The sequence below is a fragment of the Miniopterus schreibersii genome (assembly GCF_964146895.1).
Source record: "Miniopterus schreibersii genome assembly, chromosome: 19".
Taxonomy (NCBI): domain Eukaryota; kingdom Metazoa; phylum Chordata; class Mammalia; order Chiroptera; family Miniopteridae; genus Miniopterus; species Miniopterus schreibersii.
Genome location: NC_138119.1, coordinates 8,897,641 through 8,951,380, shown reverse-complemented (window position 1 = coordinate 8,951,380; position 53,740 = coordinate 8,897,641). Strand labels below are relative to the sequence as shown.

The window sequence follows — 53,740 nt, the reverse complement described above, 5'->3', positions numbered from 1 at the left end:
CTTTTACTACTCAGGAATTATCAAATTCTAAAATCGCAAAAGAAAAACCTCAAAACCATCGTTCCTAGGCCTTCCACTTTTCAGATGAAGACCCAGAGGTGACACGTGTGGGTAACTGGCTATCTTCAGGTCATATAACTTGCCCAAAATCACACTGGTAGTTGATAGAGAAATAAAAGTTATAGAAAATTTAATTTTCAAATTCCCAGAGGACTTCTGGAACAAGTCTTCCCTGATGCGTTCTCAGCTTGCTCCCAATAGGCCTTTTGCGAGAAGAAAACACTGCGGAAAGCAAGCTGTGAGAGCACAGACCTGCCCGACCCAGGGCGATTCCTCGCCTTGGCCGCGAGCACACAGCAGACGACACAGGCAACAGATGCCTTGTATCAGCTGAAGCCAAGGACCAGAATGTCCCGTACACCACAGGCATCTGGGGAAGCTCAAATCTAGGTGCCAAAGGCTAAGACATTTCAGCAGCATTAGAGCACTTAAAGGAGCAAACAATTCCAACTTCAGAGTGCAGCGGCAGCCACCAGCTGTCCCCAGGTTGTTTGAAGATCTGTTTTAACTGCACAGTGAGTTTACTGTGTGAATTGTTAATTGGGGGGGGGGGGGGGCGTGCAGGGGATATTACTGCCTAATAAGGCTTCTGCCCACTGGCAGCATGGTGTGCTTTGGTTCTGTTGGTGAAACACATGATTCCCAACCTCCCCCCAGTGGGGAAGTCTCCATGCATCCGACTGGCAGCTCTGATTCGGGCTCTTACTATGTGTCAGAGCTCCTTGCTCATTTTAACTTTGTCTTATGTCGTCCTTCACATCAGTCATCTCGGGAGTTTCAGTATGGCAGCCGTGAGTGAAAATTAACAGTCAAAAACAGAACCTTAGCTGTGCTCTACCTTTTCTACCTGCCCTCAAGCAAAAATTCTTCTTTCCCCACGAAGCTGGCTCTGAGCAGTCAGGTGCGCCCTGATTTCCCTCTCTCCTTTCATCTATACCCGCAGTTTAGCACAAAGCCACACGCTGTCTTGCCGACTGCTCTTCACTGCTGTGTCCTCGGACTCCCTTGAAGATGAGGAGGAAATGAGGAGGGGCGCAGGCAGACTTGGAAGTTTGCTCTTGAAAGAGGGCCAAGCAGATGTTCCCAGGAAGCGTTGTTTACTGGTGGTGTCTGCTGGGCCAAAGCAGTTAAGTCACAGCCTAGAAGAGGGGTCTGTACTTATCACTGCAGGAGCCCCTGTGTCTACTGAAAAGCATGGCTCTCCCAGACAATGATATACCTGAGTCTTCTCAAAGTCGTAACCTGACCTTCAGCATTATTTTATCTCTTCCGTTCAAATCGAATTGCCTGGCCTGAGAGGTATTTCTAGCATTTTCAATAAGTCCCCTTATCCGAACCTCTAAACAATACTTCAAATAAGCACTTTTTGGGTCCTGCGGTCCTAGATCCCTTCTTTAGAACAATACAAAAGTGATGCTCAGTTAGTCCAGCCTGTGAGCAACGGCAGACTCAGACCATTTTCTTTCTCTTTGCCTCCACATGTGCAGTTATCAAACTTTATTTGTAACCATTTGTGTGTTATTTTAGGGAGAACTATTTAGGTTTTGACAAAATTCCAGACCTTCTGGTACTTTAATATGACTTTGATGAGATGGTTCAGGAGCCTTAAGTAGGTGAGGCTGGAAGTGACAACATAAAGGTGGCAATTTCTATTGAGAGGCAGTAGGTGCCACAGAAGAAGCCAAGTCACAGCTGCTAAATGACTACTGTCTTCAATTCCTCTCAACTTTCCTTTCACCCATTTTCTCCCATGTGGCCCAATCAACCCTCCTCTAGGCCCTGAGTCCTCTCAGTGTTTCTACCATTCTTTCCATCAAACTCAGCCCCCCTCCCAATAAAAAATGCTCCCTGGCACCTAGCTGCCCACGAGAAGGTAATTTATTGATTACCTTTTTCCTTAGCTTAATGTATGGCCCTCCCACGGAGGCAAATCCTTACTTCATTGAAATGAAGCTATAAGTAAAAATATCAAACAAAAACATCACACTAGTGAGAGATATTTGGGGTATCAAAGTACAGACTAGTGATTCTCAGCAAGGGCGACCAGCATAGAGGAAAAACTTAGAAATGAATAGTGAATGATCAGAAGGGGCTTATCAGTTCAATCAAGAAAGCCTTGTAAGAATTAACACTGATGTAAATTAGGGTATTACTAGTCTCTCTTAATATAATGAACCAAGAGTAACACGAACACAATCAGGGTAGAGATGCGTGTATCAGGAAAGTGCTTGGCTCCATTTCACCCTTTCCCCACCTCGTCCAGCTCTGAGCCAGAGTATTCTACTGACCCTCTCTCAGGGTCAGGTCTGAGCATCCTGAGAGGGTTCCTGCTACGGGAAAACATTGTACTGGAAGCCCTGTCTCCATAGTACCTGCCCCATTTGGTAACTATGGCCATTAAAGAGATAGCTCATAAAAAGCAGTTATTACCTTGCCTGGCTGTAATAGTTGGCTAGAGCTGCCATAATGAAATACCACAGGTTGGGTGGCTTAAACAATGGAAATTTATTTTCCAGCCCCACAGTTCTGGGACTGGAAATCCAAGATCAAAGTGTCAGTAGGTCTGGTTTCTCCAGAGGCCTCCCTTCTTAGCTTACAGATGGCCACCTGCTTGTTGTGTCCTCACGTGGCCTTTTCCTTGTGCACATGCATCCCTGGTGTCCCTCTTCGTATAAGGACACCAGTCATGTTGATTAGGATCCACCCATATTACTTCACTTAACCTTAATTTCCTCTTTAAAGGCCCTGTCTCCAAATACTGTCACATTCTGAGATGTACTGGGGGTTAGGACTCAACATATGAATTTGGGGGAACACAATTTAGCTCATAACACTAGCATATATAAAAGAACTAATAAAAATGAGCTATTATTAAGTACATGTGTTGGGCAGGGCAAATGAACATCAAAGTAACCATACTGAGAAGATGAACAACTTTGCTTTTTTACCCCCTAATTTGACCAAGAATGTTTAATGTTTCAACAGTTGGCACACGATGAAAGCCTTGTCCAAATAGCTACTGATTCAAACCAGGTCAGAGGACCCTTGAAAACTGGCTCACGATGGCTCAGCAGGTAGATGCTGCTAAGGAAACTGAATTGGCTAATGGCCTCCCGAACTGCAGGTTGCTATTTTAAATGTTGCGAAAGACCACAGAGCATGAAAAGATGGAAAATAAAACCAGCGTGGGCCCAATCTTCAAAGGAGGAGAGCTGAGTGATGGGGCAGTTTGGCTCTATGTGACTAGACTAAATTGCCGAGCGCTCGGGCTGTCTGTGGGCTAGACGTAGGTTACTATCTTTTCTGTCCTGTGGCTCTCAGGATAGAAAATACTTTTTCTCTCTTTTTCTTTTTCCTCTTTACTAAAATTCTTTTTGCAGCTCTCGAAGACTGAAAACATCTACGGTTGGCCAAATTCATGCGAAAAGAACACAAACACACTCACCTCTAGTGCTAAATAATGTAAACATACAAGAGGGCTTATCTGGGGGGAAATTTCCAAGCAGATTGGAAGGAGCAGGGCAGCCCCCTGCGCTCTTGCTAGAGGGGTTCTCTGAGGACACGCGCAGCTGCACCGGACTCACGAGGGCCGAGTGCTCAGGTAGAGAGCAGCCACCGGCCACTGCGTGTTTCTGAGAGGAGATGGGAAAGAGACGTTCTTGATGGGAGACTGGAAGACAGAGGAAAATGGCTACTCAACCCTTAGCTTTCCTTAACTAACGTGCAAAAGAGCTTGGGTGTGTGCGTACTCTAAACGTTATAGACAATTTGTAATTTAGAGAGGGAAAATAACTCCTAAACCCAGTACTCTAATGAGCACAACGCCTGTGCCTGCCCTCCAGTCTCTGTCCACCGCACACACATTTTACGTCGCTGCAGTCACAGCCTTTGTGTTGGGTAAATATACAGATATGCCCAATAATCTGCTAAGTTAGAAAAACATTGACCTTACCTCATCTCGTGCATTTCACTTGAGGAGTTTTCGGTCCGGGGTACATCATTCATGAGAGAGTAGTTCCTGATGGTGAAAGATGATTTTGCAGCCTGGGTTGCACCTGCACAATGTGATACAAAGGAAAGGGGTGAGGTTTGGTAAGGTGCCATAGGTTTTAAACTGGTGGGCCCCAGATATGGGGAAATTACCTGAAGTCTAGAAAATAAAAAAAGAGACCCTCTGACCTTCGTAGCACATTCTGGCTTTTATTAGCAGCATCCTTAAAAGGGGGTTAATAATATCTACCTCACAGGGCTTTTGTAAGGAGTAAACTATTTTTAAAATGATACAAACGTAAGGAAAATTATTAATACCACTCATGAGCCTGTATCTCTCGCTGAACCCCAAACACCCTTGCTTTCTTTGTATCTCCTCACTCCAACCCCCAGGATGCTCTACTGTAGAGGCAGAAACAGAGCTCTGTTGGAGAAACAACCGACCATTTTTCCCTGGGACTGTCAGGGACACTCACCAAGAGTTTTACCGGGGAAATAACAGGAATTCTGGGAATTATTTTTAATATTTATAAAAATCTAACCTGGAATTATACTGTTATCAGCAGTAAAGCTTTACAAGCTATATAAAATAAAGGTTTAGCCCTGGCTGGGCCGCTCAGTTGGTTGGAGCATCGTCTTGTAAACCAAAAAGGTTGCAGGTTCAATTGGTCAGGGCACGTACAGGAGGTAATTCATAGATGTTTCTTTTGCACATTGATATCTCTCTCTCTTTCCTCCTTCCTATCTCTCTAAAAATCAACAAAAACATATCCTCAGATAAGGATTTAAAAAATAATAATAAATAAATAAAATCAAGGTTTTATTTTTTGTTTTTTCCTTTTATTTTTATTTTTTTATTATTATTATTTTAAATCCTCACCTGAGGATACTTTTTCCACTGCTTTTCAGAGAGAGTGGAAGGAAGAGAGAGAGAAAGAAAAACATCGATGTGACAGAGTCACATAGACTGGTTGCCTCCAGCACGCAGCCCTGGTGGGGATCAAGTCTGCAACCCAGGTATGTGCCCTTGGCCAGAATTGAACCCAGGACACTTAGGTCCACAGGCCAACACTCAACCCCTGAGCCAAACTGGCTAGGGCTGTTTTTTCCTTTTAAATGGAATTATATAAAACAAATATGCATCTCAAAATTTATTGTTTTATTTAATAAATATTTTGTGAGGCCCTGTGGTAACTGCAAAGGACTAAAGATGAAAAAAAAAAGTCATAATCCTTGTCTTTAAGGAACTCACAGTCCAGTGAACACAGATAAGTTTAATGTGCAAGTATAATATTATATGACAAGGGCCATAATAGGGACAATCACATTTCAAGTGCTCGTGGCTCGCATATGGGACAGCGCAAGTCTAGAGCAGTGGCAGGGCCAAGCCACACTGGGCATATATTGGAGAAAACGGTGTTTTTTCTATGCAAGAGCAGCTTCCAAACAAGTTTCTGAATCTTCTAAAAGAGAGACGTGGAGCACTGAAGAACAGGAGGGATTTATCACACCGGTCTCCTGAACACGCCATGTGTTCCTCATTAATAAGAGGAGGGAAAGCTTTTAGACCCTGCACGCTGTGCAAAAAAAGTGAAGCATTTATTAAAATGCCGTGCAGATTAAAATGCTACCTAGAAAATAGGTACTTAGAAAAAACGGTTGCTGTCAATATAGAAATAATTAGGCCTTGCCTCGGTTGGTGGGGGTTGTTTGTATTTCCTTGCAACTGGGAACATTATTTATTTATATTCCCTAGCAGCAATCCTGGACCTAATGTAGAGACTTCTCCATATGCCATGATGTATTATAATCTGCTCATGCTCTAAATGCTGTCACCAAGATGTGATGCACTTTAGCTCAGGAAAGTCAGCTGTCATTTGAATTAGAAAAGCCACTATGTCGAATCATAGCCTTTTATAGTCATCATTTTCAGGTCCTATCACTCAGAGAAGTGGGGGGGGGAAAAAAGGCACTAACTTGCTTACCACTTCTAACAGCTCTTCCAAAAGAAGGGAGAGTGGGGAGATGTGCTCTTAGAATTCCATAGGCCCCGGGGGAAAAACTGTGACTAGGAAAGGGCCAGAATGGGTCCTTTCAAAGCAAAGGGCCCAGGTCAGGAGACTCAGGGGCCTGGATGAAGGGCAGGAAAGGTGTTACATTAAACCACTCAACAGAGCAGGAAGCAGAAGACATGGATTCTTGCCCCACTTCTGCCAGCAGCTTCCTGTGTGACCTTAGACCAATGTCTTAACCGAGCTGTGCCTCAATTTTCTAATACCTCCATTTTACCAAATATTTATTGGGCTCCAATTATGGGCCAGGCATGCATCTAAATACTATGGATACACAGAGAATTCGATAGACTTATCATTCTGATAAGGAGAAGCCATGAAGATACCTGGGGTAAGCATATTCCAGACAAAGGGTCTTTTCTAAGTCAAAATTTTCCTAACTAATTTTGCAAGATGATATGTTCATTAAATATAAAAATAGAAGAAACCTAAGAGGAAAACACCGCATGTTAAATTATAATGCAATATTATAAAGAGTGCAAAACATGCCTTTTATGATCCATTCTCTAATACAACAGTATAAACACTCCAAACTGCTGTTGATTTTTTTTTTTAACCCTCACCAGAGGATATTTTTTCCATTGTTTTTCAGAGAGTGGAAGAGGGAGAGAGAAAAGATTGATGCGATCGATAGACATCGATTGGTTGCCTCCTGCACACGCCCCAACCAGGGCTGAGGATTGAGCCTGCAACCAAGATACAGGCCCTTGGCCAGAATCGAACCTGGGACCCTTCAGTCCCTGGGCCGACGCTCTAACCACTGAGAAAACTGGCCAGGGCAGCTGCTGCTGATTTTGATCACAAGAATTATTGCCATACGCAGCATAAAATCCAGTCTCTAAATGTGCCATTTTCTTTATATCATTACCTGTTTAACAGTATATATTTTATATGGAAGATAAATTTATATTAAAGATAATGTAATCACAAAGCACTTATCCAAATTAATTTTTAAAAGGAGATTTATGCGATCTGAAGAGAAACCAGCGTATGCCAAATTAATTTTTAAATAAACACATTAATATAATGTATCAGTTGCTTCTTAAAACATTTATTTCAAAAAGGTTACTGAGCTTTATTACTTGACAAACACAGAAAAAGGAATTCACAGAAAGAGATGAATTGAGTGTATAATAAATAAAGTGTAAATATTCTAAGAACATCTTTATGCCAAGCTAGTTAAGACTGGGTACAGCTTCCTGACTACATCAACTACAGAATGTCTGGGTCATAGCAGGGCATCTGGTCAGACTACTAGGAGTCAAGTGAAAAGAGACAAGGTAAGTGTTAGGAGACCTTGGATAAACAGTCAAGAATTTTTTCTGAGAGGGTACGTAACAATGGAGCATATGTCTCATTTAGTTCCAGTCTGGCCTAAAAGCAGCTACACAAGGAGAGCTCCAAAGTTCAGATCATTCTAGCCATCTCATCCTACACCTTCTCAAAACTGAACAGTTGTCCATTTATCACAATATATCAGTTATAAGGGGCTATTTGTGCTTGTTGTTATATCTCACAACTAGAATTATCTCACAGTCCAGTGAACTTATAGATAAAAACCAAACTGCCATAATGCAAGGCAAGCAAGTTCTCCCTTCTCTGTCTTGGTTCAAAATAAACAAAACAAAACAGGAGGGTGCAATGTCCAAGCTTTATTAGCTACACAAGCGTTTCACTGCAGTTACTGCCACCAGATGGCACTAAAGACTCTGTTTTAGGAGTAGGACTCAAAAAGGATCTATCTGAAATAAACACATTTCCCTGGTCGTCTGTCCTGCCATGACCACCGGTTTCTTAGAAATTAGCATGAGTCTCAGTTTATTCTCTCACTTATGAACCCATAGCATGTTTCAGACACTGTGCCCGGTGTTTGGGATGTAGAAATAAAACAAGCGTTCAGTGCGGAGGGGGTGGGGGTACGGAGAGGGCAGAATCAGACAGGCAGGTATAAAGCTGAAACGCAGACTGTTGAGACCGAGTAGAGGTTATCAGAGTACCATCGGCACAGAGACGAGCACCTGACACAGACTTGGTCGACGGAGGATTCCTAGAGAAGCTGGTGGCTGAGAGCTGAGCTCTGACGAATGGGTAGAGAGAAATTAGACAAAGGAGAGCAGGCAGGGTGTCCTAAGCAGGGCAAGTGCCTTGGACTATCCTAAAAGAGGCTGCCGCTCAGGGTGCATGCTGGGGTCAGGGCGGGGCAGTGTAAGACAGGAGGTTGGCGGGCTGGCAGGGGTAGGGTCAAGGGCAGCCCCTCCGAGGAGATAATTTCCAGGAGAGCAGGGGCTTTTGCTTGTCCTACACAATAGGTCCTGGCACAGAGTCAAAAGCCCCTGCCCTCATGGAACTTACTGTTCTAGTGGGGAGCAAGCCATGAAGGCATTTGGGGAAAACATATTCCAGGTGCTTACAGGATATTTGATGAATAAATGGAGGTGCTGAGTAGCCACTGAAGATCCTATCAAACCGGAATTTCAGAAAGGTATCTAATAGGGTTAGAGAGAATGGACTGGAAACGGGGACCCTAATTAGTACCATCCAAACAAAGTACAATAAAAACTTGCACTAACTCGAGAAAGGAAAGGAGGGAGACAGAGGAGCACGCAGATGAGGCCGGGCTTCAGAGCGCACTTGTCCGCGAAAGGATTCTCCTGCCTCTGAAATGAGGAAGGAGGGATGGAGTGCTGGTCAGAGATAAGCCTGCCATCGCCCTCCGGTTCACTTTCTATACATCCACTCGGTCTCTGGTGGTGGTGACCAAGCCAAATGCCCAGTCCCGACCCGCCCGACTTCCTGATGGCTCGCGGCCCCCCCTTCCTGGCCACCTTGCCCTTGGTGCTTTCCCTGCCTGGGGCTGCGGGAGTGGCCTGAAGCTCTTCAGACACCCTGATGGGCCTGGTCGTTTCCATCAATCCTGTCCCTGATTCCATGGCTTTCGTACCTCCCGGTAACTATCTGCTGCCTGGGGGCCCAGGAAGACGCAGCAGAATAAAACCCTCAACTTGTTCCAGGAGAGGAGGATCCTTAACCCGCTCCCCGGACCTCACCGCCTATCACCTTCCATTGCACAGTCCATGGACCCTTGGTGGGGTGTGGTCCTGTTTGTTCTACTTTATCTGGGACCCTCATTCCCTGCCTCGTCAATAACAGGTCTTTATTAGATGTCTGCGGTGAAGGCACTGGGCTGGTTGCCAAAGGAGTTTCATATTAATAGAGAGATAAGGAACATGATGTGTGTATGTGTGTATAGTGTGTATATATGTATACATGTATTATATGTTACATATGTATACAGATACACATGCATACAGATATATGTAATAAATAAAAACACTTGCTACTACAATGTAGCACAAACCTAAAAGTGAAAAATATAGGCAAGAGAGCTGTTGGAGCTCAAATCTGAAGCCTTGAAGTAACAGGGAAAGTTCCAGACAGGCCTGACACAGAAGGAAGGGTAGGTTTAAATAAAGATGAACAAATTCTGCAGGCAAAATCGGCAAAGACCAAGAAGTGTGCTTAGCAATGTTCAGGGAATAACTAACAGGCCAGTGCTATGGATCTGTTAAGGAATCCTGATTTTATCCTACGGAGACAAGGAGCTACTGACGCTTTCAGGATCAACTGACTTGTACCATGTTTTTACAATTAATTTGGAAAAGCTGTGTAGGATTGATTGAAAAAAACGGAGGGGAGGGATAATTCAGAGACTGTTGTCATACTGGAGGTGAGGATGATTAAGTCCTGTATCACCCTAAAATTCTACACAGTAAGGCGTTGGCAGTGAGGATGGAAAGAAATTGGTAGCTGCCTGGATATGGACAGAGATAAAGGAGGCCAGGAGCACTATAAGGTTTCGAGCTGCAGGGAAGGGAGAGTCATGATGTCCTCAGGAGACTAAAATTCAGAGAGCGCAGTTTACTGAGCAAAGGAGTTCAATGAAGTTACACATATGAGGGGCTGAAGGTGAAGGGGACACATACGGGTGCAGATTTGTAAGAGATGCTTGTGACCAAAGCTCAGGGCAGGGGTGGGTAGTGAACGTGTGAACCTGGGAATCAGGAGAAAAGCAGAGAGAAAAGGTAGGGAAAAAGGAGGGAGGGGAGCCAGTGTGGAAGGAGGGTGTGAGAAGCAGCCCAGGGGGTCAGCCGCCGGGAGAGTAGAGTTTCAGGAGTCCCAAAGGAAACATGATTGAAGGATGACAAAGTGCCTAAGGATGGTGAATACTAAGAGACTGAGTACTGAGAAAAGGCCCAAGACCACGTCACCTGAGATCTATAAGAGAAAAGCTTCAATAGGAAAGCAAGTCAAAAGTTAGTTTATGGGGGGGGGGGGGGGCAGCAGGGCTCCAGCTGGTTTAGCCCAGTGGCTAGAGCATGAGCCCATGGACTGAAGGGTCCCTGGTTCGAGTCCAACCAAGGGCTCGTATCTCCGTTGAAGGCTAGATCCCCTGCCCCCGTCAGGGCCCATGCAGGAGGCAACCCATTGATGTGTTTCTATCACATCTATGTTTCTTTTTCTCTCTCACCCTTACCCCCTTCCACTCTCTCTGAAAAGCAATGGGAAAAATATCTTCGGATAAGGAATTATTTGGGACATATTGGGTTATAAAAATAAATTACATGGGGCCGGAAAATAAGGGTGGTGAATAAGTTGAAAGGCAGCTGAGTCGATATGGGAACTTGTTTCCCCCTTTAAGAATTGGTTGGAATTCTTGGCAGAACGTGCTGCTAAAGAACTGAGTGAATCATGGGGCTGTAAAGTACAGCATAGGAAATCTAGTCAATAATAATGTAATTAATATGTATGGTGCCAGCTGGGCACTGGAACTATCAGGGGGAACACTTTGTGAAGTATACGATTGTCTAACCACTATGCTGTACACCTGAAACGAACACAAAATAATATTAAATGTAAACTGTAATTGAAAAAAATTTTTTTTGGAAAATGTAGAAGCAGCAAGGTTTTGAGGAGGCAGGAGAGGCTGGAATTAAAGAGCAAAGGTCTTGAGGGGTCAACCTTGGAACAGAAGAAAAGCAGTCAGGAGGGGTATGAGAGGAGTAGTGAAGAATCACATTTTTAGGTGGAAAGTGAGGGAGTTCTCCAAATAACTTTGCTTTTCTCATTCAATTAAAGTCTAAGATGCTTTATCTAAAAAAAAATAATAATATATTTTTAAAATAACCTAAGATGCTTAAGATGCTGGGAAAGGAAAGAAAGAGGTGGTTGGGGTAGAATTTAAAAAAAAGGCATCATGAGACTGAGCTCAGGTCTTCAGATGTATTACCTTGGGCTGACCACCAGACTTCTCTGAGGCTTTCCTCATACAGTCGTTAAAGGATTAAACAAGATAACGCAAATGTAAATTATAAGGCACTTCTTAAACAAGAGAAGCTTGGAACGCCTAGGAGGGAGATGGAACAGCTCATGAATAAGAGATAAAGAGAGGCTTCGCCGGTCGTCAGGGAGGGCGGAGGTGAAGTCGGAGCAAGATATAAACACCTCGGGAAACCCAGGTGTGCAGTCTGTGTGACTCACTCCAGCACCCCGGAGTCAGCGCAGGTGCGGACCGGACGAGCAGCTGAAGGAATCTAGGTGAGGGTGACCTTAATACTTCTGTCAGCATGCTTACTTTGGGAAATCACGGGTAATTTTTATATACAGGATGGGGGGGCAGAGGTAGGTGTACAGTTGGTATGGAAAATACAGTAATTAATAAACAATAACACAAGAATAAGCTGCTCTGCAGACTCACAACTGTAAACCTACTTTTGCCCCACCCTGTATAAGGGACACTGGCCTCATGGACACGTCGCATGTATTTTGGAAACTGCTTAACGTTTCCATTTTTGTTAAGTAGTGCGTTTATTTTTTTATTTTTTTTTCCTATTTTGGAGTCCGTACGTTTTGTTTTTTTCAGATTCCCTTATTTTTTAAAGCTTAGGCTCTGGCATCATGCCTATAGTAGAAATGGGTAAAGGAGGCATGGAGGAGACAGCTGTCCCTCGGTCCAAGCCGAGGAGGGGGGTCGGGACCACGGCAGCCTCAGCGGCTGGAGGTAACCGAGGCGCAGCAAGGAGCCAGTGGCACCACTTCTGGAATTTGGGAGGCACGGGCCCCAGGTCCCAGGTCTAGCAAGGCCCCCACCCGGCCGAGCCAGGAGACTCAAGGACTCTTAGGAAGGACACAAGGAATTAGAAAGGGCGCTCAGCGAGTTCACCTGCCCCATCAGTTCGTGAGCCCACAAAGGGCTAATCCCTCCTCGACAGCCTCCACTATCCCATTGTGACCAGGCGCGCCCTCCTTGACTGACTGACAAAAACAGCGGGACACACACCGTTTCTGTTCTGCATAACTGTAGAAATCTGGGTGACAGACACTTAACCCCTGAGGTCATTTGCACCCCTGGGCCTGTTGGGTGACAACAGCAGTTTCTCCAGCCCCAGAGAATAGGGAGCTCCCGGCGCAGGCCCAACGAAGACCTCCATGCCGGCCCTCGTTCCAACAGGTCCCAGCACCAGGGCCTGAGGAGACCTCAGTCCCGGAAAATGCCGGGTGCCAGCCAGCGAGCGAGGCCCGAGGCCCCCCGTAGCTCCCACCCTAGGCCCGAGGGGAAACGAGCACGTTCACTTCCGCCGCGGCCTCCGGCACCCGGAAAACTTACCGGCCTACAACTCCCAGCATGCCCCTGGCCTGACGGACAGCTCCGCCCACCAATGGGAGAGCCCAGTCTGGGTTCGGGGGCCCAATCCGAGGGCGCAAAGGAGGCCATCCCTGAGGCACATCAGTGCGGCCGTATAAGTGGTCCTCTGGCCTCTCTGGTCTCCACAGAGATAAAGACCAGCCCCGTAAAATGGTGACGCCGGCTACACTATGCCGCTCACTCTCCTCCGCCTTTCGCTTTCCTAGCGAGACCCGAGCCCTCCCACCGCCCCGCCTCCGGCTCTCAGTTTGGTTCTACCCTCCCGGCCTGAGCGGACGGGCGATGTGGGATTTCCAGAGCTTATTGGGCGCTGGTGGTGTCACTCTGGAGGGCGGCAGGGGCCCTCCGCGGCGAGGGCCGCCCCTCTCGGACGGTGATTGGATTCGCCTGAGTCGAGGGCTGGGGTTGGTGCAAGGTGGGGCCAGGGCTCTTCAGCACCTGGGGTCGAAACCCGGGGAGGCGGTGGCGGCTGAGGGGCACCCTCGCCCGCCGCGTGCCCTCCCCGAAGGGCAGGGTCGGGGGAAGGATTGGGAGGCCCCTACCTCATCACGCGGGGCGAGGGTGGCGCTTGTCGCGTGTCGGCGCGGGACCGGGGGCGGGGGGCTGGGGGGGGGTAGCGGAGGGCGTGAGAGGCCCTGGGGTCCAGGGAGAGGCGGCGGAAGTAGACCTGGAAGCGCTTCCGGGGGGGACCTGGGGGGCAGGGGAGGGCGTGGGCGTCTCTGGTATGGGATGCTGCGGCGGGGCGGGGGCACGCCTGGGCAGGTCTGAGGGTCCTTCCTGCGAGGAGTCCTCCTCTTCCCGGTCGTCCTTTGGTTTGCCGAAGAGCGGTTCCCCAGGGTCTATGTTCAAGTTCCGGAACCTCTCTCCTTGGGCGGGCTTCATCGGCTACTTCATTACAGAACTGCCCCGGGCCTTTTCTGATACTGGGCATAAACGTGGGGAATATGTCAGAAAAGAGGAAGCCGCTGCTGGGCTTCGTGGGCAAACTCCCCAGTGGGACTGCCCTTGGGAACTCAGGCAAGACTCACTGCCCTTCGTGCATGGCGCTCTTCAAAGCCCCCAGGCTCTTGCCTTGTTTGCATACAGTTTGCACCACGTGTTTGGAGCAGCTGGAGCCCTTCTCAGTAGTGGACATCCGAGGGGGAGACTCTGACACCAGCTCTGAGAGGTCACTATTCCAGGAACTCAAGCCACGCGGCCTGCAGCCGCAAACCGGCATCCTCTGTCCAGTGTGTGATGCTCAGGTGGACCTGCCCAGGGGTGGAGTGAAGGCTTTAACCATAGACCACCTGGCCATGAATGATGTGATGCTGGAGAGTCTGCGTGGGGAAGGCCAGGGCCTGGTGTGTGACCTGTGCAGCGACAGGGATGTGGAGAAGAGGTGTCAGACCTGCAAAGCCAATCTCTGCCATTTCTGCTGCCAGGCGCATAGGTAAAGATGGGATACCCCAACCTGGTGTGGCTTAAGAGCAGAGTAGAAAGAGGTGTTGAGACGGAGAAATCCCCCCTTTGGTGAGCAGATGAAAAGCTTTATCAAATGCCATGGAAGGGCAAAGAGCAGTCTATGATGGGAGAGCAAATACTCTAGAATAGTAGTGTACTCCTGCAGCCTTATATAATGCCCACTGTAATAGTGGTATCAAAGGCTTGCATAGTCCTTCCCAGTTTGCAAAGCACATTCACAGTGTCCTTGGATCATCAATCCTTTGCATGCCAGATAGTTGTACTGGGTGCTGGAGAAACAGGAGAATGAATAGAATAGCATAGCCCCTGCCTCAATCTCACTTGATCCTTGCACCTCTTATAGAAAAATAGGCACTGTTTCTACCCCTATTTATTGAGGAAACAAGCTCAGCAATATGTCATTTGCCAAGGTCCCAGAGCTGGTAAGTAGTATATAACAACTGAATTTTGTGTCCAGACCTGACTGCATTCTCAGGTTTCTACTAATCCATGCTGCCCTTCCCAGTGTAAGGTGCTAATTGGCAGGGCCCCAGCTCAGCCTTTGCCTTGTACCCTAGAGTCACTCTGGAGCATGGTGAAGTGGGCTGGTAGGTGCTCACTGGGGTGCAAGATGGTGTCGTTTATGGCGTTTGGTGAACAGTTTGTCATATGAATCTCAGCTCCTCAATCCCTTCCCCCATTCCAGGGCATCAGAATATAAAGCAGGCAAGGTTTTAGGATTATCCTCAAGTACTTTTTAAGTTCTATCTTCCATTTATTCTCTGGCCTCACCCACAGAACATCTTCAGTCTTTCTATTTTTAACTTGTAACTGTGACTGCCTTGCTGCCCACTAAACAGCTGGTCCTGTTTTCTCTACAGCCACTCCTCTGGGGCCAGAACAGGCACCATGGCTTCCTAGGGATTTCCCTGAATTTCTGGAGGGCTCCAGAAAAAAGAGCTTTGATTCTGAACACTGACTTCACTCTCTAATGTTGGTAACTTGTTGAGGAAAATTCTAGCTTGCAGCTTTGGGTGATACAGGAACTGGCCAAAGGAAATGCTCTACCAACACCTTAGATAAAAGCTGAGGGAGACTTTTTGTGGGGTCAGCTAGCTGCTTTCCAATGGCCTGGGGTTTACCGCTGTGCCATCTGGCACAGTTGCTTCTTGGTGCTGGGTTTCACGTTGCTCTCACCTCTAGCTTGCTGGAGGAGTAGGCTGCGGCTCTTGTCTAAACTTGCCAATTTAACTCTTTGGGACAAGTTCGAGGATGTAGACTCAGTGTTGCAACCTTTTGCAATGTCATGTCCTAAGCCGGAGAGCCCTAGTTTACTATCATTTATTCTGTACAACGGCCCTTTCAGGTATGAATTGGTGAGGAACTGGAATCAGAGAGGACCATGTAGTTAGAAAGAGGTCAGAGCAAGGAACTGAACTCAGGTTTGTCTGACTTCAGAGCCCATGCTCTTAAAACTGCTGGACTATTTCCCAACTAGAATGGTTCCCTAATTTCTTGTTCCTGACTGCCCCTAGGCGGCAGAAGAAAACGACTTACCATACCATGGTGGACCTAAAAGACTTGAAAGGCTACAGCCGGGTTGGGAAAGCCATCCTGTGTCCTGCTCACCCTACGGAGGAGCTGAGGCTCTTCTGTGAGCTGTGTGACCGCCCTGTGTGTCGCAACTGTGTGGTGGGTGAGCACCAGGAGCACCCCTGTGACTTCGCCAGCAACATTATCCATAAGCATGGGGACTCCGTGCGGGGGCTCCTCAAAGACACCCAGCCCCGCGTGGAGGCCCTGGAGGAAGCCCTGGAACAGATCAGAGAGATGAACAGTGCCCTCCAGCAGCGAGTGGAGGCCGTGGCAGCGGATGTCCGCACATTCTCTGAGGGCTATGTCAAGGCCATCGAGGAGCATCGGGACAAGCTGCTGAAGCAGCTGGAAGACATCCGGGTCCAGAAGGAGAACTCCCTACAGCTGCAGAAGGCGCAGCTGGAGCAGCTGCTAGCAGACATGCGCACGGGAGTGGAGTTCACCGAGCACTTGCTGACCAGTGGCTCTGACTTGGAGATCCTCATCACCAAGGGGGTGGTAGTGGAGCGGCTCACGAAGCTGAACCAAGTTGAATACAGCGCCCATCCCAGAGTAAACGATAAGATATGCTTCTCTCCTCAGGAGAAAGCAGGCCGGTGCCGTGGCTATGAAGTTTACGGGGCCATCAATACCAAAGAGGTCGATCCAGCCAAATGTGTCCTTCAAGGAGAAGGTAGGAAGGCACTTCCCATTGGCACTGAGAGGGCAGTGGACAGGGTCTTGGTATTTAAAGAGGGTAACTTTTCCAGCCAGGCCTTTGTTCATCTCTGAAGAGCTCCCTACTGACCAGTTTACTGAAGGACAGTGAACCCCCTTCCTTGCCCTTTTCTCTCTGCTTTGTTCTGGTCAGGGTACAGTTAACATCCCCTGCCAGCATGAGGCCTGACCCTTTTCCAGCTGAGAAATGTAGTAATTACCAAGGAACTCAAGGATCATGCTCTTTCTATTAGAAGACAAAACACGGGCGGTGCCCCTTAGGAAATAAGAGTATGGACTTCAGGGCAGGGCGAAATCCCAAGTGCTCAGAGAGGAGCATGGCAGGCCCCAGGTTGCTTGGATCAAGTTCTGAAGAGAGTTTCAGGAGTGAGGAAGAGATTGTGGTTTATTTCCTTTTGTGCCCTTTTTGGTTCACATAAGCCACATGACATTGGTGCTTAAAAGAACACGGTAGGCATTTCATTCAGTAGGGGGGGAAACATCATTGACCACAGCATTCTAAAGAAGGCCTGGTATTCACACATGTCACAGACCAGTCCTGACAGGAAGGCTGTATCCTAGAGCCCTCCTGACTCTGGCACAGGAATTGGTAACTGTTTGGAGGTCACAGATCCCTTTGAGAATGATCTTTTCCCAAGAAACACCCACTACTTTGGACAGTTTCAGATTTTTAGGCTTCATAAGCCTCTCCTGAACCCCTGTTTTCATCTGACTGCTGTGGGAGTGATTAAACTAACTGAACCAGGTCTGGCTCTTTTCTTGGGGGAGGGATCTAGTTATTTTTTTAAAAGGTAGTCTCTTGTGTCCTTACTATTGAATATCCCAGCACCTTGGCACGAGCTACTGCGCTATGGAGGGTCTCAGAGTCCAAGCCTATTCCAGCAGTATCTGCAGCTGAGAGAAGGTAGTTTTGGGGCTAAGAGCCTCCTTTGCAGGGTCTAGAGATTTTCTTCTCTAAGTACTTAGGCCAATCCTGAGTATTTCAAAGCTGCTTTAGGGCTGAAGTTAAGGTCCAGGATCCCGTGATCCAAAAGCAGCTGCTGTGAGAGAGAGCCAGGCTCAAAAGGAGAGACTCCCAGCAGGTGTGCTCTGGGAGACAGAACGGGAAGAGAGAAGAAGGGAGCAGCAGGGTGATCACCATGAACAGGAAGCACAGCCTTATGTTCGAAAGAGAAAAAGCAAGAGGGTGTCCGACCTGGGGAGGCAGTCGCAGTTGGCCTTGAAGGTGAGGGCTGCGTGTTTACCTTCCGCAGATCTCCACAGAGCCCGGGAGAAACAGACAGCCTCTTTCATCTTGCTCTGTAAGGATGCAGCGGGAGAGAACATGGGCCGGGGAGGAGACAACATTCAAGTCGCAGTTGTCCCTAAAGATAAGAAAGACAGGTTTGTACTACGGTCACGTGTCATGGTTAATAAGCGGCGATGAAACTGGAAACGTGAGGTCCTTGGCCGTAGTGGAGCTGTAACTGCAGTCGTTACCACCTGCCTCCTGTGGTGCTGCTAAAAATGTGGAATGACCAGTTGGATCCGATGTGTTTTCTTGTATATATTCAATTCTCTCCCAAAGGTCTGATCTGCCCGGTTGTCTTCATCCCAGGCTTGGAATAGATTGAAAAACATTCTGTATTAGACTGAATGGTGCCCTTCTCAAAATTCAACCCCACCTGGCTACTTAGTTGTATTGGGAGCTGAGTTGTATGGCTCTGGAGAGGGAAGGGGTAGGACAGAGTGCAGGAGGGCGCCGCAGAAGCCATAAAGTTGTCAAGGAATTCATCCGTCCAGCAGATTAAACTGGCATTTATGTTGCTTCCCTTCTGTTGTGAAAGTAATTTCTGAGACAAGTAGAAGCAGCATCGTGTTTGGGGGACATTTAAAATTTGATCAAACTTAATGTAGTTTACATCCTAAAATAGTGGGCAACTGAAGCAGGCTGTGAGAGTGAATGGCTTTGTGGAACTCTCCTCTCCACCCAGTCCCATCAGAACGATGGTGAAGGACAACAAGGACGGGACATACTGCGTCTCCTACACCCCCAAGGAGCCTGGCATCTACACGGTGTTGGTCCGCGTCAAAGAGCAGCACGTGCCGGTGAGTAAGACGTGTGCCTCCTGAGCGCCGTTCGCCCTGGCCCCGGGGGCTCTGTCACCTGAGGATGTGGAGGCCTTTCTCACGGGACCAGCTGTATAGACGGCCTACGTAGGGTGCTCTTTCTCACCGCCCTTCCCTTAGAGGTGCCCCCGATTTAGCGACTCTTCTTCTTGCCAGAGGATGCTGGTGACTCAGAACTCTCTAGCCCTAATTTACCTCCGGGCAGCTAGGCCCGTATTTTCTCTCTCCCGGTTGGCTTACTGGAACTCTGCATTTGGGAAAGATGCTTTAGCCATAGGGGCAATCTGCTAGCAGACAACACACACTCAAGATGGAATGTAGCTCAGGGTTTTCCAGCTTTGTTCAGACTCTGACCAGACGCGGACTTACTGGAGCACGATCAGACTTACACCCTCCTCTCCTTTCAGCTGCCTCGTCACCTACCTGCTGCCCATGTGATTCTCTACTCTGTTTTCATGCATGCTTACCTGTTACATGGCTACCACACCACCTCCACAGACAAGTGTAACACTTCCTGGTTAGAGATGATGAATTTTAAAAAATTGGGGCCATACTCGCCATGTCCAGCAGTCTCTCTGCTGACATTTGAGTAGTCAGAGGCTCCCCCAAACAAATCAACACTGACGGGGGCACTGAAATACCACAGAGTCCTGACATGTCAGGCCTGTGGCCTGCGCACTAAGAAGACTCCCTGTTCCACTCTTTGCTTGCCTGACTGCAGAGTGCCAGCATTAGGTGTTGCATACATTATTTCATTTTACCTCCAAACCATTCAGGCACGGAGAGCCTCATCTGACAGACTAAGACACCACACATGCCAGTAGAGCACAATCAGAATTTGACCCCATATTTTTTTTAATTCCAAGTTGTTTTTCAGATAGACTGTAAACTCTTTAAAGGCAGAGACTTAACATCTGCAAGGCTTCTCAGGTGCCAGACTTGACTCTGCTTTCAGACTGCACGGTTCACAGAGGGATAGGCACACAGCAACACCTAGCAAATATTTTACTGTTTAACATAGGCTAGAAATTGGGGAATGGAAGTTACCCATGCAGGAAAGGAGGGCAAGTAGGAGAGTTTCTTAGTTGAGAATTATTAACCACACTCTCAACCTTTCTCTCGTGCAAATCTCTTCCCTCTCCCAGAATATGTGGGTAGGTAAACAAATATGTCCAGGATGGAAGGTAAGGAGGTAGCTGAGTATATGAGGAGAGGAGGTGGGAGGCTGAGAAACTGGAGGAAGGATCATGGGATGTCCTGGCCTTGTGGTTGTGGCGCTCAACTAATTACCTGAGATTCCTCCAGAATTGAGAAGATAGCAACCAAGGCAGTGACACGAAAGCACAGACAGGGTTACCGGTGTGTCAAGTGCTAGGAGGGCAGCACAGACTCCTTGACTCTGTCACTGCATTTGTATCTGGCCCCGTCCAGCTGAGCACCCAGCAGTTCTTGTCCCGTAGTGCTTCCTCCTGCTGTCCTGGTCCCTTTAAGGGCAGGCCCTGTGACTTACACTCCGTTTAGCGCATAGGACGCTTAGCACATCCCTGTTGACTCATACATGAGGTGCTGTTCTTTGCTCTTGGTCTGAACACCGAAGGGCTCGCCATTCAATGTGACGGTAAGGAAGAGGCACCGCTCGCACCCAGGCGTGTTTCACTGCTGCACGTTCTGCTCCAGTGGAGGCCAGAAAACGGCTCGCTGTGCCTGTGGGGGCACCATGCCAGGTAAGGAGGGCCCGTCGCTCTTGACAGTCCTTCCCCTCTGGGCCTGTCTCCCGCAATGGGAATCAGCTACTGCACAGACAGTGGGTTTGGGATATTCCACTTAGGCTTTGTTTGTAAGAATATAGTCTGTGGATACAAGTACCACGGCTCTAAAACTTTTGTTCTGAACATTGAAACAGCAAACTTACAAGTTCTGAGCTCTTTTAGTGCTGATACAGTTCACCAACCCCATGAACCCTGTGCTTCTCTGGAGCTTGGTTGCCTGTTTCTACCCTTTCCAGCATCCTGTTCCTTTTAAAGGTTAAAGAAGTTCCAAACGGTAGGGCTGGGAGGCGGTGGATGATTAAACCAGATGAACCAAGTCTGGCTCTTTGCTTCAGGGGAGAGGGTCAGCTCGGACAAGAGATCTAATTATTTTTTTTAAAGCATTCTATCGTGGCCTTACCCTAACGGTGAGCCTTAAGCTAGGCTTTTGTACCCTTTGGTATAAACACTTCAGGATCTACCTTTTTTATTTCCACTACTCTGCCCTTCTCTTTTATCTTGATTATTTCAGAGTTAAAATCCAAACCAGTTCATCTCCTGAGTTAGCACAGTGTTAATAACACTCTTCTCAGAACTGCAGCTAACCTTAATTGGTTTGCTGTCCTCGGTCCTGGGAGTCCTCCTGACTACAGAGGCGTCCAGTAGCTTACTCCTCTCACTGGGTTTTTATTAGCTGTCTTTACATCCAGGAGTCGGAGTATTGCCGGGAGCTTTAATTTCCACAGTAACTACTTGGCTCACTCTGATGGTGTGTTTCCCTCTCCTTTTTGTACCACACAGGGGGGTACCTAGGCTGTGGCCATGGACACAAAGGCCACCCGGGCCGCCCCCACTGGTCATGCTGTGGGAAGTTTACAGAGAAGTCGGAGTGCACGTGGATGGGTGGGCAGAGCACAGCAAGGAGTCTACTCCGGACCGTGGCGCTCTGACGGTTTCCCATGTCAACCTGCTGAAGCTGCAGCCAGCACAACTTCAGATCACTAGACAACCCCAGACCTTGATTAATTCTGAAGAAACCAATAGAATTAAAAACAAAGTGCCTTATCTATACTCTGCAGTAAGAGTACTTTTTGTGAGTTATCCACTGATTGTATGTGCAGATGGCTGACAGGACGCCACCATCTTTCTCTTAACGGTGGGCTGGCAGTGTTCTGGCTACACCAGAGGAGGCTGTCTTCTGTTCATATGGGGATGGGGGCCTCTATGTGTTAAACTTAGAGATCACAGGGATAGTCTGGTTCCTTACTTTTTGATAATTAACCTTTTTTATTTCTCCCTGAGCTACATTTTATATAGATATTTTCCTCAGAAATAAAAACCTCTTTATCACATCCACTGTTCCCTAGCACAATTTTAATGGGTTATAATGTGATCTTGCTGTTTAGGTGGAAGACTCCCTTCCCCTCTATGCCATGTTCATCTTGTACCTACAGAGCCTAGATTACTACTTGGTGAGGGCACACAGGTAAGTAAATAAAGGGAAATGGTGTTGAAACAGAACCTCATACATTTACTGCGGTCCTGCTCGTGCCAGGCGCCTAGGCACCCTCGCCTCACACCTCTCAGTGCCCTTTGTTTTTTTGTAGTCTTCACTTTGGCCTGTGTGCCCAGGAAGTTAACTAGAACCTTGGACTTCTAATAGTGCACCTACTTAGCTGTTAAGAGTCGAAAGAGAATTCTTGGTGCAGGTACACAGCTGATCGCTTTCCCTACAAACATTTTCCTCTTTTGGTTTTTGTGGCATCTCTTATTTCTCCTCATTGACTTTCCTTCTTAGTCTTTGCTGGTTCCTCATCTCTGCAGTCTCGACACATTGGAAAGCCCCAAGGATCAGTTCTTGCATTTCTACTTCCCACTCCCTAGATGACCTCATTCTCTGATGCCTTTAAATACCATTTATACACTGGTGACTCCAAGTTCATCTCCAGCTCCAAACTCCAAAGGATTATATCCGATACCTTACTTAATGTCTCCACTTGGATATGTCACAGGCACCTCAAATTTAAAATGTCCTAAACAGAACTCCCATTTTCTGATTCTCACTTCCCACCTGCCTATGCGACCCAACTGTTTATCCTGCAGCCTTCTCCATCTCTTTCAAAGGTAAGTCCAAATCCATTCTTACAGGTTGTGGAATTAACAGCCTTGACTCCCCTTCTCATGCACCACAGCCAATCCACGGGCAAATCCCATCAGCCACCCCTTCAAAATACACCTGCTGAGCACTGCTCTCCCCCTGCACTGCTACCATCCCGAGATGCCAAGATTTCTCTCCTGGAGCTTGCCATCTCACTCGCCTCTCTGCTTCCACCCTTACCCTCCTATGGTCTATTCTCCACAGTTAGAAAGGTCCCTTTAAAACACCTCAGATCATGTCTCTTCTGCACAACATCTTTCAGTGGCCTCCCACCGCACTCAGAACAAAGCTGGTCCTTATTCCAGCATATGAGACCCTGCATGACCTGCTCTCCTCTCATTTCCTACCCGCCCTCCCCTCTACCCATCACTCTATTCCAGCCAATCTGGCCTGCCTGGTGCTCCTTAAACCCCTCAAGTACTCTCTGTCTTGCAGCTTTGTCAAGCCCCCCCCCCCCCCCCCCCAAAATCTGGAATGGTCTTCTCACAGATACCTACATGACTCACTCATTTTCCTCAGTTTCTGCTATGCCAAGTATCTTCCTGGAGAGGTCCCTGAGTACCTTGCATAAAACAGCAATGCTCCCCCGACCAGGACTCCTATTACCCTTACTTGGCTTCACCACCACCTACCATATATATTCTATTTGCTTACTGCCTGCCCTCTTACTCTACACTGTAAGCTCTGTGAAGGCAGAGATTTGGCATTTATTAACTACTATATATTGTCCCTCTTTATATTGTCCCTGGCACACAGTAGAGGCTTAATATTCTGTTGAATAAATAAAGATCTAACTGGTAGGGTTTTTAGTTTGGATCTCCTTGGTATCTTTCTACAAGCCAGACTTTGCTTCCCCCAAACTCCAATATTTGTCACTTAACCAAATGCCACTTAGAAAAAATCTTGGCCTTCTCTCAAACATGTTGGGCAAAATAAATGCACCTTAGGGACCAGGCTTGAGTTTTCTAATGACCTCAGACATCTAGGGAATTGCTTGGAGGAAGCAGCTTACTGTACTTACATCATTTTCCCCACGTCTTTTAACAAATCCGATTTCAAAAACAAGGATAAAAGGCTTATGATTTATTTCAGTTGGAAAAAGATTTCAGTAACTGGATGACTCCTGTGGATGAGCAACAGAAAACTTCTAGGTATCTAGGTTTTGGCAAATGCCCTAGGCTTTAAGCAATATTAATGGCAACAGTTCCATTACCAAGATTCAGAAAGTTTGTGCAGGTGGTGGGGGTACACGGGCTGTTCTAAACACAATCTGACTTAACTGCCTGCCAGCTGAAAACCTGGCAAAGTAAGAGTGAGCTGCAGAGCCCAAGACTCCAAGGTGAGAAAGAGAAGTCTGAGCATTTAGGAATTGTCCCCAGTGTAACAAATGCTTCAGAAGTCACCTGTGAGTTGGGAGCACTCATACAACAATGCTAAATGAAACATTAATACTAAATACTAAAAATACTGTAGATTTGTAAAAATACAAATACTATAAAAGTGATGCAAATACTAAATTCTGACACAAAGAGTACATGATATGATAGCAATATGAAATGACACAACATTAAATGATATACAAAGCACCTCTTTGATCTTGCCCCTGAGAGGGAGAAGTGCCTGGAAGTGAGAACACTGCAGAGGAATGGCCGGAGGTCCACTCTGCTCGGCCCAGGAAGAGATGGTTATAGGAGCAGCCTCACTGGCAGGAGAGAAAGAGAGATGGGATGGAGCCTGTGTTAGAAAAAGTAATCACACAGGTCCCCCACCAGCTGAGAAGAGAAAGGCAACAGAGCTTTTACTGAAGCTTGTGCACAACTCCCAGAGTTTTCCAAAATTATCTAAAGCTAAAACTTTAGCTTTCTGAAGTCATTCATCGGTTTATGTCACTCATTAAATAAGTCGACTGATTAGTTACCATGATAACTAACCCTCAATTCTGGGGATCAGAGTATGCCTCCCTGTGCGGAGGGCAGAAGGCCTGATGGTGAAATGAAATGCCAAGGAGCTCAAAGGACCACGGTTAGGTCGTCCTCCCAGATGGTAATACACACCAACACTGGCACCATTCTGGGCTCTGTGAACAGGAAGTTAGATGCCAAAAAGGACTTTGAGGTCAGCCAAGGTGAGCTTGGTGACAGATTCTCCAGATCCTGATAGAATCTGTCTAGCCAAATCTTTCTTTTTCTCTTGGAGCTGCAAGATCTTCTCTTCCACTGTTTCTTCACAAACAAATCTAAAAGCAGACAAGCAAACAATGAGAAACCCAAGGCAGCATATCCAATAACATGTTCAAACTTCTACTTAAGCTTTAGTTTTAAATGAGGTTTCTTCCTTTATTTAAGCTTTCTTAGGTTCGGTTAAGAACTCTAAGTGTAGGCAATCCAAACAACCCCAACTAAATATATGTCCATTTAAAATGATGTGACTCAAACTGAGTTTTTCTTTCTTTCTGAAGCTAAGGTAATTGAGAAATGCCAAAATAAGCAAAAGATATCACTGCCCAAAAAAGCGTAGAGAGTCAGCTTTCACACAAAAAGCTCCATCATGATAAGACCAGAAGGCCTTGAAGTTTATCAAGTTTCTGCCAGGTATGTGTGCTGGTTTAAAAACAGAGTATCTTATTTCTGGGCGAATTCACACTGAAAACAGGTTTTACAAACTGAGGAAATGTCACTGTTGTCACTCAATCCCTCATCCACTACTGATTAAGCATTCACTATACACCACGTACTACATTAAGTGTGTATATAGATTAATATAGTCTTGCTCTCAAAGAGAACACGAGAAAAACAAACAATGATACCACCAAGTAAGTGCTACGATGGAAGTATGTGCAGTGTGCAAAAGGAGCAGGAGGAAATCTGTCGAGTAAGAGTGAACTCTTCCTGTGTGACCTGGAGGGAGAGCGAGGGCTTGCCAGATGGAAGAGGGGTTTGCACGAAAGCTACACTTGGGAAGGGTCCTAGGTCCTGGGAGACCTTTACCTACCTGTGGATGACGACGTCATTCTGCTGCCCTACTCGGTAAATTCGGTCGCAAGCTTGATCTTCAAGTGATGGGTTCCTGGCAGAAGAGAAGTAAAGCTCAAAGGTACTGCCATCCCGGGTTAGGGGCGGCCACTCCATAGGCAGATCCAGCCCACAGCCTGTCTTTGGTATGGCTCGTTAGCTACAAATGGTGGTTACATTTTTAAAGGGTTGTAAAAACAAAGAAAATCCAACAATGAAAAATATGCGAGAGACCTATGCAGCCTGCAAAGCCTAAAGTAATTACAGAAAGTTTGCAGATCCCCTGTTCTAGGCTATACTGGCCTCAGAAAGTTGAGTGTCAGACATTTTCCTGCCCTCTAATGAGCAACTGGGGTCACTGCTAACAGTAACTCGGCACTATCATCAGGTCACAACTGTAACAGGTGAAACCATCGTTCAAATTCAGTCACTAACTAGCTGGGTGATCCTGGGCAAGTCATGTAACCTCAACCCTCTACATTTCAGATTGCTAGTTGTAAATGTGAGAGCTGGCTAAGGAACTTCATTACCTTTTTCAATTTCCCTATTCTGTGATTCAACTAAGGAAACAATTTGTTTCCTTCTTTAAGATTCTTATTCTCAACTCCAAACTAGTCTCTCTTCTTACTGCTTTAAAATCTTCCACATTTCTCCATTTCAGAAAATAGCATAATTCCCAGTCTGCCTTCCTCACTCACTCACACGTATGGGGGTGTCCCACGTTCTAAGACTTGAACACAGTCTCCAGGGTGATAGTAACAGCTGGGCTGCTGGAGAATTAGACCCATGTGTGGCAGTCCCTGACTGGCACAACTGGAAAACCAAAAGCTGGGACTATGACACTTTCTCCAGAAAAGGCGCTATTACACTCCGGTGCTGACACTACGGGGGAGGCCAGGGTGACATGTAAAGTGTATTCCTATCATCATTAGAAAATTCCTCCCTCATTCCTTTCAGAGTAACACTGCTCCCTCTTTTCCAGGGTTGAGAGTTCCCTGGATGTCAACAAGTATGTCTGAAATGGGGTATTTTGAAGAGGTAGAACTGAGGGAAGGAGCTCTTAGCCATGAGGAAAAGCCCTGCTCCCAGTTTCCATGGAAACAGGTGTTAGAATAACAATAAAGTGAAGGGACTATTTTCAGTGGCATCTGAAGCCTTGGTTGCTCAGGAATTGGAGGCTGTCAACTAGCCCCAGGCCAGGTTTAGATCTGCATCTCCACAGGCCTGTGCAGAGATATCTCCCTAACACCGGAGCAGAGCCAACAAGGAAGAGAGGCCCCGATGCCCCTCCAGCCTGCTGGTCCCCTGCTCCGCCGTGAAACTCAAGAAAGATCCAGAATCGTTACCAGTGCATATCCAGAAGAAAAAGATGGTTCCCTCCAGTCAGGTTTAGACCAACACCTCCAGCCAAAAGCGAGATCAGCATGACCTTCAAAAGAAAACACACCATTAACTTCCTATAATACACCTCTCCTCCGGTCTCAGGTTCAAACCCAACATCAATACAGAGAAGCACCATGTTCCTACCCAATTTCCTTCTGCTGTCAGAAATGCACTATTTTGAAACTCTAAGATGCCCCACCTTTGAGAAAATTCTCACTTCACATATTTTTGGTGAGTGAATCCCAAAACACTCATGTGTCTGCCAAAATATACAAATACTACACTCCAGAGGACTGGGGGTGGTTAGCGCAATACACTTTCCTTTAACCAGATTCTGTCTGTGCCATCAGTCGCTGCGTCACCAAGCACCGCTGCTGTGTTCCTCCTGCCTGTCACTCACCGACACCTTCCAAATTCTTATTATCCGTCACTAGACGCCTTCATTCTTCACGTCCCCCCCATGTCCTCATATCCAAATTCCACACGTTCAAGACTTTCCTGCTCCACAAAGATTCTCCTCCTACCCACTCTGCTCACTCTCCTTCAGCTCTCATATTTTACTCTCTTTGTGGAACTTGCATACTTTGAAATGTACCCCATAAGTGTCTCATAAATTAAAAAGACCTGCAGGGATCAAAGCTATGAATATTAAATTGAGGTGCTACATTAGAATTCTCTGTATAACTGAGAAAATTTTGCTCTAAATTCTGTAACTCTGATGTGACCAGCTTGTACCTGAGGGCCCCTGGAGTTGTTAAATGCCTCTACCAAATCCATTCTCTGTTTGGGGCTGACAGAGCCGTCGATGGTGGCGTAAGTCAGTCTGTGCCTCCGCAGGTGCAACGCTACAACCTTCAGCATGCTGGTCCACTGAGAGACAATGACACTGGAAGGAGGGAAAACAACCAACCCAGCCCCCAAGCGGTTAAACTCATGTGCAGGGCAGTTGTGCCCCTATAAGTCTTAAGATTCAGTTGTCAAATGTGGGTGAGGAAAGGCCTTCTGTTACCTAAGGGGGCGAGGGACACACTTAGGTCATGTTTTAAGATTATAATGTGTATAAATAAATAAATCGTGACATTTTTTAAAAGATTATAATGCTCCCAGTTGTTTCCGAATCCAGCCTATGATGTATCTGGTGCTAACGGAAGTCAGGATAAAGTGGTGACTAGACTAAAGCAAGATTTGCAGCCTCCTATCATTCTGGGGTCGAGTGTTCACCCAGAAGAGCTCTGTGGTCCTGCAGAAAAGGGTCTCAGGCCACCCTCCCTTGCCAGTCCTAATAACAAGCTGCTAGGACTTTTCTGCTCCCCTCACCCAACCCCTCCATGCTGTTTTAATTTTTTAGATCAAAATATTTCATATATACAGATTTATAACATACATATAAGTTGTAACAAAGAACAAATGGACTCCCTGTCTGCTCACACAGCTCTCCCTTTTGCATCCATTACTCCCTTGCTTGTCTTCAGATAATTTTCTACTTTTAAACATTTCTTCAAAGGCTTAGCCTACTCTGATCCTCTACGGGTTTTTTTTCATCAGAGCCACAAACATTTTAATTAGAAATCACAGGGAGGTTGTGCTATAACCTCAGTGCTCTCTGCTAAGCATGACTCAAGGTCCTTGATATAAAAAGCTGAGATTTATAACTATCAGCAATACCAAATTTTCTTGCTTAATTACAAGTAATACCCGAATAATGAAATAACACATTTACCTCTTTTGAGATCCGGAATTTCTTTGGATCGCCTCCAGCTCTGCCAACAGAGATGAAATCTGGAAAAGGTTACATTAACACATGTAGGCTTAAGCCCTTTTCTCCATTATATCTCCCCAGAACCACTGAAGCAGGACCCTGGGTGGCCTCTGCCTCTGGTCTGACCCTTCTCTGCTCCACTCTGCTCTCTGCAGCCAGACAGCTATTTCAACAATGTCAGTGTGTCCCTTTCCTCCCTGCCTCAAGCCCCTTAAGGGGCTTCCCACTGAGGATCAAGCCCAAGCTCTGCACCATGATCCCTGCTGCTCTGGCCTCTGCTTCCATCTCCAGCTTCGTCTCTCACTACGCCCTCCTCAGTCAACACTCATCACACCGAAGTTCTTCCTCCACCAAGCCATGCTTTGTCTCATCTGCATCCATTCTGTTCCCCTGCCGAGGACACCCTTACATGTCAGCTTAATGTCACTTTTACTGGAGGTATTCCGTAGCCCCCAAAGTATGGGTTAGGGGCCCACCGCCCACCTGCTACTACAGCACGTTCTGCTCTGATCGCCTGGTCTTTCACACTATGTAGTGACTGCTTATTTAATCATCTTTGCTTCCATGACTTGAGATTCTCCAAGAAGGCAGAGCCAGCATGTGTCTGGTCACTTCCGTACCCCTGGCACCAAGCACATTACTAGCCCAGAGAAGGTCCCGTCCTAACATCTGTGGAAGGAGAATGTGGAAGCACTTCCCCAGCTGGAGGCCTCTCCAAATGTTGAAGAGGATGTGTCCAGACTGCGGCACTTGCTAAAGCTTCCAGGCAAGCTCTCTGATTTTACCAACACCCCTCAGGACACAGCCACGTCCACAGGGGACCGGTCAGCAGGAACACACGGGCCTGACTTCGGACGGCAGCTGCGTTCATTCCTTCTGACTGCTAATGCGGACGACCTTTCAAAAGCCCCTGAAGGGCCCCAGCGTTCATCCCCAGAATGGGGGAGGAGGGAGGAAATTGGACCAGGAATAGGGAGACTAATTCTTACTCTGCCATCACGTGACTGTATCACTTCGGAACTCCCAGTGAGGAGTTCAGACTCATCAGGAAACATGGGGCTGAGCCAGATGATCTCTGAGGTCCCTCAGCCCCCACACTCCACACTATTGCTACAGCGGCTCCTGTAGAGGCCCCGCACGCGCGGCTGCTTCCCAGTCTGAAGCAGCAGGCCGATGCCGGGCGGGAAGCGAGTCCCAGGGCTGCACCATTTTCAATTAGTAGGAAGGAAAGAGCAGGTACATGAATTGCGTGGTATCTTGGCAACTCAAGGTTCTGGGAAGTGCTCTGATTGTCACATGAAAAGAATGGTGACAAGTATTTTGAGAAACTGTAGTGAGAGAGCAGGATTCATGGTCCATGTGCTGGGGTCAAATCCCAGTAACATCCTGCCTAAGCTTAGGTTTATGTTACTAAAGAAAACTCCCTTCCCTTCATAAAACAGCCTTGAGTGGTGTGAACTACTATTAATGGGCTTACATTAATTAAGCCTTGTGAATAAATATCACCTGAATATTAGACAAGGAACATGAATTATTAGGAATTTAAGTTTTAACCCAAAGGCTAACTTTGAAGGCACCAGAACAGGAAGTCTGGCCACATATGTTGCTCTTCTTATGATTCTCTCAGTTATTAGTGGTAAAGAGCTAGGAAAATATTTTAAAATTTTAATGAAAAGTATTCTCCAGTAACACCGTTCCCTTGGCAGTGACCTCCTTTCTAGTTATTTTTTAAAAAGCCTTTGAAGAAAGGCCGAGGCTAGGGCTGGGCTGGGGATGAAAGGCAGGACTCGAGCTGCAGTGTATCTCAGCCTCCTCTAACAGCTCTCCAGCCCTAAAGAGCTCTAGTGGGTAGAGCAGAATGACTGATGAAGATAGAGGGCTGTGTGGGAAACACTCCGCGCAGATGGGAGCCTTTCAACAAGTCAAAGCGATTGGCACGCAGGTGCATTAACAGCCTCTGAGGTCCACCTTTTGTTGTTTTCCATTAGAGCTTTCCTGAAACAAACTGCTTGCTCACTGCAGCCCTCTCCTGGCATAAACCCGATAGGCTCTGTTCCCAGTAACCCCTGACGGAAAAGCTGCCTTCGTGCCGGGCTGGCCCGAGTCACTCTCCGAAAGCCCCCGGAGTAACTACAGTTCTGTTTGCGAAATAAAATTAGAATGTAAGCCTGGAGGGAGAGTTTGATCAGCTGAAATCGAACAGTTCTAGCTCTGCCATCAAAGGACTGTCCCCTCTTGGACAAATGTGTGAGGAGCCCAAGTCCGTCCATGAGAAGAGAGGTGACCAAGTACCTTGGTGCTCTCTCTCGTGTCTTCAAAAAGCTCCACCGGGAAGCACTCGCCATTCAGGGAAACAGTGGAAGCTGGCTCTGAGTTCTGGAGTTCGGACAAGGTCAAAGCGTTGAGCTGGTCCTCCAGGGAAAGGAGCAGGCCTTCGCTCTTCAGCTCTGTCGGATCCAGGGCCTGAGCAGAAGACAGACGGGACGGGAGCCGGTGGGCTCTCGAGGGAGCGAGACTCAGGATTTGCCAGTGAAGTGCTGCCTGTTAACACTCCACACAGCAAAATGTCCTCTAACTGATTGTCAATATCTCCTCAGAGAAACCCTGATTAAAATGTAATCTTGCAAGTTTTTTCACCAGATAAAAGATAAATCAAATGATGGAGCTTTTTAGTGACCTGCCAGGCAGATCACATGATCATTCTTTTTCTCCAGCTGGGACAGTCTAGTAAATTAAGCTATTGATAATCAAGATACATAACTCCTCAAAAGAATAAAATACTCCTTTTAACTATGGATGTGCCTCTTTCCAACGTAAAGGCAACTTCTGCAATTGTATAAATACTTGAGTTTTCAACTCGAGTAGACTTAAAAGCCCTAATACTACCTGAAAGCAGGGGGAAAAAGTAACTAAATCAGCTTTATGACATCCTAAAATACCCAAGTATTCATAAATGATTTCCTTTTTAACAAAACAAACAATAAAAACTGTTCTCAACATCATGGGAATTATCAAGATCAATATAAAACAAAGTAAAATAAACAAACACCAAAAACCAAAGACACACACCAAAACCCATTTTCCTTGGTCCAGGAGACTGGATCCCAGATGCAGAAACAGACATGGATTTCCCGGCAGCCCCTCTGGATACGAAGCTAAAGGCTTTTCTTACCGACTTCAGCAAAGAGAGATGACAGCAACACTGGCGGAGTCTCAGCAACTGTGACAATATGTGGGCGGTGCTGGATTTCTGTGAGTCTGCGGCCACAGAGCGCCCAGGCCCACTGGACCCAAACTCCTGTGCCACTTCAGGAAGGAAAACAAACGAGAGGAAACAGTGAGGGTTTAAAACAGAGAAATATGGGGACGAATCAAGAACTAAATGATGCTATTTTAAAATCCTTTGATCTGAGATTCAATAATATAACATTTCTATTAATATAACATTTCTATTAATATAATAATATAATATAACATAACATAACATTTCTATTAATCAGCCAATGAAATGCTGGTTTTCTTTATAGACCTATTTGTATTTAATAAAGCAGATTTTGAAACTAATTAAAAAGAAGCGAAAATCACCAGGACTGCTGCTTACAAATTGGCATATTATACTTTGGTTTGAGGTTCCTAGCTAAGGTCAAGTTTCTGATACCAAGAATCCACAACTTCCCACTGCTGTAATTTTATGAATCTGAATGCACATTGTCATTAGTTACGTAGGAGTGTCCCACTGCTCACCTCTACTGAATGGATTATCAGGGCTTCGTCCAGATTGGCTGTCCCCACCTTCCTGTCTTTTTAGATAGGATTGTAGAGCTGACCTGCCTCAGATAAAAAACAAACCAATAAGCACATACTGTTTGCTACAACCAGATGGGTTTACAATGGTAACCGCTGAACTGTGCTTGCAGTAGCACCTTGGAAAACTATAAAAGGACTTGTTAATGTAACGTAAGGCTCATAGCAAGCATTATTCAAAGGTAACAAAAAATAACTATTAAAAACCCCCAAAACATTTAAAAATGATTGGTAAATAATATATTAACATAAAAATATTAGAATATTTAATATTAACATGTAATATACCGATATGTTGATATTTAGTATAATACAATATTACTGTTATTGATAAATATGAATAAATATAAGGTATACACAGAGAAAAAAACATATTCATGCTCGAAGTGAGAGGTAGTATAAGAGTAAATCTGGAATTCAGGGAAGGAGACGAGTTTTATAGAAAATGCAAACACCCGATGACAAGGATTACGAAACAGGTGTTTTTTTTAGGTTCCAATGAGATTCTGGGTAACATGTCAAAGGTCAGAGATGGGATTTTCCAATATGGCCCCCTGAGGACCAGATGATGTGGTGCAGTGACACCCTAGCACTTCTATGCACGGAAGCCAAGGAAAAGCAGGTTCAAGAGCCTTCCATGTGTGAGTGAGACAAAGGTGAGCTGGGGAGGACGTAAGGAGCAAGAAAGGGAGATTATTCTAAAAGGAACACAGATATCCACCTTATCAATAATACCAATAACAGTCTGAGAAAACTTGACCCTCAACTCACTGCCAAGTACAGACAGAAAAGCAATGGCCCATGTGAGAAGGTGCTTCTTCATGGCACACACCTTGATCTTGCAAAAAGGACACTGTAAACCATCTCTTCATCTTCAGAAAGTTTCAAATGGTGCAACTGAAATTTACGCTGCGGCAGCACCACCTGGACAATAAAGGAAAAAGCAGCTGAGATGAAGTTACACAAATTAACTGAATACTACAGGGTAAATTCCCAGAGTTGACACTGGAATCTCGTCAAGCCTGGACTGCTGTGACACAGAGCACAACGGGGCTGCTCTAACACACAGCACAGCAAGACTGCTGCGACACAGACGCAGGACAGCAACCCAGGGCCTCGCCTAGGAAAATGAGAGACTCCGAGCCCCTTGAAGCAAAGCAGATGTCTGCTCAACCCAAGAGAAGGACACGGCCACCATCCTTCCCTGGCCTCCCCAACGGAAACTTATAAATGAGATTACCAAGGGCTTTCCGGTGGAGTCCAGCTGGTCTTTTGTTCTCCGTAGCAAAAGGCTCTTGGTTAAAATACTTAACCGTTCACCTCCTTTCTTTGTATCATTGTCAACCTGGCTCTTCCACAGACTGAACTGGTCAAATGGAGAACAGCGGAGGAACCTTTTTCGGGGAAGGACAGAGAGCAGGAAAGGGGGAGTGTGGGAGGGCAGGGCAAAGGTTCAAAGAAAGATGTCAGATAAAAAACAAATCAGATTCTGCTACATGTCATCCCATCATTTTCAAAAGTGAGTTTCATAGCAAAGCTCTGCTAGACAGATGGAAAACCACATTATAAAACTGTGAACTTTCCCACTAACAATGTCTGTATCGTCACAACAGGACATGAAACCAATAGCTAGAATGTATTCCTGAAGCTTCAAAGGCTAGTAGAGAAATTCCACATTCTCTTATGGGCCGACTCTGATAAAAGCAAGTATGTTAAAATCAGCCCCCTTTTCTGTTTGCTTCAAAGAAATTGCAGTCCTGACCCCAGGTCATAGGCCTTAAAGCAGAAACAGCCCAAGTCATTCACTAGACTGAAGAAGGATGATTTTGTTTCCTTTTAATGTAATCTATCCTATATTTTTCCATATACAGTGGCTGAATGTAATCAAAGTCCTACATCAGCCAATCAATAGATTATTTTTCTCATAAATATTAATTATTCTGCCCTTTAAATGTCGACAGGCTTGCCATCTGCTACAGGAGATAGCCTGGCACACACCAGAGCTTTATCATGAGATGTGAAATCATTAGGAAGGGTTACTGACATGGTTCACATTTACACGATCCCAAAGAGTGTACTCACTTTAGCAGTGAATACATGTCCAGCAGGTTGTTCTGAATGGGGGTTCCAGTGACAGCCCAACGGGCATGAGCTTGCAGCTTACACACAGCTATGGAAGTCTGCACTCGGGGGTTCTTAATATTGTGAGCTTCATCCAGGATGATTCGTGCCCAGACTATGCGAAGCAAAGGCGTTGAGATTTCCTGGAAGAAACACCAGTGACACCCAACGACGGTATGGAAAAATGTTTATGTCTTCAAGATCAGGGGAGTAACAAACAAGAACCGAGGCCCCGCTCTTACCTTCAAGTTTGAAGGTACACTGAAATAAGCATGAAGTTTAAGGAACCGAGAGTGGAAACTTTCAGTGGGTACAAATAAACGAGGCACTTGAGGGCCCCAATCCTTGAGCTCAAGATGCTCAAGGATAAAATGTTTTCTAATCTGAGTTTTGTTTTTTCAACCCACTTTTGAGCAGTGGCTATGGGTTGGGTCTATACTAGATACTGAGCCTGCAAAGTCACTCAGTCAATAAAACATTTACTAAATTTTACTAAATTTACCAAAAAAGTCTACTTTTATATGTAAATCTACTTTTATATGTAAGATACTAAGCTAGAAAAATGAAAGTTCCTACCCTCAGAAAGCTGACAATCTGGCAGGAGAAAAGCAAGCATCACAGTAACTACAGCGCAGCAAGTGCATAGTAAGGACGTGACAGCAGGGTCTAGTCTTGTTCACTGCGTTACCTGCAGTACCTGAGAGAGCAGCTCGATGTCTGCTGAGTGAACAGTGCTGTGGCCTAAGCACAGGAGATGCATTTAACCAAACGGGGAGCAAAGCATCCATGTAGCGGGAGAGCAAAGGCACAGCAGCATGACAGAGCTCAGCAGAGCAGCGCACACCTTGGCACGGCGGAGCAGGAGGGGCCGCGGGGGGGCTGGGGTGTAGGTGACGAGGGACATGCCAGTAAGGCAAGGTCAAAAAAAGCCTAAAATACCATGTAGAAAAATTAAGGTTTTATCATGAAAGCAATGAGGAACCACTGAAGAATCTGCAAAAAATCAGAGTTGGTCGTAAGATGTCTCCATTCTAGAGATCTCCCCAAATACAGAATCTGTGCACATTCTTTCGTAAAAATATATGTGAAGGACGAGTTCCTGGAACAACACTGTATTTTCAGAGAACAAAAAAGCCGCATAATCACTTATGCAATGAAGCCTCTGCCCTAGACAACTGAGACTCCCCTGAGTGCAGAGCAAACATTCAGGGTTTCTCCCTGGTTATCATTTAGCCTCTGGCCCATCTGTGGCCTTATTATTTCAACCCCTTCTCCTGGGAGATGAAGCAAGGCAAGGAATGATGGCCTAATACCAAAATACTAGTTCTAAAATACCAGTCTTCACACTAAATATAAAACACATCCTAAGAGTATACCCCGGAGGCACTAAAATCATAATTCCAACAAGTGAGGCTCTCCTATAATCATGTGATGACCACCACAATTGCAATGCAGTTACCACTAGTTCTAAAAAAACAACAGCTATATACTGTGCCAAACCTCACCCTTTACCACTGAGGAGACTGTCTAGAATAAAAGCCAGGGGACAGAGAGCGCTTTGTTTCCACAGGTGGACCATCTAGGATGCTCCTGACCTCACAGGAGGGTACCTCTGCTCTCTCTGATGCTGAGACAAGACTTGAGTTAAAGGAGGCAGGATTCCACCTCTCCTTCCCAGCCAGCCCCCAGTCTCACCTCTTCACTGAGGTTTGTGCTCGGGGCCAGTCCCTCTTGCTTCTCTGTGGGGATCTCCCTGGCCAGAATGCTGTATGTGGTGATCACGATGTCATATGTAGAGAGCCTGTGTAGACATAACACAAAGCAATGGTAAACGATCCCTCTGTGACTGATGAGAGGCAGAGTTGATCTCTTTATAAAAATTCCTACGGCTGGAGGAACAGAAAGCAGAATTCACTCATCTATGTCCTTCATCAACACACGTGACTCTGGAGAGGTAAACGACTCACTTGGCTTCCTCCATTCTTACCTCTGATCCTTTTTACAGTCAACGCGCTATAACTAGAACAGCCTCCCTCCTCCCATCCAGTGAGTCATAAAGGAAAACCAGCCGGGCTGTATTACCCTTGGTACCTGGCCAGTACGGAATGCACGGAGGCGCTGGGCACTAACGTCTAGTAACGATTAGACACAGACAATGCTGAAGTTCCCGGGGAGCAGGTCTCCCATAGCAGCCGCCTCCATCAAGAGCGCTCTCCTCGTGCTGCAGTGGACTGGACAAGCCCACTGACCCAGGGGGACATTTGGCTGTAGTCATGCTGTGAACTCGTAGTTTACCTTGCCTTCACTCTTTACACGTAAACATTCTTAATGAAAGGCAGAAATCTTTTTCCAAAGAAGCTTAACACTGCCCCTAAGAGGACATCCATAAATGCCTTTGATAATCATGATATGCCTAATTCAGAGAGGCAGCGACGACTATATGTGGTCTTAGCATCATGTGAAGTATAACTGAGGAGGATGCCAATCAGTCAGCTAAGACACTCTGAATACCAACCAGCTATGGTCAAAGTGCAAACCCAACGAGGTGCAACTTATTCCTGAACAGAAATCTAGAACAAAGGCAGGCCACTCACAGTACTCTCTGCTGGGGAAGCACGCAGGCCTGCCGCTGCTGCCCTGACACCCTCGGTCTGCTGAAGGGACTCTCAGTCACGAGAGCTGGTGTATATTATAAGTCACCAGTCTGGCACTTTACCCCTGAAAGCCTGCTGCCCTGTTCTTTAGGAGAGAAAATGTTCACTAACAGAGGTTGGGGAGAGAAGAGGAAATAACTCTGTTCTTTCTTAACTAGATCAGCAAGTGTTCAACCCAGTCCCTCATATCACAGTGAGGAACAAAAAACCAAATCCTTTAAAGCCGAAAGACAAAGACCACAACATCTGGGGAAATACTTTCTTTCCTCCTCCTCAGGAATTCAGTTTAGTCTAATCCTAAGCTCTTCAATCTAAAACTTCTTAGTTCATTCACATACGAAAAACAGTCATAAAAATATAATCAGCTTATATCAACTAACCATTAATACCGTATCAAGATGCTCCATAAGACTGTGCTAGTTCCAGCACTAACAGAGAAAGAATGTGAATTTGGAACCAGAAATTTCCAATCATGCAATACTTGGGACAGAGCCTCTTCTACCAGGGAACGCAGCTGCTGCCGGGCTGCTAGCTCTGGCCTCAGACCTGCTCCCGGGGCAGCATTCTCTGCGGACAGTGGCAAGGATACAGCAAAGGCACAGTTTCTCTCAAGAGTTTCTCCCAATACAGGTGAAGGTGTCTGGTGATGAGAGTACCTCTGGTCTCGACAGTATCATTAGTCCCGATTAAATGAAACCTTAGGGAAGCAGGCGCGGCCAATGTGGCCTCTCAAGCCAAGATCTGAGCACCGCCTAGTGACCGCAATATTTCTGCACTTACACTCTTGCACGCTGATCCCGGTCTGGCCCATGATAGAGACAGACTCTGAGTCTGCTGCGGCTCACACGTTTCTCCACCTCCTTTTTCCAATGATGGATCAGGGAAGCAGGACAGACGACAAGTGTTCCATGGGAAGTAAACTCAGTGGGGTCTCGAGAGGGAAAAAAACCAACACCTCATTACATTCATCATATAGCCTTTAACTTCTTAGAGGCATCACCTTTCTCTCGACTGACTTTATTCCTTCAATCAATACTTTTCACAACTGCTGCTCTTATTTCTACACATAGCTTACAGTAGAACAGGAAGTGAAAGAGATGGCCTTGGAACTCAAAGCATGTAATTACTTAATTTTCCCCTGTAAAGGTGTCAGACAGAGAGGGGCTAAAAGAAGAGGAAAGTGGGCAGTATACAAACTCAATCTAAAAAAAACCCAGCACACTTTTAGTGGCCAGAAGGTAGAAGCTGGATCATATCCTAACTCATCCTGGGCTTTATGGGGGAGTATTATTTTTTTCTGAAAATCATTAACTTGATTACATCTACATTAAAATATAAAACCCCCTAAGATGAGGAAACATGGCTTTAGAACCAGTTAGTGATGGAGTATTTGTCCCACTGCCCCTCATCCGTGTGTGTGTGTGTGTGTGTGTGTGTGTGTGTGCATACATGTACATGCATGCACACACAAGCTGCTACTCCACAAAGGGACACAGGATCCAGCTTCAACAGTGGTCTTCAGAGGCCCTGAGAGTAGACGGTTGCCAATTTTTTAACTAACCAACTGAGAAATGTACTGTGTACGTGGCAACTTACACGTGGTGCTGTCGATAAATACATAAGACTTAAAATACTTATACAGTCATTGCATTTTTAAAACGTATCGAGGTTGAAATAAGATAGAAATTGTCTAGAATCTGGAAACTTCTCGAATTTCAGAAACAGGGAAAACAGCTTCTGCTACGGTGGCTAAAATCTGAGTTTGTGACAGATCCTCCTTAAAAAAAGAATACATTAACTAATATGGATTTATCCTGTAGTTATATCTTAACATTAACAAAAGTAATCATTTTGTTTACACTAAGTCTTCTAGAGCCTTTGCCTTCTCCACAAAATTCTTCTAGTCACAAGTCAAGCTAAGTTTATATTAAAAGAGAAAAATGATCACTTAAGTTAGCATATTTGGCATCAGAAATGATACCACAGGAAAGCAGTCTAACAGATTAACTAAATATGACCAAAGGTGCACTTCTGTGGCTTAAAGGTCTCCGCCCTGCACTGGCTCAAGTGGTGTAAAAACAGCAGGCACGAAGGCCCTGGATACCGTCTTTGGAAAGCCAAGTCAAGGGCGCGCTGTTGTCCTTTTCTCTGTTTTCCACTCGGTCCTTCTGGGTCAGAATGAGCGCGATCATTGTCAGGGTTTTTCCTAACCCCATATCGTCCGCTGGAAAACAAAAATAAAAACAGGAGAGTTAATTGCTTAGGGCAAAGAATCAACTCAGCTTCAAGAAAAGAAATCTATCCTACTACCTAGTTTACTGGTGCTTCCACATTTCTGGAGTACAGTTCACTCAAAACAGTCCTCCATTCCCTCAATTTATCCATCACAGAGAGGCACAGATTAACATTCCTTAAGAACTGTCACTGCGCCAGTCACTGAACCTATCTAATTTACTATTTATACCCTATAAAATGTTATCCTCGTTTCAACAGTTTAAATAATCATTCTGATATAAGCAGAAGTAAAATGTCACAGCACGAATTCCAGTTCAAATTCTGGCTCTGCTGCTGTGCAGAAAAAGAGGTAACACAATCTTATTACTATTTTTACTTTGTAATACATTATAGCCATGAGTGGGACTATATGCTGTGTGTCCTCCTAGCATATCCTCAAATCTGGAAGTGGTCTTGGGGCCCCCAACACAGCCACTTACTAGCCATAGTGGACATCTGTCATGTTTTCTAGAAGTTGAGCACCTTGGAAAATGCATTCTGATGAGCCCCCAAAGCAGAGCCTGAAACACTTGTTTCCCGGGCTCCCCTGCAGAAGGCACTGGCAACCTGACCTGGCTCCACAGACCACGTGTACTCACTTATGACCAAGATTCAGAGGTAAGCAACCTAAGAAAAGAGTCTTGCTAAGAAATCCTTTCTGCAGGAAGGGGTGGACACAGGAGGGTCAGATTTTGGGGTGGCAGTGCCCGATGGAACAAGGCAGCTGAGAGAGTTTCCACAAGACACTGGCTTATGACTTGGCTTTGGCCATTGCTCCTGGAAGTGTGGCCTCCCATCTGGCTCTGCACACCCCCGAGAGACTCTGTGGGCCACCACAGAATAAAGAGTCTCTGCTTAATACGCCAGGGTCAGCTTCTCCTGCTTGCAGCCAGGCCCCGGCTGGTCCCACAGCTGAGGATCCTGAGCATCTTGCTCAGCCATTCTTAAGCCCCGTTTCCTCATCCGTAAAAGGAGGCAACAATCCCAGAGTTGCTGAGAGGGACAAATGAAACAATACAATATCACTGTCAGCTCTTCCCACCATACCAGACTTACCCAGAATTCCTCCTTGTGGCTTCTGACTTTCTCGCCACAGTAGCCAGGCTAATGCCTGCTTTTGGTGCAGTAGCAAAGGGACCTGACAAAAGTAATGATGAGAAGTTATGTACGAATTCCTCAGGAGAGGCTGTGCCGGATCCTGCCTACAGGGACGCCACATTCTACTTTATTTTCTGTAAGTGATCCCCCCAATATTCTAGGTGTCATATAAGCTGCCTTTTTACCCTGAAGTCCTTGACTCCACCATGTCACCTAGGGTATCCCAACGTCCTGGTGTGCCCATGAGAGAGTGATTTATGCCTTTGTCCAGCACATCCACCAAGGGCCTCCTCTCTCACCCTCAAGTCAAAGTCCTGGTTTGTCTGCTTAATCAGCCAAAGCTGGTTTCTACTGCTTGCAACCAGCACCTCTGACCGGTCACCCTGCTTTCACCAGCCATTCTGTTGGCTTTTCCTTATTATCTCTCTTTTTTAAAATACACCTTTATTGATTTCAGAGAGAGGAAGGGAGAGGGAGAGAGAGAGAGAAACATCAGTGATGAGAGAGTCACTGATGAGCTGCCTCCTGCGCGCCCCCTACTGAGGATCGGGCCTGCAACCCGGGCCTGTGCCCTGACCCGGAATCGAACTACAATCTCCTGGATCCTAGGTCGATGCTCAACCGCTGAGCCACGCTGGGGAGGCTACATGGATTTTAAGTATAAGTGGATCCACGCAGTTCAAACCTTGCTGTTCAAGGTGAACTGTATAACTTTATGACTTCAAGAAAAAAAAAGGTTTCTTTCTCACTGTTAAACAGAAAAGGAGAAAAGAATGCAAGGGAGGCCACGCACGCATTATCCGCAGGAAACCCCAGGGCGGCACTCTGCTGGGCGCCTCACGGCGGTCACCCGCTCCATGGACACCGGGACACTGTCACAGGACACTCCCTGGCTCACCTTCAACCCAGCTGGATCCTCTGCCACAGCTGCCTCACCGGGACATGACTCGAGGGATCGGTGCAGCGCATCAATGGCTTCACTTGTGATTTTCCACACGGCCTGAAGGCGATCTTGGTTCGCAGGGCCTGTGTGCAGAGAGGTGTTACCTAAAGCTGTTACAAGTATTGTGTCCTGGCTATAGCTGCAAAGAGGGCAATTCGTTATTTGCCAAATGATGGATTTGGACTAAAAATTTTCTAAATTTTTTCGTTGTAGCCAACATGTAATATTAGACTAAAAATCCCTGCCTCCGATTCTCCCAGCCCCACAGACTCCTCTACCCCATTCTGTTTGTTTCTGTTCTGATTTTTAAATCACATAATAAAGGATAACAGAAAGTAAAATGAGAGAGTAAGATAACCTATCATATTTCTGATAGGTTTTCTCCAGCTTTGAAGAGGTGGCAGAGGAAAAGATAACGCCATCAGTATTTTAGAAAGAAAAGATCCCTGGGACTGGGTGTAAGGAAGTCAGCAATAGAAAAGGCCAAGCAAGGTGAGGCTTCGGCAGACAGAGAGGCTGCCTGGAGTGCACGGCACGAGCGGACTCCCCGCACTGGGAAATACTTCATGCTGGTAGCCCACTCACTCTAGAGAACTTCCAGTGAAGTCAGTTAACAAATGCAGGCCCCTCAGCCGATTGCAATTTAGGGATGAAGTATTCAAATAAGAGTTTTCTAGATCAATGATCATTAGCTATTTAAGTGTTAACACACTACATGCTTTCTGACCTTAATAATCTAATATAACCTAGTTTCTTCTAGGTGACTCAGCCACCATTATGAGTAAGGACGATGCTGTCACACAGTAAGGTTCTCACAGAGGCCATGACTCCTGTGCTGCTTTAACAAGCATGTTTTCTGTCCCCTTCTAGACCACTGCTCTTCAACTTTCTCCCCTACCTCCTTTTCTACCCATCTGCTTTCTTCTCTCCTTTCCCTTTCTTTATGCCTAGCAGTTCTCGTTGGGAGAAAACTGGTTTTAGCTTTGCTGGTCGCTGCCAGCCAGCCTGAGCTCCTGCGTTGTGATCAGCACTCCAACCGATCCTGTTACATGTCTGAGGCTCTCCTTGGGATCTTCATTCTGCAGTTACTTCTAAATTCATCGTGTTTTGGAAAGTTCAGGATGTAAACACTCAGCTACATAGGTTGTTACTGCTCTCGGCGGGTTTATTGGCTATCGGTTCTCGGTCACGTCATTCCTCTGCTCTGCCTTAACGCACACACACAGAAAATACAAATGTACCTGCTGGTTTACCTACTTCATTATGCTGTGAGTTCAAGTTTTCACTCACATTTACTAGATGACTCCTATGTGCCAGCCACTGGGCTGACTGATCTAGATCAATGAACAAGGCAGACACAGTGTCTGCCCTCACAAAGATCTAAACAACACTGTGCAAAGCTCAGCTGAGCATCGCAATCTTTCTTACATGGTCAGCTTACAACTCAGGAATGCCTTTTCCCTTACCGTGGGCACAAAGACTTCTTTCTACTAGGCAGAATTTTACTTCCTAGGTGTAGCTATTCACAACAGGACCAGGCCCTTGACCTTACCTCTGAAGCACTGACTGGACTGTCCAGCAGCTACCTGGCAGGCAGCCTTCAGTCCTAGAGAACCCAGATGCTGGTGAGCCTGACCCTGCAGGGGTTTGGGTGGCACCAAGTGGGGAGGAGTAGTGGTAGTTTCAGTGAAGTTACTCTGTTGTGGTACTTCAGTGTTATTCTTCTCATCAGCACCTGTTTAAAAAACAAGGGAATAACAGATTAAAGTTCAGAAAAGTAAAGGAATTATATGTGTGAGGTGAGGGCAAGAGAGAGTGGGATGACCACCACTGCAATGAGCTGGGGAAGGCTTCCTAGAGAATGTAGCATTTAAGCAGGTGCATAAAACAATGGGAAAGGGAGTTGAGTCCACAGGAAATAGCAGAAAGCTTCTATAAATTACAGGCGTGCTTTAAAAGGAAGCTCAGAAGCAGATAACAGAATGGAAAGGTGAGTGGGTCAACCTTCTTTATCAAGACAACTTCTCGAATGTTTCTTGTAAAGCTCATGCAAACCCCAAGTTCTGGGGCACAGCCCATTTTACCTTGCTCTGGGGAGAGGGCGAGAGCACCGAGTGCTTCCTCCAACTCCTGAATCTGCTTCAACAACTTCTGACCTTTGTCTGGAAGAACCTGAATGTTCACTGATGCCAGTGTGCTCTGCAAAACAGGTCCAATAAAATGGATCGCTCCTCTTGAGTTGTTAGAAAGACAGCTTCAGATTAAAATACCTAAAATGCTAAGACTCTGAAATTATGGTATTTTAACTATATGTATGAAAACCAAAACTTTTTTTTAAACCCAACTGTCTTACCAATCCTGAAAATATAAATATAGGAAAAGGCAGAAATAAACACCCACCTATAAAACTTTGCTCACATTAACATCTGTAACTCACAGGTGGAGGCCCTATCTGCCCACGGTCAGCGAAGCTCTGACCTTCAGGACAGAGCGCAGGCAGCGCTCACCTTCTTTTGTTTCAGTTGTGTTGTGAGGTACGCACGTTGGGCTGCTGGGTCTGAAGGTTCTACCTTCTTGGGAGCACCTGAGGCGGGAGACATTTTTCTTTGCCCAGTATGACCAGGGAATTGGAGGTTCTCCTTCTTCCGTGAGTCTGAAGTCCTGTCTGAGAGTGAGGGGTACCCAGGCTGAGAGGAAACAAAAATAACATCTTCCTCGCTGTCACTGCTGCTTGTGTCCGATTCTTGCCGAGCTCCCAGGGAAGGCCCTGCAGCCTGTGGCGCAGACTGGGGGGCCGGTGCTTTCGGAGCAGGCACAGGCCGGGCCTCCGCCTGCGCCTGGCAATGCCCCTGGAGCCTCTTCTGGGTGGCCTGCGTGCTCGGGGCATCCTTCGCCTTTGTTTCTCTGGCCTCCCAGCTCTTGGGCTGCTCCTTGCTGAGGTGTCCTGCTCCTGGGGGCTTGTTCATTGGCTTCTGGCTGAGAGCAACTTGAGGCAAAGGCTTGGTTTCCTTTTCTCTCACAGGTTCTGATTCTTTTTGAACATGATGACTCTCACCAATCGGTTTCTCCTGATGAGATGCAGACGGTTTTCTCAGCTCATCACCATGGCACGGTTTGGATTTAATCTCAGACAGGTCTCTTTTGTGCGTCCCTTCAACCTTCTTTGCCTCACAGTGAAGCTCTGTCTTCTCCCCTAGTGGTTTCCCTTGACCTGCGGCTTTTTTCTTTACCACCAGGCCATGTGAGACATCTTTCTCTGTCTGGCAGTTAGATTCAGGCTTCTGTTCCTTCTTTTGAATTAAGGGCGGGTCTCCCTTTTCACTTTGCTTCTTACCCACCATCTTTTCCTCGCCTTCACCTTTGATGACCTGTTTCCACAGAGATGGTTCTTGATTCTTGTCAAGGACCTTGAACGGGTTTCTCTGCTGAATGGCAGGGTAATGAGATGGCTCAGACACATGCCGAGACTTGCTGGTTACAGAGTGCTCTTTGGAATTAGGATCCTACAGGACACAGAACATAATTTTAACATCAGATATTAATGCAAACTTGATGTCTAGAATGACTTTTTTCCAAGAGGAAATTGAAATAGTAAAAGCAGTCCAACATTTCTGAACATGCCTGGGACCGAATCTGTCTCTAGAAAACACTATCAGCCAAACTCATGAAGTATTTGTTTCTTAACAGCACTTTCAATGCTTGGTCCCTCTTCTGTCCATGATCACTGCTTTCCAGGCCTCAAGGAAATGTAGTGAGGATATCAAAGTGCTTCTCTAATAGCCACAGCTACAACGTATACTTTTCATGAAAAACTGTTGGCTCAAGATGAACTTTTCCCCAAACCAAAATAAGGTCCTACGCTTGATTTGGCTTTAGGAAAGTTTCACTGCAGGAGTCTAGGGTCGTAAGTTTAAGCTATCCCTCCATCAAAACAAGTCTCATCACCTCCCTCAGTCAAGTTTCTCTAGGAAATATCAGTCTATAAAAAGATGCTGAAGTTAGTCAAGTAAATCTAAATTTTTCCTTAAATAGGATAATACTGACTACATATAACATCTCCGAAAATATTTAGGTAAGTGAAATAGGAGACACTTAATCTTGAATATAACTAAATAGTCCTTTGAATTAAAAGTCCCAACAAGAGCTACCTTCCTTAAAAAAAAAGAACTGTCTTCAGAGACAGCATGATGAAGGCCAACCAGTTTATATTGTACTCCAAAGTCTTTCAGGTGATGCCACAGATTAAACAGTCTTAAAGGAGCAGTTCTGAAAACAGGTGAGTAACTCCTACCCGCCATGGTATACATCCACACCATTGCTTCTTCTCGGCCTTACTTCCAATGCATCGGAAGACCAATCTAATGAAGTATAAAACACAAATAACCAAGGCTGTGAAAATCCATTAAAACAATAGATAAACTGGTTTTTAATCCAAGAAAGCATTTTACAACTACTTGATATTGGTTTTGAAAGGTCACTTGAAACCAATTACTCTTATATATGTACCTTTAAAAATTCTCTGTTGCACAGGATATTGTACCAGGCTGAAAAGTGAAAGAATTGAGATGTCATGGTAACCAGAGGGTATGCACTGGTTTATTTTTACTCTGTAGAGAGTGACTGCAATGAAGACACTGAATAGCAGTGGCTGCTAAAATCGGAAAGAGATATCCAGACAGTATGTGTCTCTGATGAGAAGCCACAATACTACCTATAAAGTTAAAAACAAAACAAACAAACAAAAAAAACAAGCCAAACCAAACCAAAACAACTAAGTTGAATCTGGTCAAACCTCTAGATCCAACAGGCAGGCAATTCCATGTATGGTCTCTTTATTTTTAACTATGCCTCGACTTTTGTTCATAAAGCTAACTAAGTATTGCTGCATTAAATAGAACCAATCGATTTTTTTCCTTAATTAAAAGAACTCCCCAAAGACTTTTAATCAGTTAAATAAAAGCTTTAAAAATATATGTTTTGCCCTGGCCGGGTGGCTCAGTTTCTTGGAGCGTCGTCCATACGCAAAAATGTTGCGGGTTCAATTCCAGGTCAGGGCACATTCCTAGGCTGCAGGTTGGATCCCCAGTGGGGGTGAGAACAGGGGCAACCGATTGATGTTTCTCACATCGATGCTTCTCTTTCTCTCTCCCTTCCTCTTTCTGTAAAATCAATAAAAACAAACAAACAAAAAACATATCCTCGGGTGAGGATTAAAAAATATATTTTTTTTATTTAATTGCTTAAACAGGTAATATATTCTATCAAAAACTATAAAATGGCAACGAAAAGCACCCCCTCACCATTCTCTATGTTTTAAATACTTTTTTTTTACAGTTTAGTACACAACTAACTACACATATGCTATACACAGTGCTAAAAACAGTTTTATCTACATTTTTATTAAAATCAATCTGGAGGGGCTTGTTTTTATTTAGATTAAAAGCTGGCTATGTTTATTAAATCGTAAATTAACAAAGAAAGCAGCAGAACTATATTCTCACAGAGAAAGCCAATATTGAATCCCCTATAAGAATGTAATTTCTGTCATTAACCTACATCATCATTATTGGGCTAGACAATCTGTACACCAATTTTACCCAAAAAGTAACCACACAACGAATTTCCTAGAAGTGCAGAAGTTCAAGTGTTATTAAAAATAAAGTATTTTGAGCCCTAGCCAGTCTGGCTCAGTGGTTAGAGTGTCAGCCTGCAGACTGAAAGGTTCCAGGTTCGATTCTGGCCAAGGGCACCTACCTCAGTTGCAGGCTCAATCCCTGGCCCCAATCAAGGCGTGTGTGGGAGGCAACCGATAGATGTGTCTCTCTCACATCGATCTCACCCCTTCCCCCTTCCACTCTCTCCAAAAAAGCAATGGAAAAAATATCCTCAGGTGAGGGTTGGTTTTTTTTTAAATATATCTTTATTGATTTCAGAGAGAGGAAAGGAGAGGGAGAGAGATAGAAACATCAATGATGAGAGAGTCATTGATCGGCTGCCCCCTGCACGCCCCTGACTGGGGATCAAGCCCTGATCGGGAATCGAACCCCGACTACCTGGATCCTAGGTCGACACTCAAAGGCTGAGCCATGCCTGGCCGGCTCGGGTGAGGATTTTAAATAAATAAATAAAATATTTTGAACATACCACTATAATTAGTTATTTAAAGAACTAAAACTTATATTGCTATTTATAGGCTAAAGAATATTTCCACCCATTTTGACCCCATATCCTCGAGAATAAAAAAGAAAGGGGCTGGGGGCAGGAAGAGAAAAAAAAGAGAACATGACTCAGGAGCTCAATGCCAAGGTCCCACATTTGTAGATAAGGTGTGCCACTTTTGTGAGGTAAGCCACTCATGTCAAGGCAAGAGCTCCCCTCTCCTGTTCTACAGACTGTCAGAGCTTCCCTCAAGCCCAGCAGCCGGCGAGGGCTGGAGGGCCAGAGGGCCAGTCAGATCCTGGCGAGGGGCACCACCTGGTGTTTACGTTGGAGAACTGCACACAAGCGCAGCTAAACTCCAAGTATGAAAGGGCATCTTAGCCTCAACTTGGTTCCCACCTACCCTCCACTACTCGGCTGCACCTGTCCCCTATTTAGGTTAAGCTTTAACCCTTTGCGGTCGTTTGTCTACTCTCAGCCACCACAGCAAGGAACTGTACGAATCTTAACTCCATTCAAGTATCAGTTCATAATTTCTCTTGTTTATCCTTCATAATCTTGCATGTTATGTATCACTGCTCTTTCAATGGAAATTAATTCCGACCAGTATAACACCCATGTCCAAATTTAATACGACCGCAAAGGGTTAAACATAATAGTATTAATTCGGGGATATAAAGTGCCTAAGTTTGGGGAAAGGAAAGGCTGTATCGCTCGAGGTCATCTTCCAGAGTACAGGAGTTCTGGCTAAATGTGCTACTGTCTGCGAAGGAAGTCATCATCCACAGGATTATTAAGCAAAAGAGTAAAACAGGCAGTATTCAGGTAAGTAAAAACTGCACTTGAATGCTTCTATTTTGGGGGGGGTCAATTTAGAATATATAAATTTCAAACTGCATAGAATATCCTACAGACCGTCACATCTGGCCCCTGCCTTCCCGGCCAGCCTTATCTTCTGAAGTCTCTACTCAAACATATGCTAAACTATTAGAGAATCAAATGCTTATAATTCCCTGTTACTTCATGCCTCTGTACCCTAACACAGGATACTAATCAGTTAAATGGCCCCTTTCTTGCTTCTTGTGAATTATTACTTACCTTTCAATACTCATGACAAATACCATCTGTCATCTATATAGACTTTCCTGCCCTTCTTCTGAGTTCCCATAAAAAGGGCAACTAACATTTATTGAGTATTTAACATATATTAGACATTTTTACACATTACCTCATTCTACTGCCAGAATAAGAAAGTTGACAAGTCAGTGCATGTTAATGACTGTTGCTGGGCTGGTGTTATTGGCTACTTAATAGCTGAAGGGGAACAAAGGTGGAGCAGTTTAATCCTGAAATTTTGCTCAGCAGTGAGGGAGTGACAGCTCAGAAGATATTCAATACATATTAAAAAAATGGTTTGGGTTTTTCATAATGAGTATTAAATAACTGTCAATTCTATGAAAACATAGCTGGCTCTAACTCTTCCAGGCAAGAAAAATAAAAAAGCAAATATACTTAGATATTCCTTTTGGACACTTACCTATATTCTTTTGTGCTCTGTTGTGGAAGTAAGCCCTGAAGCTCCACCACAACACCCTCATGCAATAAACAATGAGAGACAGGAACACTAGAGGAACAAAGTTGAAATTTTGTTTTAGGAGGCAAAGAATAGAAGTTAACATCCTAAAATTAAACCCAAACTATGGGTTTTAAACTTAAGAGTCCATGTATGACCTCCACTGAGTTTACATTTTTCTCTATGTACACTCCCCTGGGGAAAGGGCCCACAGCTTTCATCTCTTCCACTCCCCCAAATAATGCATGACAGTTAAGTATTTTTTTTCTGAGGACTCAAAAGTTTAAAACTATACCCCAGAAATGCCTGGAGTATCTAAGACTGGCTACACTTTCCGCTGGTTCTTCCACCATCCTTTTTCCTCTAATAACCTGTTTGCTGTCACTAAGCGTTGTTCATACCCCTACTGTAGCAACACCCCCCAATTTGTTCATGCCTTGCATAAACTTAACTCTTCCAACTTCTTATGAGACTTCGACATTTGAGAGTAAATAGGATTAAGGGAAATACTTTACTTTCCTATGACCTGCAGCACTCTTTATTTTGCTTATATTCTGGTTACCAGACATAACCCAAATAGATGAAGTTTATCAAATTACTATCTTCAAGTCAAGTATTATTGTACTAGTTTGTACAGCAGTATGTTTGTATAAATGGCAGTCTGAGGGTATGTACCTTTTAATTTAAAACCGAGTCTCATGCTACCATTAGTGCTTAATTCCTACTAATATGAACATGCTTTCATGTTTCATGAACCCTGAGCTAGATAGAGAACCTAAGAAGCTCAGTATAGATATTAGAAATAGTAAACCCTAACATAGTATGCTGTTGATAGTTTATTTTTGGTTGGTCCCTTCTATCTCAAGATTTCACAGTTTTACTCAAAATCATTTTATATTTAATTAAACTGGATTCCAGGAATTTCTTTCAAATTAAAAAACTTACTAGAGGGCTAAGAGAGTATTTTCTCGGAGAAGTTAACATACATGTTGAAAAAATACTTTATTTTCTAGTTGATATCCACTATGTGCTTTACATGGTATGGAGAAAAGCTATTTTTCTTTACCAAGTTTAGTAGAGAGGCGGAAAAAATGTTTAATGATGTGATAGTTTTCAAGTTCACTAGAGTCTGTGGACAGCTGGCACTGCAAAACATGAACACTCTGAGGACAGTATCAACTTTTTTCACTTTAAAGGAGATGCTTAACATTTCTGAGTCTCAGCTTCCCATTTTGTAAAACAAGAGTGCTGAGTAACTTGTTTCTTTGGATTATTATTATTATCAGCGCTTAAATGAGGAGAATACTGTTTTTAGATAGGGCCAGAGAGGGTATTTTAACCTCAAACACTTAAAAACCAGACTGGCCTAAAACTAGTACAAAACAAGTATTTTCTACTCTGCCTGTAGGTTCTCATTTAAATGGGGCTGCAGGCCTAAGGTCCCTGACCACCTCAGTCCAAAACTCCCATCCTGGTGCAGAACAGAAACAGGAACTTGGAAACCTACAAGCCACAAAGTGACCACAAGCCCCTACCGAACCACAAACGACCAACGAGAACACCTGTACCTGACTCCAGGAACGGCAGAAAGAACAGGGACAGAACAAACAAGATTGATTCTTGCCCAGCTGGTGTGGCTCAGTAGTTGAGCATCCACCTATGACCCAGGAGATCCAGGTTCGATTCCCGGTCAGGGCACATGCCTGGGTTGCGGGCTCGATCCCCAGTGGGGGGCGTGCAGGAGGCAGCCCATCAATGACTCTCTCATCACTGATGTTTCTCTCTCTCTCTGTCCCTGTCCCTTCCACCCTCTGAAATCAATAAAGACATATTTTTAAAAATAAATAAAAGACTGATTCTTTACCCAACTCCCTACTCCCACTGTCTGAGCCCTATAAAAAACTGTCTACCTCCTCGAGGGTGGTGACTGCCCATTGAGTCTCATCCCACCTGCACCCAGATGGTTTTCAACAAATCTGTTTTTAACTCTCAACAAGCCCCTAGGTCTCTCCCTTGGCAAATCCCCCCAACAGCGGGGGGTGGTTGGGGGGGGGTGTCCAAGTTGTCTAGGCCTGATAAATAAATAGAAAACCAGGCTGGAAAGGACCAGAAGGATCCAGGCGTAGCTCAGCCTCTATTATACAGCTCTCGGTGGCCCAGACAGGGCAAGTAACCAGCCTCGGGTCACACAGCAGCGGGGCGTCTCCCCAACGCCTCCTTGGGTCCTAGGATCACCAACTACTTGAAGGGCGCTGGCTCCGCAGAGCAGGCCCGCAGCGCCCCGCGCGGTCACGGGGAGCGGGGCCCAGCTCGGGACCTACTCGGTGGGCCGCACGAAGGTGCACGCGTCCGCCCCGCACACGTAGAAGCTCTTTCCTTTATTCGGACCCTCGCGGACGCCGGTCTTCAGAAAGCAGATGGTCCCTAAGGAGAGGCCGACAACAATTACGCCACGACAGGGGGACAGACCCCCCCCCCGCAGGGGACCCTAGGACCCCAGCCCCTCACCGTGCTCCGGACACCTAACCAATTCCATCGCGCTCCTTCCGGGCTCTCCCGGGAGGTCTCGCGGCACAACCTGCTTCCGCTTTTTTTCGGCTGTCCTCAGGAATCAATCATCACCCGCCTCCCGGAGTCTTAACTCCCACAATTCACCGCCGTGGCACGATCAGCCAATCATACGGGAGGTTCGCTCACCTCCAACCAATCATAGCCGCCCTAAGGCTAGGCGCGCGCCGAAATCAAATAAGACCAGGCTGAGCGGCGTGGGGGCCCGGGCATTTGGCTGGGGGGCGTGGCTGACGCTGGGGGCGTGGTTTAGGAGTGGGCTGGGCTTTCCCGGGAAAGGCGGGGCTTCGCTTCACAGGTCCTGGAAGGGCACCGGGTGCGACTGAGATCCGGGGGATCCCGGTCCCTGCTGAGGACCCGGAGGCGGCCCTAGAGGAAACTGGGGTTTGCCTACTGCCGAGGTGGGATGCGGGGGATGGGGGCGTCCTTTACATCTGCGCGGGGAACGGACAGGTCTGTCACCGAGCGAGCATCAGGGACCCCACAGCGGTCCTTTAGATTTGCATAGCGCTTCAGACCCCGCCCAGCGCCCACGCGGAGGACCTACGGGGGGTCCTCGGGGGGCCGCTCGCTGCCCCCGTGTGCACCGAATGACCTCTAGACGCCCGCAGCGTGGGAGCCCCGGGATTACCTTCGGGGAAGCGGAACTTTACTTTTGTATTTTTGTTCGCCAAGGTTTTTTCTGCTAGTGTGTATGCTCTGGTAATATTAAAAATCGAGGGTGAAATTAAATGAAAGGGGACTGTATTTGAAATCATAATCCGATCTAGTAGTTAAACAGGGAGGAATAGAAATCAGACTTATTGCAAGAGAGGGGGCTTCGTGTTACAGCTATTGGGGACCCTACGGCCAGACATACGGTGCTACTGTCCTTAGTGGGGACAGTAGGACAGAAACCTTGTAATGTCTAGGAAACCTGGGCTACATGATCAATGCAAATGTCATAGGGGCCTGGAAGAGGGAAGGCAAACCTGGAGTATCATTTATTAATTAAACAAGTACGTATTAAATAGCTTTTTGTGTGCCCAGTGTGGACTGGGTGCTTGCGAAATGTAGAATTCATTTACTCACACACACACACACAGTTTATAATAACTATTCTAAGCACAAGGAGCTTAATATCTGGTAGGGACTGAACACTTCAATAACAACATAAAATAGTACTTAAATGTGATGATAAGTGGAATTAGCAGGAAACTCTGTAAGTCTAGATAAAGATGTGCCTAGAACCAAAGTGGAGTTAGTTTATATATAACTACCCCTCTGAAGCACCTGCAGATGATTTTAGAAATAAGACAGGAGCAAAAACAAATAAGTAAATAGAGGCGTTTTCATTATGCCCAGATTATAATTCTTGCACTGAGATTTTTAGGTACATACTTAACAGATGCTGTATTGGGAGAAGCAGGCCATGAATACTGGGTTTGCAGGAAGAGGGGCATGGTAATTTGATTATTGAAACAAGACAAAATCAGGGCCTCTTTAAATATCCCTTTAGGAAGAAGCTCTTCCTCTGCAAGTTTCCCAGCCGGTATCTCAGGTCCAACCCCATGAAAGTGCTCACAGCCAGATCACAGGAAGGGGGACTATTTCTGCCATAAATATGTGATATACTAGATCAAAATGTTTAGGCTCTAAATGGGGGCATCTGCAATAGTGTCAATAAAAATCAAGGGGGGGAAATGGTTAGGTTCTGGACAGTTTATCCCACCTAGTCATATGCATCAGGGTGAAAAAACAAGTTTGTCACTGGGTGAAGTGTGGCCATAATAGCGCCATAAACTATAATGAATGATA

The 53,740-nt window shown here is 45.8% G+C and overlaps 2 protein-coding genes across 6 annotated transcripts; one reads left to right on the top strand and one right to left on the bottom strand.

The window, feature by feature from the left end:
* Positions 1-13,200: 13,200 nt before the first annotated feature.
* Positions 13,201-21,789, top strand: TRIM45 (tripartite motif containing 45). Of its 4 annotated transcripts, XM_081122123.1 has the most exons (7): positions 13,201-13,240; positions 14,007-14,257; positions 15,804-16,537; positions 17,835-17,964; positions 18,495-18,669; positions 20,288-20,414; positions 21,240-21,789. In XM_081122123.1, the coding sequence occupies exons 2-7, from the start codon at positions 14,121-14,123 to the stop codon at positions 21,386-21,388; spliced, it is 1,452 nt and encodes a 483-aa protein (XP_080978249.1). In that variant the 5' UTR covers positions 13,201-13,240; positions 14,007-14,120; the 3' UTR covers positions 21,389-21,789. The 4 variants fall into 4 exon arrangements, with proteins under 4 accessions (XP_080978249.1, XP_080978247.1, XP_080978246.1 ...); XM_081122121.1 differs by lacking the exon at positions 13,201-13,240 and having other exon boundaries at positions 13,433-14,257; positions 18,555-18,669; XM_081122120.1 differs by lacking the exon at positions 13,201-13,240 and having other exon boundaries at positions 13,531-14,257.
* Positions 21,790-23,664: 1,875 nt separating this feature from the next.
* TTF2 (transcription termination factor 2) lies at positions 23,665-52,006 on the bottom strand. 2 transcript variants are annotated; one of them, XM_081122119.1, is made up of 24 exons: positions 51,884-51,983; positions 51,697-51,799; positions 49,340-49,426; positions 45,935-46,001; positions 44,151-45,146; positions 43,728-43,842; positions 43,196-43,378; positions 41,599-41,726; positions 40,659-40,740; positions 39,433-39,552; positions 38,109-38,259; positions 36,370-36,475; positions 34,636-34,817; positions 33,794-33,947; positions 33,386-33,477; positions 32,494-32,576; positions 31,922-32,055; positions 31,042-31,212; positions 28,711-28,769; positions 27,726-27,876; positions 26,954-27,036; positions 25,588-25,662; positions 24,651-24,832; positions 23,665-24,298 (listed from the first exon to the last, which is right to left on the bottom strand). In XM_081122119.1, exons 1-23 carry the CDS (start codon positions 51,909-51,911, stop codon positions 24,688-24,690), a joined length of 3,495 nt encoding a protein of 1,164 aa, XP_080978245.1. In that variant the 5' UTR covers positions 51,912-51,983; the 3' UTR covers positions 23,665-24,298; positions 24,651-24,687. The 2 variants fall into 2 exon arrangements, with proteins under 2 accessions (XP_080978245.1, XP_080978244.1); XM_081122118.1 differs by having other exon boundaries at positions 23,665-24,832; positions 51,884-52,006.
* Between the last annotated feature and the right edge of the window lie 1,734 nt (positions 52,007-53,740).

Bases quoted from the DNA above. Each gene is read 5' to 3' on its own strand.
- TRIM45 (XM_081122120.1), top strand. From the start codon at position 13,770: ATGTCAGAAAAGAGGAAGCCGCTGCTGGGCTTCGTGGGCAAACTCCCC. The intron at 16,538-17,834 runs GTAGGAAGGCAC...TACCTTCCGCAG, and splicing joins ATGTGTCCTTCAAGGAGAAG to ATCTCCACAGAGCCCGGGAG. The intron at 18,670-20,287 runs GTGAGTAAGACG...TGAACACCGAAG, and splicing joins TCAAAGAGCAGCACGTGCCG to GGCTCGCCATTCAATGTGAC.
- TTF2 (XM_081122118.1), bottom strand. From the start codon at position 51,911: ATGGAATTGGTTAGGTGTCCGGAGCACG. The intron at 45,147-45,934 runs GTAGGAGTTACT...TGTGTCCTGTAG, and splicing joins GTGGATGTATACCATGGCGG to GATCCTAATTCCAAAGAGCA. The intron at 43,843-44,150 runs GTGAGCGCTGCC...CCTGTTTTGCAG, and splicing joins CACAACTGAAACAAAAGAAG to AGCACACTGGCATCAGTGAA.